Genomic DNA, 72089 nt, shown 5'->3' with positions numbered 1-72089 from the left:
AAGTTTACAGTTTCAATTTACAGTCATCATTATAACAGTTTAAAATAATACATTATCAATAACTCATGTTAGCCTATAGATATAATGTTTAAATTTTAATATAGTTTTATTTTGGAACAATATTGATATTGATTCTTATGGAATTATTAACTCGAATTTTAATTATTTGGTTGATTAATATTGAGCAAGTATGACATTTTTGGTACCATGCATTTGTTTTATTTTCTTTCTTATGTATGTTGCTCTGAATCGATATATATGATTTATTATGTATTTGCTAATAAATGAGATATGTTAATCAAATTAAATAAAATATTTATTTTGTAATGTTCTAATTTATGTGTTAATTACTTGTTTTACAAATATAAATTTATGTAATAAAAATAATAACATATATAATGCATTCTAAACCTTAATTTAAATTATTAATAAATATTTTCCTCTATATAATGAATTTTTATCTATTTCACGATTTTTTTCCATTTATCATGCATTATTTTTTCTCTACGAAAAAATCAATATTCTTATCATCTTTATTAACAACAATTTATATGATGGGTCTGACCAAACGCGAAAACCCACTTGGACTTGTTTGTGAACACGTTAGGGCGAGTCTAAACTCGTTTCTCCAGGACGGGTTTAATACAACACAAAGTTTAGACCCGTTCCATTATCATCACTATATTGAAGTGTTGTCGTTCTGGTAATATATATACTATTTGAAAGAAAAAACTATTACATGTTTAGTTATGAAATCAATATAATATTTAACATTGCAACTAATAAGTATTTCAAATACCTAAAAAAATATTTTGGTATTTCACAGGACTTTATAAATAATATTTTATAAAATATTAGAAATTTGACAGTTTTAATTGCAAGACCATCTCATAATTTTTTTTAAAATGATTTTAGCTTTTATGTGAAGAAAAATTAGTTAAAATTTTAATTTCAATTTTTATATATGTGATATGTGTGTGTTGATGTATTTTTTATTTATTATTTATATTAAAACTTGACTATATTTGAATTGATTTATTTCAACATCTGTATATTATTTAATTAACATATATATATATATATATATTAATAACTTTTTCAAATCTAATATTTGTATATATTTAAATATGAACTCATGATATAATTCTTTATCTCAATAGGTCCTTACACGAATTAAAATATATAAGATTTTTTGAAAAAAATATGTTTATTCAGTATACAAACAAATACAAATCAAGAATTGATGTTTCAATATTTTAAGAAACTGAATAGTATTTAATTAAGATTTTGTGATTTTTTTTAAACTATTTGTGGGAAAAATATATTCACTTTATCTACAAGAAAATAAAAAACAAAGTATTTTGATATTTTAATTTTTTTGAAAGCTGAATTTTTATATAATATGCACATACTTTTTCAATTTTGATCTTATCATAATAATTGATTTTACATATAATATAAATATTGATCACTTTATTTACAAGAAAATAAAAAAAAACAAAGTATTTAAGTATTTTAATCTTTTTAAAAACTGAATCCTTATCTAATTTGCACATACTTTATCAATTTTGACCTTATCATAATAATCAATATAATATTTAACATTGCAACTAATAATTATTTCAATTACGTAAAAAATATTTTGGTATTTCACGTGACTTTATAAATAATACTATGAACTCATGATATAATTTTTTACTTCAATAGGTCCTACACGAATTAAAATATATAAGATTTTTAAAAAATATATGTTTATTCAGTATACAAACAAATAAAAATCAAGAATTTGGTGTTTCAATATTTTAAGAAACTGGATAGTATTTAATTAAGATTTTTGTGAATTTTTTTAAAAATATTTGTGAAAAAAATATATTCACTTTATCTAAAAAAAAATAAAAAATAAAGTCTTTTGATATTTTAATTTTTTTGAAAACTTAATTTTTATATAATATGCACATATTTTTTCAATTTTGATCTTATCATGATAATCGATTTTACTTATAAATATTGATCACTTTATCTACAAGAAAATAATAAAAAAAAACAAAGTATTTAAGTATTTCAATCTTTTTGGAAACTGAATTCTTATCTAATTTGCACACACTTTGTCAATTTTGACATTATCATAATAATCTATTTTACATATAATATAATATTGATTTACGTTTATGTCCTATAACTAAAGTGTTGTTTTTACTTTTATAACCCTATATATTTTTATATGATTTTACTTATAGTGTAAATAAAGGACAACATTGTTATTTCACAATGGTAAAACTTTGACCTTTTATTCACTCTTTTATATAGGTATAGGTATAGATATAAATTTATTGCAAAATCATGATCATTAATTTTTTTATATTTTTTATTGTATTAAAAAAATAATATTATCAGTTATATTAGAAATTAGAATACATGTCAAAATATAAGGTTAATTTCATTTTCTTTCTAATTTTTTGATAATTTATTTTAAAATCATAGTCATTAATTTTTTTTATTTTGTGTTATAATAAAAAAATTATATTGTCTTTTACATTAATATTTATATATATATATGAAAATATAATGGTCATTATTTTCATCATATAATGGTTATTATTTTCAGCTTATTTTAATTGGTGAAATAATAATAATCTCTAATAAAAAGTTCATTCATCTATGTTTAATTATGTTTTTATGTAATAATATTAATATAATTTGGTTTGTTCCTAAAAAATATTTCTTTATTATCATCCAAAAAAATTAACGATTTTCTTGAAACTTATGATATGTTTGTTTGATAGATTCATAGAAATTATTTTTCGAATGATGTTTTTAAAATTTTATTTTATATCTTGTCTATTAAAAATTTAAAATAAAAATAATGGGATAGCTAAATATGATATTATTTTCGTCAATATGGTATAATGTTTGATTTTTTTATTTTTTAGATATCGGACCATCGTCATCTTCAACATCGTTCAAGTTATAAATCCATAGAATTCCATAAAAAAAATCTTCCAAAAAGTATGTATGACTCGTAGAATTATTTTTAAAATTTTGTGAGATTCTGTAAAAATGACATACTATACAAAAGTCTGTTATTTTAAAAAAAAGACATTAAAACTCTGTATTGAACACACCCCTATTTGATTTCGATTCTTTTCTCGATACCGATCGGGTTGGAAAAAATCCTAACTTCTCAGGTCGGGAAAAATTTAAGTCCGGATATTTTCAAGATGAGAACAGATTGAGAGTCGGGAAAGTTCGGGAGTTTTGTGAATTTTGTAAGCCCTAGTAAATGTAACCCAAATAGATAGATACACACAGGTACAATATTTCGGGCTCATAGATTGGACTGTCCCATTGTTTTTGTGCTTTGGATCATCAGCAGATAAATTGGGCCCATTTACCGATGTTCTTTTCTTAGGCTCCCTTTCGCCTAATAAAGTTCACAGAATGTGGGATCATACTTTGACACTGACAACTGACATCAGAACTAACAAATCAATCAAATTTATTGTAGCAATTGTATATTTGTATCTTAGTGTGAATTGATTAAAAAGATATTTTTTAAGTTCATTTTTAAAAGTAATTTTTTAAATAAAAGCGGTAGTAATTTTGTGTTTAGATAAATAGATTAAAAATATTTTTTTAATTGAGTTATAAAATAAACATTTGAAAATCTATAAATTATGGGTTTTAAAAAAAGCACTTATTTTGACTTAAAAAGTGCTTTTAAAAGTACCGCAAATCTATCCAAACGCATTTGGAACAATAAAAATATTTTTTTTAAAAAAAACACTTTTTCTCTTCTAATTTCTAACTTCTTAATCAAAACGCACTCTTATAAAAATTAGTTCCATAACTAGCTCCTAATAGTAAACTAAATTAAAGTGGAGTATAATTTATAGTATTACCTAAACCTCCATCCATCACAAATTAAGAAAATCATTGTTAAAAGCAAACTTCATGTTACTCTTAAATATTTTCCAAAATGTTTGGACGTTTTTCAAAAATGCTTTAGTGTGATATTTTAGTAAAAAAAAAAAATCTACTAAATGTAAAAACTAAACTCTATATATTAGAGACAAAAAATGGAAGTCATTATGATCAGGACATAAGTTACTTATAACGGCTCATATTGATAGATCGTAATAAATATAAAACTTGAGTTTTTTTTATGATTTAAAATATTTGAATTATATCATTACCATTAATTATAAAAATTAAAAGGGAAATTGCATATATCACCCCTATGATATCCCGGGTTCGCTGATAACCCCTTGTGTAATATTTTTGAGCTAAAAACCCCCCGTGTTTTCGGATCTATAGCACACGCATACCATTCATAATTTTACCATAAAAATGACGAAATTGCCCATATCTTATCTTTCCAAAGGAAGTACGAATCGGGAAAATTGATGTGTGTGTTTTGTTCGTATGGAAGAGAGGGTCACATATCGGGGTTTCTTTAATTGGAAGATTGGTGGGCGGAGTTGGTCGGAAATTAAGGAAAACTAGTCGGCTTCGTGGTGAGTACCAACGTAAGATTGGAGCTGTAGCTCGACATATTGAGGGGAAAAAATGAAGAGAAAAATGTCGAGGCTTGTAGGGGAGGTGAAGAGGAGTCTAAATCAAGCAAGGAAAGTAGGAAATACGGCTGGCCGGAGTCGTGATCGGAGAAGATGAAGGTGACGAGTTCAATGGCCGAATTGAATGGGTATGATTAAAGGGTATTTTGGACCAAATTTGTAAAAAAAACCCTTGCATTTTCGCATCTATCAGCGCGTGAGCCACAAAACACAGCAGGAGGGGTGCGCGTGCTACAGATCCGGAAACACAGGGGGTTTTTAGCTCAAAAAAATTTCACAAGGGGTTATCAGCAAACACTGGATTTCACAAAGGTGATATATACAATTTTCCCAAAATTAAAATGTCAAAAACTATATACTACCTTTTCTAATTCAATTAGGCTACGTTTCCAAAATCATATTTTCAATACACAGTTATCTTGTCCTTTGTGATTGTTGTTTTTGTTCAATTGTCTCATAAAATTACTTTTGTTATTGTTTTATATAAAATAGTATTCTTTCAAAATTTTAAATAAGACTTTTATGAAAAATTAATTGAGCAACCCAATGATTTATAAAATGACATGATAATTATGAAAAAATGTATTGTTCTAAAGAGAGAAAAAAAATCATTAATTTTTTTATTTCTTTTAGCTTGATGTTTAACAATTATCAGTAATGTGACATTATCTTTCTATTGTCCTTTATTTCTTAGTTGTAATGCCTTTTTTTAGTTGTTCATGGCGTGTTTGATCAACGAATTTGAATGTTTGGGCATTGACTTGTCTGTTTTTTTTAAGTATTTTTTTTTTTGCAAATATGTCTGTATTAATTATTATAGTTAGCAACATGTAATTTAAAACATGGTGTAAATGGTTATAATTATTATAATTAGCAACATGCAATTTAACACACGATGTAATTGGTAATTTTAGGATATGAGACCTATCATAAGAAATTACCTAGTGAAAGTTGTTTTGTTTGCTTGTGTTCGACGGACGCGGAGTTAGCTACCATCATCGGATTATACCCTGTTGATAAAATAAATTAAGGAAAATGAACTGCATGTTAGATTTTAGACATATATTATAACATATAAAAATAACAGTAAAAAATGAAGAGTTAATGGATATTTTCCGACCCATTACGTACATGCACATGCAAAATAGAATTGTGTAGAAATATTAAAACGAGTGTAACCAGTTTTTTCCTTCTAATGATTTTGAGAAGCTATAGTACAAATTGATAATAAAAAAATAAAGAAAAGTGATTATCATATTTCTTTACAATATAAAAATTTATGAGAATGGGCAGTCCAATGATCAACGATGAACCGAAATTTGGTAAAACTGCTTGAGTTGTAATTTTTTTTTTTTCATTTCTGGCTTGGCTCAAATATGTCATTAGATCGGTTTTTGACTTGTGAGTCACTCTTGCAAATGGCTCTAACATTAAACCATTTGACGACGACATCAAGTAGGAATTGCGGGACAACTAAATATTTTACAAGTTGCAAGCAACTGATATCTTTGAACCCATTAGGAACTTTGTTTCACGAACGGTTGAGGGTAGAAATGCAAAATGCTACAATGAGAAATGATTATATGAATCTAATTAAAATAATTCAAACACTGAATGTGGATTGATAAAACGTTGAATCTACCTTTTGGGTGAGAAAATTGTTGTTGTTCGGCCCATGCTGAGTTTTGCTTTTGATTTGATGAGAAAATTGGTTTTGTGAGGCTTGGAAACCTGAGATGTAAATGGTTGATATAATTAATCTTGGAAGAATTATTGAGAATTAAGGATCCAAATTTTCCATCATATTAGTTAAAAAAATATTTACAAGCATTCTCTCTTCAATGTATTTCCTTAAAACGTAAATTTATTGAAGGTTCAATTCTTTAACATTGAATCATTGTATGTAACAGAAGATTTCATAATAATTATACAAACTTAATTATCATGTCAACCTTATATGGCTCACGCTTTATTGGCTCAAAATAACCATTCTTTGAGTCCAAGAGCAATGTATCATGATTGTTCGACCTAAAGAGAATAAATTTTATGTGGTATCTAAATAAATTTTAATTTTAATAACTGTTAGAACCTAATGGGGGGATTTAGGTTCTATTGGCAACTTTAGCAATTTAAAGCGATTATGCAAGTACGCAAACAGAAGACTTAAGCAATCAAATAATAAGTGCGATAAATAAATGCGTAATGTAAATAAAGCAGTAAAAGGAATAAGAGATGCTTATGGAAGTTCGACGATAAATCGTCTACGTCTCCCCTTCTTGGTTAAGTCGATTAACCAAGGATCCACTAGCACTTCGAACGTCTTGGCCTTGATGGCTCCAAGGATAGCCTTACAACTTGACACGATCACCGCGCCGATACAACTCAACACTCTTGGCCTTAAGGGCTCCAAGGATAGCCTCAACAATCGTAAAATACATTTGGCTTCACACACAAGTGTTTACAAAACCGAGCAACCAACTCACAAACAAACAACCCTCGATTTTACAACCCCATATACAACTCGATATGTGAATATATTTTGAACACTCAAAAGGGGCTACAAATTGCTCAACAAATGGCTTGAATAATGCTTGAGAGGATTGAGAGACTTGAAGATGTTGGAATGTGTTGAATGGCCTCGGAATGCCTCCTTTTATAGCTGAAAATTTGGCATCGATCGGAACTTCCGATCCCTGCATCGGAGCTTCCGAAATTTGAATTCTGAGACACGCGGGTGTACTGGATCGGAACGTCCGATCCACTTCGGAGCTTCCGATCAGCGCAATAAATGTGTTGTCGAGCAAAAGTCTTCCGGACAAGATTATCAAGCGGCCGTTCAAGATCGGAACGTCCAATCACGTTCGGTGCTTCCGATCTGCTTCACTTCGTTGCCTCCGATCTGCTTCCGAACAATATAATATTCTTAGAAAATGATCGAACCTTTCGATCATAGATCGGAGCTTCCGAACTTGTTCTTCGTAGCTTCCGTTCTTCATTCCGAATAATATAAAACTCCCTGAAATAGATCGGAGCTTCCGATCTACCCTTAGCTTCCGAAGACGCTTCTGATCATGATCGGAGCTTCCGATCTCCAATCGGAGGTTCCGATCCCGTATTCTTAATTCATCTTGAAAATTTTAACTCTGTAATAAGCTCAATGTAAATATTAGTAACATTTTAACCTAGTTTTGTTAATCATCAAAACATAGAGAAATAAGACTTGTTAATGCATTAAAAACATTAATCTCATAATTTGAGATTTATATGCGTTTAAGGCGTAACAATCTCCCCCTTTTTGATGATCACAAAACTTGGTTAAAAACAGGAGATAAAATATACGATAATCATAAATAATTTTTATAAGTAACAGAGTTTAACGGATAAACAAATTTTATCAGATAAACAAATTTTATCCCAATTAATATTTTAACCATTAATTCTCCCCCTTTGTGATAAGCAAAAAGTAATAAAACATAGAATTAAAAAATACGCAACAATTTTATTACAATAATAATTTTTTAATACAAAGCAAGAGAAAAAAATACAAATAAAAATAAAATAAAAATCTAAGAGTCATCATCATGCTGCGGAGGAGGATAGCGAGCGGCGAAGTCATCAAATCGAGTCTCCAGAGAGGCAACTCTAGCAGTCAACTCGGTAAAATGAGTGTGCATACTCGTCTCAATGCGATGAAGAGTCTCGAAGAGTCGGTCGCTAGGAAATTGGTTTATTGGTGTAGGAGGAACCTCAGGAGCTTGGAAAGGAAGATCACCAATGGTAGATGCAAAGGCCTCAAAACTGGAAGAGGATGGAATATCAGTGTTGGGCGGACCAGTCGGAAAACCTTTGGTTTGGATAGAGTGAGGAAGAGAGGAAAAGTCTCGATGAAAATCAGAAATAGGAGAAAATCTAGAAAAAGCTCGACTAGGATCATCAACCCATTGAGAATACACAGGATTCCAAGATAAATCCATCCTGATAATATACTGATGGTTGATGATATGACTCGACTGGATTTCAAGAGAAGGGATCCCCTCAAAATCAATATCAAAACGACTCAAAATCTGGTTAATAAACCGGGCAAAAGGAAAGGAAACCTTTTTAGCCGTCATTGCCGTGTGATGCATAGTCTGCATAACAAGGCGCGGAAGGTTAAAAGGTCGATAGAAGATGATATGAAAAAGGATATACAAATCTAGATATTTGCAAGTGGAGAGGTCTCCACTGCGGGGAACTATGGATGTGGTAATGAGTTTTTGAATGATTTGGAAATCAGGACAGAGACTCTTGAGATGGATTCGATCGTCAGCACCAGTGGCTTGTCGACCGAGAATAGTACTAAGAAAGAGATTACGATCAAAATTTGGATCATTTTGTGGCCAAGTTTGAGAAAAGTATTCACCGGGTCCATTCCTGGGAAGATCAAACCAGGAGGACAGATCAGCAGAAGAAAAGATGATATGCCTTCCTTGAATGATCGTGGCAATGGTGATATCACCATGCCCTAATTCGAGTTCAAGGTTTGCATAGAACTCGTGAATCAGTGGAGGAAAGATTCGGTCGGGGACAGATGGCTGAAAAAAGGATTCCCAATGTTGAGCATTGATTAAGTTCAACAGAAGGAGATGGGATTGGGCCAAGTAGGTAGTATCTAATATACGACCCGGATGAATAGGACGATGCAAATAATCATCAGGAATGGGCCTAGAAACAGCTGGTTGGGTAGGATCACGGATAATAATAGGGCGACTAGAACTCGCTTGATCGCGACGGCGTTTGACAGGCATTTTTATAGGTTGGAATCGGATGAAATAGAGAAAAGAGAAGAAATTTAGGTGCAAGAAATCGGACTGAGCGATCTGATATTTATAGGGGTTGGAACGATCGGAAGCTCCGATCCGGATCGGTCGTTCCTATCGTGCAGTCCACTGAGGTAAGGCCACGTGTTGATCAGAAGCTCCGAACAGGCTTTGGCCGTTCCGATCCTGAGGCGGTAATTAAAGATAAGGTGGTGAAAAGTAATTTGAAAAGACGGATCAGATGGGGATCGGACTTTCCGATTGTGATCGGTGGTTCCGATCCTCATCTTGGAGGAAAAATTTACCGCGCAAGTTGAAAAGTGGCAGGATACAGATCGGAAGTTCCGATCTGGATCGGTGGTTCCGATCTGCCTTAGGAAGAAAGCATGATTTCGACTCTTTAAAATTTATTTTATTTAACATTTAAGCAAATAATTCACATAAAAATGTGAGCTTCTTAATTTTGAATAAATACAATTGATTTGTATTATCCAAAATTAATTTGCTCGAATTTAATATTAAGCTCCCCCTTAATATGACATTAAATTTAATTTATGCCTACAAGTGATTACAACTCAATCATGCCAAGTTCACCACGCAAACGAATAAAAGTATTTTCATCTAGTGGTTTTGTAAAAATATCGGCAATTTGATTTGACGTGTCAACATATTGAAGTTCAACTTCATTTCGTTCGATGTGGTCACGAATAAAATGATGACGAATGTCAATATGTTTAGTGCGCGAATGTTGAATCGGATTCTTTGTTAGACATATGGCGCTAGTGTTGTCACAGAAAATAGGGATTTTTGAAAAAGAGACGTCATAGTCGAGCAATTGATGTTTCATCCAAAGAATTTGCGCATAACAACTACCAGCAGCCATATATTCGGCTTCGGTCGTTGACAACGCAACATAATTTTGTTTCTTTGAAAACCAAGAAACTAAACAGTTTACTAAAAAGAAACAAGTTCCACTAGTGCTTTTTCGGTCCACCTTATATCCACCAAAGTCGGCATCGCAATAAGCTTTTAAATCAAAGAAAGAATTTTTCGAATACCACAAGCCAAGATTTGGAGTATTTGAAAGATATTTGAAAATGCGTTTTAAGGCGAACAAATGTGATTCCTTTGGACATGATTGAAATCGTGCACACAGGCAAACACTAAACATAATGTCCGGTCTACTAGCAGTAGCATATAATAAGGAGCCAATCATACTACGAAAGGAAGATTGATCTACAGTTTTACCATTTTCATCCTTGTCGAGTCTGATTGATGTGCTCATCGGTGTGGATGATGATTTTGTGTTCTCCATCCCAAACTTCTTTAAAATCTCCTTAATGTATTTGCTTTGGTTCATAAAGAACCCATATTTACACTGTTTGATTTGCAATCCGAGGAAATAGTTAAGTTCCCCCATCATGCTCATCTCAAAGTGTTCCTGCATAAGCTTGGAGAAATCTTGACAAAGAGTTTCGTCAGTAGAACCAAAAATTATATCATCAACATAAATTTGCATAATCAAAAGATCATTTTTGACATTCTTGGTAAATAAGTAATGTCGATCTTTCCTCTTGAAAAACCATTTGAAAGCAAACTATGCTTTGTTTAGTCTAAACACATGATCAGGCACAGAAAGATCAACAAAGCCATCAGGTTGCTCAATATAAACCTCTTCTTTCAATTCACCATTAAGAAAGGCACTTTTGACATCCATTTGAAATAACTTAAAATTTCTAGAGCAAGCAAAAGCAAGTAGCATGCGAATAGATTCTAGTCTAGCAACAGGCGCATAAGTTTCATCATAATCTATGCCTTCTTCTTGACTATATCCTTTAGCAACAAGCCTAGCTTTATTTCTAGTGATAGTGCCATGCTCGTCAAGTTTATTCCTAAACACTCATTTAGTACCAATGATAGATCTATCATGCGGCCTAGGAACAAGAAACCAAACATCATTGTATTTAAACTCATTCAACTCATCTTGCATCGCAATTATCCATGCATCATCTAATAAAGCATCATCTATGCATTTAGGTTCAACATGCGAAACAAAGGCAATATGATTACAAATATTATTAAGAGAAGAACGAGTGGCTACTCCCTTCGAAGGACTTCCAATGATAAGATCCATTGGGTGATCTTTGTGAAGCGTCCAATCCTTCGAAAGTGGTGTTTCCTCAACGGAAACATCTATATCATTTAGGATTGAGGAAGCCAACTCTTCTTCGAGTAATTCTACATCATCAATGTTAGTGCGAACAATAGTAGACATAGATTCATCAAAAATAACATGCATAGATTCTTCAACAAGTAAAGTGCGTTTATTAAAAACTCTAAAGGCCTTACTTGAGGTAGAATATCCGAGAAAGATACCTTTGTCGGATTTGACATCAAATTTGCCAAGGTTGTCTTTACCATTGTTATGTATGTAGCATTTGGAACCGAAAGCTCGAAAGTAAGAAATGTTAGGCTTTCTCCCTCTCCATAATTCATATGGAGTTTTCTTGAGAATTGGCCTTATTGATACACGATTAATGATGTAACAGGCAATGTTCATTGCTTCAGCCCAAAAATATTTTGGTAGAGAATGCTCACATATTATGGTCCTCGCAATCTCCACAAGTGTCCTATTTTCCCTCTCAACGACCCCGTTTTGTTGAGGAGTCCTAGGACAAGAAAAATTATGACCGATGCCTTTTTCTTCACAAAAGTTTGAAAAACTCTCATTTTGAAATTCAGTTCCGTGGTCACTACGGATCTGCTTTATTGAAAGATTTTTCTCATTCTCAACACGTTTGACAAAAGTTTTAAAATAATCAAAGACATCATTTTTGTGGGCTAAAAACAATGTCCACGTGTAACGTGAAAAATCATCCACAATGACAAATGCATAAAGCTTTCCTCCTAGGCTAGCGTTCCTCGAGGGACCACATAGATCTAGGTGGAGAAGTTCAAAGGGCATAGAAGTTGATACAAAATTTTTGCTTTTAAAAGATTCTCTTGTATGTTTGTCAAGTTGACATGCATCACAAACAGAATCTAATTTTAAATTGAGTTTTGGCATACCAACAACTAAATCAAGTTTAAAAAGTTTTTCTATGGTACTAGGACCAACATGACCTAGTCGTCTATGCCAAAGAATGTTGTCATCAACATTCAAGGATACAAGGCTTTTAATATTTGATAAAGATAAATTGTTTAAAGAAACCTTGTAAATATTTTCACTTCTATATACTTTGAAATTTATGGATTTGTCAGTCGTGAGTGATATAGTGCAGTGTTGGGGAGTGAATTTGACTTCATAACCTCTATCGCACAATTGACTTATGCTTAGTAGATTATGTTTAAGCCCTTTCACTAGGAGTACATCATAAATCAAGCAGGATTTAGAAATACCTATTGAGTCGATTCCTTCAATGATTCCTTTGTTGTTGTCTCCAAAGGTTACAGTTCCCTTCTCCTTTGGTTTGATTGATTGAAGTAGCTCCTTGTTCCCCGTCATATGTCTAGAACATCCACTGTCTAGATACCATATGCTAGGGAGAACAATTTTCCTATTTTCCTACAAGAAGAGATTTTGGTACCCTTTAGTTCTTTTGGGTCCACAGTGTTAGAAAATAAAAATACAAAACAGATTTCCAAGAGTTCAGTCTCTTATAGCGACATCATCGCCACTTTCCAAGAGTGCTTCCAGTTGTAGGTAGGGCTATGCCTCTTTAAAAACCTATTTCCTTGGACAGAGCAGCGTTCATCAGGAAGACCAGTCGCAAGTCAAGGCAGTTTAAACCGGTCTATGATGAACTCCCTTGGATCATGATCTCATAATGCCGACTAATGAGTTGTTAAGTACTCTTAGGCCTCCATTTCATATAGCTCTTTTTATCATATTGATATTTTAAAGATCTATACTTATGTCTAGCATGTCCTATTTTACAACAGTAAGAACATGCAGGGGGTGATCTCATTTTTGCTTTAGTAATTAGACTAGTGAAATCTATAGATTTCTTACCATACACTATTCCACCCTTATCAAAACTACATTTTTGCATGCTTAGTAAATTATTCAAGTTATTACTACTTACATTGAATTTATCAAAAGATTTCTTTAAGTGAGCTATGTCATCCTTTAATCTTAGGTTTTCATTCTCCTTAGTTTCTAATTCATGTTTGAGCTTTCTATTTTCTTTTCTAAGAGATTTAGCCATATCAAACATGTTTTTATATGCATGTAGTAGTTCGTCATAGGAAGGTACCTCATCATCGTCGTCGGAGACGATGTCATCACTTTTAGCCATGAGGCAGATGTTGGCTTCCTCCTCGTCATCGTCGCTATCGCTCCAAGTGGCTAGAAGTGCTTTCTTCTTTCCCTTGTCAACTTTCTTCTTAAGAGGACACTCATTTGCATAGTGGCTTTGTTGTTGACAGTTGTAGCAAGTAACTTCCTTATCCGGCTTCTTTTGGAATTTGTTTCCTCGCATGAATCGTTTGAACTTTATTGCGAAGAGCGCCATATCATCATCATCATCATCTTCTTTGGATTGGCTAGATAGAGCAATCTCCTTTGCCTTGGTATCTTCTTTCTTTAATTCCTTCCTTGTTGATAATTCCAGCTCATGGGTTTTTAGAGTCCCATGTAGTTGATAAAGATCGTAGGATGCGGTGTCGCCTTTGTTTGACTCGATGATGGCCATTCTCTTGGCATCCCACTCCTTGGGTAAGGCGCGTAGAGCTCTTCTCAACACTTGTTTGGTTGGATATTGTTCCTCGAGTTGGGCTAGCTCATTGATAATTTGAGTAAGCCTTCGGAACATAGTGTCTACATCTTCGTTTGATTCCATCTCGAATGTTTCATATTTGAGTTGGAGTAGATCGATCTTCGTCTCTTTGACTTGATTAGTCCCTTCATGGCATATCTCCAACTTGTCCCATATCTCTTTAGCGGATGAGCACATTGAGATCCGGTTGTACTCATTCATATCTAAGGAACAATAAAGAATATTCATGGCTTTAGAATTTTGAGAAATTAATCGCATGTCCTCCTTGGAAAAGTCGTCCATGCATTTTGAGAAATTAATCGCATGTCCTCATTGGAAAAGTCGTCCATTCCCTGGGGAATTTTGACACCCTCAACCTCTTTAGTAGGTATGTAGGGACCTTTCACAGTAACTTTCCAAAGATCATAATCTACGGATTGGATATATAGGGACATTCGGTTTTTCCAATATCCGTAGTTTATGCCATTGAAAAGAGGAGGACGATTTGTTGATTGCCCTTGAGCATAGTCGCTCGCTAGATTTGCCATAGAGCCTTTTTGAAAATATTTTGTAGAAATGTGTCTCTGATACCACTTGTTAGAACCTAATGGGGGGGGGGGGGGGATTTAGGTTCTATTGACAACTTTAGCAATTTAAAGCGATTATGCAAGTACGCAAGCGGAAGACTTAAGCAATCAAATAATAAATGCGGTAAATAAATGCGTAATGTAAATAAAGCAGTAAAAGGGATAAGAGATGTTTATGGAAGTTCGACGATAAATCGTCTACGTCTCCCCTTCTTGGTTAAGTCGATTAACCAAGGATCCACTAGCACTTCGAACGTCTTGGCCTTGATGGCTCCAAGGATAGCCTTACAACTTGACACGATCACCGCGCCGATACAACTCAACACTCTTGGCCTTAAGGGCTCCAAGGATAGCCTCAACAATCGTAAAATACACTTGGCTTCACACACAAGTGTTTACAAAACCAAGCAACCAACTCACAAACAAACAACCCTCGATTTTACAACCTCGTATACAACTCGATATGTGAATATATTTTGAACACTCAAAAGGGGCTACAAATTGCTCAACAAATGGCTTAAATAATGCTTGAGAGGATTGAGAAACTTGAAGATGTTGGGATGTGTTGAATGGCCTCGGAATGCCTCCTTTTATAGCTGAAAATTCGGCATCGATCGGAACTTCCGATCCCTGCATCGGAGCTTCCGAAATTTGAATTCTGAGACACGCGGGTGTACTGGATCGGAACGTCCGATCCACTTCGGAGCTTCCGATCGGCGCAATAAATGTGTTGTCGAGCAAAAGTCTTCCGGACAAGATTATCAGGCGGCCGTTCAAGATCGGAACGTCCGATCACGTTCGGTGCTTCCGATCTGCTTCACTTCGTTGCCTCCGATCTGCTTCCGAACAATATAATATTCTTAGAACGAAGTGAAGCAGATCGGAAGCACCGAACTTGTTCTTCGTAGCTTCCGTTCTTCATTCCGAACAATATAAAACTCCCTGAAATAGATCGAAGCTTCCGAACCCTGATCGGAGCTTCCGATCTACCCTTAGCTTCCGAAGATGCTTCTGATCATGATCGGAGGTTCCGATCTCCAATCGGAGCTTCCGATCCCGTATTCTTAATTCATCTTGAAAATTTTAACTCTGTAATAAGCTCAATGTAAATATTAGTAACATTTTAACCTAGTTTTGTTAATCATCAAAACATAGAGAAATAAGACTTGTTAATGCATTAAAAACATTAATCTCATAATTCGAGATTTATATGCGTTTAAGGCGTAACAATAACTACATATATATATATATATATATATATATATATATATATTAATAATTAAATTTAGTGGTGATTTTTATAATATCTTAATCATTTAATATTGATATTAAATTTTTAGTTTGATTAGAAAACAAACCCTACCCTGGAGGCGTGAATTGGCGAGGGTTTAATCAATTGAGTATATAGATTGTGAATTTCGAATTAGAAAAACATAGATAGTACACAGAAAACGTGAGATGGTGAGGATTTGAATTCACTGATTGAGCATATGGATTGTAACGTTCGACAAACACTAATAATTGAAATGAAATTGATGTCATGTGGTACCTGTATGTGGAGTAAGAAGGAGTGCGTGAGCGATTGTTTTATGCAGTGCGAGGTGGGCTGCGCTTGTAATGGTATTTGGAGGGTTGGAGGAGATGGTAGATGGAAAAGCGTATGGAAAAGCGGCAAGTGTGTGAGAAGTAATAGTGAAGAGGCGTGGATGTAGAGAAGGAGTGTCGAAGTATGCAATCTTGTTATTTTGGGTAGAGATTAAGGATAGATTTGTAAATTCACAATTCCAAAGTAATGATTTATTCACACTTTTATATAGAAGATAGATTTGTAGTCTTGTGTGATTGATATAGATGCTAGTGATTTGTGTTGTTATATGTAGCTAGTTTGTTGAGATATTTTGTATCGTGTTTTGGGTAGTAAGATGAAGGAACTCGTGTATTAACTTTGCGAATGGATTAGACTTGAAATTGTGCTCAGTTTGTTGTAAAGACTTGGTACTTTCATGTTCATGAATAAAATTAAAAGTTTTTGTTTAGTTATTCGTTTTCATTTTTTTGTTTACTTTATTGAAGTTTTTGTTATATTTGCATCATATGAGGATATCTATGATCAAATAGTGTATTGTCGACATCTTTTTTTGCGACATGCAAACGTGTGTTGTCAATAATTCATTTCGCAACATGCGAGCACATGCTGTCAATTGTTTTTTGCGGCGTGCATCACGAGCTATTGATAATACTTTCCACAGCATGCATCGCGCGCAGCGGATGTTGCTTTTCGCAACGTGCATTGAGCGATGCGGATGTTACTTTCCGCAGCACGCATTGTGAGCTGTCAATAACTTCGAATATCAACAGCTTTGAATTGTGCAGCAAGCACTGTGTGCTGCGGAAAGCCAATTTGCACGCTGCGGAAAACAATTTTTGTTGTAGGCTTATATCATCTTGTAATTTGTGGGAAATCTGAAATTCATCTTTATTTTGTATATATATATATACATATATTTTAGATGCATCGTGTAACCTTACGTGTATATATATATATACATATATAGCAGAGCTCTTTTATGGTGTCCAACATTATATGCCCACTTCATGCCCATCATGTACAATAAATGAGTTGACCGGTACAATAGATGAGTTGACTTATACATGATGGACATGAAGTGGACATATAGTGTTGGGCACCATAAAAAAACTCATATATAGCATATCTATCTCTCCCAAGCCAATTTGCTGAGACCCATCCAGAGTCAAGACCGAAGGAAATGCCGAAATGGTTCAAAATCCAAGTCCAATAGGTCAAAGACAACCTTTTTATTGGTGTACAGTTGGAATGCAGTCTCGAAAAAATTATTTAAAAATTAATTATACATCTCAGATTACAAAGTGACTTGTCTTATATTTTCTTTTAAGGAAATTGAATATATCACCCTTGTGAAATTTCGAGTTTGCTAATAACTTTTTATGAAATTTTTTTAAGTTAATAACCCCCTGTGATTCAAAATTTGTATCATACACACCTTTTCCAGTTAAAAATTGACAAAAATACCCTTACTTAAATTTTATAATTCTATTTTTAATTGAGTAAAATAATCAAATTTTATTTAAATAACTATGAAAATTATATATAATTATTTTATCATAATATTTGTCATACACGAAATATATTTTAATATTAAATTATATTTTAGAATTAAGGGCATTTTAGTTATTTTTTAGCCAGAAGGGGGTGTATGCTACATATTTAGAATCATAAGGGGCTTCTAGCTCAAAAAAATTTTATATGGGGTTATCAGCAAACACGCGATTTCACAGGAGTGATATAAGCCATTTTCCATTTTCTTTTCAACGCTGTTCCATTCATCTCGCACACAAAATTATGAACTACCTTGTGCCACGATCACTTTTCATTCAACTCTTATATGGATTTGATTTTATCTTGTTGGAGGGATAAAAAAAAATGAGGCCAATTTTGGGGAATAACTCTTGTCCATTTGATTTCTTTATTAGCTCATTAATGTAGTGGTCCTTTTTGATCTAGTTAACTAAGACAATGTCTATTGTGAGATAGTCTCACGAATTTTTATTTGCGTAAGAAGAGTCAAGCATTCTCATATTTACAATATAAAATAATATTTTGTGTATAAAAAAAACATATTTTTTATGGTTTACTCAAATAAAAGATATATCTCAAAAAATTGGCAAGTTCACCATCTCACGGGAGTTTCTATGGTTAATTAATAGTCATGTAGTACTTAATGTTGCACTTGGTTGAGGGGATAAATATCCTTTGATATAACAAATTAAATAAGCATAAGACCAATTAAGTGTATAAAATTAGTGGTCCTATAGAACCCGGAATTTTTATAATCGGAACTTAACACCCTAGCAAATGGGAACAATGTGTTTAATTAAAATAAATTATTTGTATATTATTTATTTTTTCTATAAAACCATTGTGCTGATAAGTACTTAAACAGAGTAATATAACAGTAGAAAGTTGTCATAATTTTAGAAAAGTTGTAAATTGTCCGATGTTCTAAAAAAATAAATATATATAATTAATAACTTTCTAAATATATTAGTGAATTAATATGCATATATCTGAAATTATTGGAAGAGGAGATCTGATAAGTTTTTTCTTTAATATTGTTTGCTGCCACGTCGAGCTTTTAGATGATACCATGAGATAATGAGAACGTGCTATAGAAAACCTTTTCCCAACTAATCACAACTGGAAAAGTAAGATTTTCTTCATTAAAAAATATATAAATAAAGTAAAGTAAGAATTTGTTTGTCTCGCTTGTTCTTAAATCAAACAAATCTCGAATCAGATATTCTCCTAGCTCAAAATCGTTACTGACTTGCCTTTTCGTTTTTATTTTTTATTTCAAGATAATTAATTAATACAACTTATATTTATACGAATAACAAAGAAAATTTTGAACATCCAACAATGAGATCAAGATCAGAAAAATCGACGAATAAATTCGAACTCAAATACTTTGATTAAAACTTAGCTTTTGCTCTCGCGTTAATTGATACAACATTGTTTTTCGTACATGACATGTTCACGTAAAAACACGCAGAAACGGTGCCAAAACACACATATATACACACACCCATAGCTATGAATCTATTAGTGACACTGCATCACAAAACTTTGAGATTGTATATATAAGTTATATGAACAGCTTGATTTTAATCGACGAGTCCGTGCAAAGAATCACATTAAATATTAATGAAGCCAATGGATAGATTAATATATATATGTAGAAAGTAATTTTATATATTTCTTTTAGAAAAAAAGTAGTGAATTGTCCGACATTATGAGATAAGAATTCAGATGTTGGGGAGATTTGGTTGAACGTGCAGATGTAAATAAGCCAATTAGTGACTTTTGAGTTTTGAAGGCCTTGAAATTACACGAGACCAAGAAAGCATGTGATGTGTAATATAGACATGATCATAAATAAATGATTTACACTTTAAAAAAATGTTAATATCACTTTATATTTTTTAATTAATTTATTGTTAGACAAAATTATACTTATAATATATTTCTTTAAATCAATATATATATATATATATATATATATATATATATCAGATTTGATATTATGAGCACCCATGATGTGCACTTTTGTGTGTACTGTTGACGTGACATCCTCTACATCCAATAGATGAACGCCACATCAGTAGGTGCACATATAAATGCACATGATAAGTGCTCATCATATCAAAACTATATATATAAGTATTACATAGTATTTATTATATGACTTTAATCATGTGTACAATCGAGTAAAATACTAGTTTATCCTTTGTATCAAATAGTGTCCATGGATGATGGATGAATTAAATTTATAATCTTCATCTCAGTTTTTAAATTAAAGATATGGTCCTAAGGGTAAAACTAGGGGTGTAGCCTAATCATATCAAGGCTCAAGCTCAGATATGAAGAAAATTTTAAAGCTCTAAAAACTCGAGAAATTCGCAAAAAGAAAATTTAGAAAGTTTTGCTCGAATTCAGCTCAAATACGGCTCAAAATATTTGAATATCTTTGTGAGCTATTCAATCATTGCTGAAAAAATGGCTGGTTTGGAAAGAAAATTGTGCCTCATTATTCATATCTAGTAATCTAAAATATAACTATCCAAATTATGGTATTTCAGTTTTATATTTTACGTATGGACTGTACCTAATATTTTTTTTAATTTCATATATGTAAATACATAAAGCAATGCTACATGTACAACCAAATTTGTACAACACAAAAAAATCAATACAAAAATTTTATTTATCAAAATCTAATGATAAATTGAATGTAAAATATCGCGATATAATAGCAAAATCTCACGATATATTTGTTGTAAATATCGTTGTACACGATATATGTTGTACCTCTAGCATTATTCAAATACTTATGCATTTATATATCTGAAATAAAATAATGATTTCGAAGTGGAGATGTGATTTGGCCTTTTTAATGATTTATTTATTGTTTGCAGCTTAAATAATGCAAAGAAAACGTGCTTAAGAAAACCTTTTTCCCAGCTAATCACATCTGGAAAAGTACGATTTTGTTGGTCTTCGTTGTTATATATTAAGTAAACTTATTAATTTGAAATTAAATATTATCCTCGTATCGTTACTTGAGACACCTTTTCGTTTTGGAAAAAAAAAAAAAAAAAATCAAATCAAAGAATATTTTCAATGAAATCCCTTATATATATATATATATATGTATATATATATATATTGTATGTATGTATGTATGTATGTGATGATGTCGATTTTTTCCTCCGGATTCAGTCTGGTAGAGCGAATCTCCAAATCCTCCACAAAACGGGTCGGGTCGGGTCTCACGTGCACTGCAAACAAAAGCCAAGTTAGGGGGCGCCGAAAGTATTTTCGACGTGACCCCTCCGATGCCTAAGTCAGTGCTCGAAAGTAAAAGAGCGTGACTATAAGGAAGAACAAGAGAATATGCGTGCGTGAGTGTGTGAGCAAGAAGTGAATATAAGAGATGATATCCATAAACCATGAACCATACCTGTATTTATAGGGGCTTGGAGGGGTAAGTTACCTTGTCAAGGTAGAATATGTGTTAGAGTAGGACTCTACTCGGGTAGGAGTCCTGACCAAGCAAAATTCTAATCATCAACTTTAAAGATAGTACCAAATCTTGAATTCATAAGATATTGTCCTTATCTGTTAAGGATCTTCATGTACCTGATAGTAGCGGAAAGTTCTAGATATTGGGCCTTTCCTGGGCTCGGGTCGGGCTCCTACCGAATCAGCTAGGACTCAAGCCCATGAATTTCTGTTTATGATCTCCTTCCCTAACAGGACCATTTCAGACTGGGTTTTTCGTAAAATAAACTAAATGGGCCTCAAAGTATACTTCCCAAAAATATGGATCATTGGGCTTGGGTCAGGTTAGACCCGTATATTTTTTAGGGGCATCAGTATGTATATTATACACATATTATGAGCCCGTTTGGATTTTTTAAAATAAGTGCTTTTAAAAGCTGCAATTTTTAGCTTTTGAAAAAACTCTAATTTTGACTTTAAAAAGTGCTTATTTAAGCACTTTTCTGGTCAACCAAACACCTTGTTAACTGAAAAGCACTTAAAAAAGTGTTTTTTTGGCCTGACTTTTGAAACCAAACAGGGCCTATATATGCGCATTATTTGAGCTCGTAACCAAATATTGAAAATATACGTGTAGGGAAAATAAGCAAATCAATTATTTTTTTGATCAGAAGCAAATCAATAATTTAAGCAAGCCTTATTTTTATTTGGAGAAATTGCATATATTACCCTTGTGAAATCCTAAGTTTGCTGATAACCCTCTATGAAAGTTTTTTAAGCTAATAATGTGATATTCGTGACCAAATTCACGATATAATAAATAAAAATATATTTATAAATTTCTTGTACCTACTAAAGAAATAAAATTTAAAAATTTTTAATTTCAATTTTTGACTAAATCTCGGTTCTCATATTATATATATATATATATATATATATATATATATATATATATTAAGGCTTTTCAAATAAATTTTACATTTAAAGAAACTTATTATTTTCAGATTAGTATTATTTTAAAAATAATAATTTATCTTAATTGTCATATTAATGTGGAGTTATTAGTGTTTAAAATTTGTAACCGGTTTTGTAAATTCATGTTCATTATGATATTAATTTTTTATTTTTAATTGAAAGCTTTTATTTATGTCCTGGGTATAAATTCTTGCACAAAATAAAGTAAAAACCTCATTCTTCTATTTTATATATTTAATTACAAGAAAACACATTAACTTGTGGGAATATATACATATATATTATTATTATTATCTTATTTATATTAACGTATTATCTTTATAATTTTTAAAAAATTATTTATATATATAGTTAAATTCACATTTATTAGAATTATTAGTTAGTCTTCAAATCATAATTTAATTGTATCGTAAATAGTCATTAATTTTCCTAACTTTTCCTCTACCCACTAACTTACGTTGTTTTGTTTATCATTATTTATTTTGTTTGCTCTATAAAATCTCAAAACCACTTTCATTTTGAAACACAATTTAGAGAATTTGGGTAAAGCCTTCTACATATTTTTGGCCATGGGAAATATCCGTATGTCTAAGAGATACATGTAATTTTGCATTTTGTGGAAGTTAAGGATGTTTTAGGTATATAATTCTTAAGTTATGTCATGAGGTTGATCATACATGATGATCCACAGTAGTTTTCCGCTATACGAATTTGAGATCGAGGTAAGTGAGCTTCTACCTTTCTTTTGTGTGATATAAGTTTCTACTTATTTTTGCGTGTGAGTTAAGTTTTATAACATAAATACTTATACTTTTGAAAATTCGATCGGTATGATAATATTTGTTTCACTTTGATATATATTATTTGTTGACTATTCGTGATATTATTTGAAGCATGTTAGAATTATTTAGAAATATTTTGAGATGCACTGTTAAGAGTCGATTTAGAAATGGTTAAGGAATTTCCGATGATTTGATTTGATTTGATATGGCCCTGATGCGGTGGGTTATAATAACCGTTCATTTGGCCTCGCCCCTTAGAGGAGTAACATATAGGGGACTGATCAGTAGAACCATGAAAAATGAGATAATTAACAGTGCAATATTTGCTTCGTATTTGTTCGGATTCAGCATGCTTATTTTATTTCGAGATTATGAAATATACATTTATACATGTAAATATATTTTGGTGTTTATCGTGCTCGATCGACCCCCACTTGTTGAGTGTTTTTCAAAATATGCACTCACCCCCTTACTTTGCTCCCCAGATAAGAATGAAGATGAGTTAGATGACGAAGAACAGAATAAGTTCTGAGGTTGGTGAGGATGGATCATTTCAAGTTGAAGAATATTTTTACTTTAAATTTCAGTTTCGTTTCCGCATTGTCGCACTTGTATTTTTTTTTCTGTAAAAACAGTTATGGTTTATGAAATAGACTGGTTTTTGGCAAAACTTGTACTATGAGGCTTGTTGTTTCAATGTTAAATTGTTAAACAACGCCGATGTCAACTAGGCCCGATTTCGGGGCGTGACAAATAACCCCCTGTGATTTTAGATATGTAGCAAGCAAACATTTACAACTAAAAAATGACGAAAATACCCATACTTAAAAAAATGATTAAGTTAATTTTTTTTATAATTTTACATTTAATTGAATAAAATAATCAAATTTTAGTTAAATAACTATGAAACCTATATATAATAATTTTATATTAATAATTTCATTTTTTAAGCAGGGGTATTTTCGTCATTTTTTCGTTATTTTTAGCTGAAAAGGGTGTGTATGATACATATCTAGAATCACAGGGGGTTATTAGCTTAAAAAACTTTCATAAGGGGTTATCAGTAAACCCGAAATTTCACAAAGGTAATATATGCAATTTTTCCTTTTTATTTTTATCTTGATCCTCGAATTAGTCAAAATATAATCTTAGCCCAAAAATGGGTGTTTTTGCACTTTAGTGGTTTTTTCATCAAAACCAACATATCCGATATCATGTCATCGATCACTCCAATAAAAAAAAAAAAAAAAACACAACTAAAAGAAAAACTTTCGATATATTAAATTAAGATTAAATTTTGACAGCTTAGAAGAACAAATCCTAAAATGGATCAACACGGTAATAATTCTAATTTTTCACACACACATAATATATATATATATATATATATATATATATATATATATAATATATATGATTTTATTGTTTAAAAGGTATATGAATTTTGATATATTTTAGCAACGAGGGGAGTTGTTGCTGTCTACGCCCATTTCGAGTCGAATCGTCCGTGCATTGTTAGCTAGGTTTCACTTTCGACATTAATTAATAGGTGCATTGCACATAGGCAACAACTTTATAGATAAATAAACAAATATATCATAATAACTATTGTGTTGGAAATGTGACATACATGAATTCATAAATCTCACTCATGAAATAATAATCAAATTTATAATTATTTTTCCCAAAAATTTTCTTCTCAATAATCACTCTTTCAATTCACATGAATTGAACACGTAATATTAACTTTGGTATCAATTATAAGATCAAAAACTTGTAATTTTATCGACATGGATCTTTTTAGATTGTACAATAAATATCTTTTTAAGAATTATAACTATGTAGTTAAATTTGATTCAGCGTGATCTTTGAACTATTTAAACTCGATTTAATTTTGAGCCAACATTTATTGTCTTTTATCTTCCAAACTTTTGAATTTGTGACCATAAACGAACACGTCTCACCTCATATAAGTTGCATGTGTGAAGTCAATGATTATCAATTTTATTAATTATAAATTAATATTTGCTAATAATAATAATAAAATATTTGTACGAAAAAGGAAGAATCGACCTCCTTAGAGAATGACATTAAATTAATTAATATTTGCTAATAATAATAATAATAAAATATTTGTACGAAAAAGGAAGAATCGACCTTTGGAGAATGACATTAAATTAATTAATTCCCAGCCAACCAAGAAACATCGAGATTGAATGAACCCAAGTGGCATAAAATGTTTGAGCACCTTTTGGTCTGTTAGATTGGAAGAATGGATAGGTTTGAGAAATAGGTTACAAAAAAATCCAATATATTATTTCATGGTTCAATTTTGTGAGATATTGATATTCTATTCGACGTAACTCATGAAACGTTATTATTTTTTAAATAAAAAATATTATTTCTCACTATAGATATGATTTGAGTTGATACTAATATAACTCTGTAAGAAGAAACCTACATATTATGTGTGTTTTTCTTCAAGTATAGTCTATTTATAAATCTACATTCGACTGAATATCTTCAAAATAAGTGGAGGTACATATAGCTTGCTAGCTAGTATATATATATATATATATATATATATATATATATATATATATATATTTAATCATATGGTAGTCGATATCCACAAAATATTTTTAGTATAATAATAATAATAATAATAATAATAATAATAATGATGATGATAATGATGCATGTGTAACAAAATTAAAAATAATTAAGGAAACTCTAAAATTTTATTAGTAAAATAAAAAAAAAACAACAAAAATAAAAAAAAATTGAAAAAATTGAGGTCCCCGTCAAAAGGAGGCTCTAGGTGGACGCCTAGGTGACCTCTCCTTGGAGCTGTCTATGCAGACTCGGTTTTTAACACTGTTGACTTGTCTCATGCCACATCAACATTACGATAGAAAAAATTAAATCTTTATAACTCATACATTTAACCCTCCGATAAAAAAAAATTAAAAATCTAAAAGTGAAAATGAATAACAACTTATACATGCAAAATTACAGCTTGAAAACTTACAAAACTGTAAACATAAAATAATTTAATTACACGATGAAAATTGTAATTTTCCTGTTGCCTATATATATATATATACATACATTACTACATTAGCTTGTCATTATCGATGGGTAGATAAAAGAAGGTATGAAATTCAATATGACATTATTTAAATATGAGATCAATCACTTCAACGGTTGTGATTACATATAAGTACAAAACGGGATTTAATATTCATATAAATTAATTCAGAAAGATGGGACATTTGAAACTATTTCATTGTGGAAAAGACTGATCAGACAAAAAATTCTTAATAAATATCTTAACAAATGCCACCTAAGTTCAGTTAATATTTAAATGGAGTGATATCCATCCAATCATTATCGTTTTATTAAAAATTATAATCGATAATAAAAGCGTAAATTTAATCTTTCAACATTACAACATACCAAGTGTAACGCTTATATATTTCTCTCTCAAGGACAAACAATTGTTATATTTTAATAATCTCCTCTCAATAATTACACTACTTATAACTATCCATAAAAATGAAACACATGATTTAGACTATAATATTAACATTAAAACTCTGCTTGTCGATTTATTAAAATCTACGACTATTGTTAATGGTGAAGTCCAATTTTATCGTAACAAAACTCAAATTTCACGCTCAAATACTCTCCCAACAAATATAATTATATCCTCTAAAAAAAACAAATATAATTATGTTGCATAAAAGTATGTTTCTCGATATATATTTTAATAGATACCCGTAGTTCTACGTAGGAAATTAGGGATCCCCCAAAAGTAGGTCAAAGCGGAGAGTGAACCACCTTTTTTTTTTTTTCCATTATAATAATAAATAACAATCTTCCACTTCATATTCAATGAATCATGATCAGAATAATAAAATCATATAACTTTTTATACAAATTAATTAAATGATAAATTATATATATATATATATCAAGATAAAAAGATAAGTTTTGTGTGTTTATAAAAGAAGGAAATCCCATGCAATTATTGATAAATGATGATGACATGCATGACATTTTATTTGTGTGTGGGGCAACCTTTTCCTGTTGCTTTTTAGAATAATTACGTTTATTTATTTATTTATTTATTACTATTACTATTTATTATATTATTTAGTTATTTATTGGCTTAACAATTGGCATTGGACCATCAGATTGAAGCATGTTCCACTTAATAAAAACATTTACTCAGTTGTCTGTCACGACCCCTACACAGATGCATGCAAATTTTATCCCAACATCGCACACATCAATTTTTGATATCTAAAAAGCGCGTTACATTTATTACACAATAATAATATATAACTGCATAATTAACTAAATTCAAATTATTATATGTTTATTGTGCAAATTATTTGTTAAAGTTCATAAAATAATTTGTATACGGTCGACATATATTTGTTAAAATATATATGCATGAGAGAATATTGAACTATGTCCCAAAACGGTATCATTAAACAGTATGGATGGTTAAAGAAATATATATTTATAAATATATTAAGTTCTTTACGTTTATTATTTGTACATACGTAGATCAATCATTTGCAAATGTAATTTGAATATAACGTATTAATGTTTTTTTACTTTACCAGAGTAATGTTATTCTTTTAATATGAAAAAAGATATCTTCCAAAGAATTCTTTTTCTTTAGCTAAGTTTAAGTACATGCATGATCAACATTTATTGTAAAGTATATTGATGATGTCGATTTTTTCCTCTGGGTTCGGTCTGGTAGAGCGAATCTCCAAATCCTCCACAAAACGGGTCGGGTCGGGTCTCACGTGCACTGCACAGACAAAAGCCAAGTTAGGGGGCGCCGAAAGTGTTTTCGGCGTGACCCCTCCGATGCCTAAGTCAGTGCTCGAAAGTAAAAGAGCGTGACTATAAGGAAGAACAAGAGAATATGCATGCGTGAGTGTGTGAGCAAGAAGTGAATATAAGAGATGATATCCATAAACCATGAACCATACCTGTATTTATAGGGGCTTGGAGGGGTAAGTTACCTTGTCAAGGTAGAATATGTGTTAGAGTAGGACTCTACTCGGGTAGGAGTCCTGACCAAGCAAAATTCTAATCATCAACTTTAAAGATAGTACCAAATCTTGAATTCATAAGATATTGTCCTTATCTGTTAAGGATCTTCATGTACCCGATAGTAGCGGAAAGTTCTAGATATTGGGCCCTTCCTGGGCTCGGGTCGGGCTCCGATCGAATCAGCTAGGACTCAAGCCCATGAATTTCTGTTTATGATCTCCTTCCCTAACAGGATCATTTCAGACTGGGTTTTTCGTAAAATAAACTAAATGAGCCTCAAAGTATACTTTCCAAAAATATGGATCATTGGGCTTGGGTCAGGTTAGACCCGTATATTTTTTAGGGGCATCAATAGTACCTTCCCCTACTGGTTTAAAAGAAGTATGAAGTTTAGACCATGTGGTATGGTCGGATCCCGAGCCCCATATATTATGATTGTAATGCAATATACCCCAAAGTGTTTTTCTCTGGACGGTTCGGATCTCGATCCCCATCATGTGCTTTCTCTGAACGGTGAAGATCTCGCGACTGTACGATTCCCGAGAGATTCCTTAGGTGACGTGGCCCATCCCGAACCGCTGATCGGGATTATCATCCAACGGCCAAGATCAATCCCATCTTCCTATAAATAGGTAAGTAAAAAACTTCATTTTTACTTTTACAAACTGGACGTTACTCTGTTAAAATTTCGAGAGCTCTCCCGACCCGAGCTGATATTCCCGTATTTTCTCTGATCGGTCAGTTATCAAGCTTCTCTTTTGTAATTCCCGACCAACCATCTTTTTACGTAAGCTTTTATATTAAATATTAACTTAAGATGTCCTCCCCTGATGAGTCTAATATTAGGGAATTAGCCCTTTTTATAGATGCTCCTTCCTCTCCTCATCCCGATTCCTCTGAACCCTCTGATCAGGCAGAATCGGATGCCGACCCGAGCCCATCTGAGACTCGGGAAGCTAAGATGAGGAGACTTCATCGGCTTAGGAATGACGAAGCCCAATTAAGAGAAGATGGGAAGCATTGGTTCGAGGTACTTGCTTCCCATCTTAGCCCAGACATGGGTCCAATAATTAGAGATAGGTCGGGCATGCCCGAAGCCTATACATTGATAATCCCGGGACATCATGATCGGGCTCATAAACCCCCCAAGGGTTTTCTAAGTTTTAGCTTAGACCAAGTGAAAATGGGTCTTAGGTTCCCCATCCCGAACATCATCCTTGCTCTGTGTCAGTATTTTTGCATATGCCCGAGCCAACTTACTCCCAATTCCTTTAGTTCGATATTATCTTTAGGAGTTTTATTCTGTTTTTTCCAAGTCCCCTTGGACATAGGGAATTTTACCAAATTTCTCCAAATCAAGAAAACCGCCCCGGGCAGATTTTATATTTCCCTTCGATCTGAATACCAATTTTTGAAGGGAAAACCAAGTTCCCATAAAGGTTGGAACAATAGATACTTCTTTGTTAGGCCCGAGCCCGAACAACCTTGGTTGTGTCGATCCAATTGGGCTATGAAATTTACTTCCCCTGATCTCCCTGCTCAGCCTAGCCACAATTTTACCAACTTCTTGGCCACCCTTTCTGTTAAAATATTCAATATTGAGGGCTTGATCAAGGATGATCTCTTATGCACATATGACTTCTGTAGAAAAGGAGTAGAAGTCCAGGGTGATTTAGGTAGGAATACTTAACATTTAATCACTTGTTACTTTACTCCCCCGTGCACCCCTTATTTATTTATTCCCCACTCTTTTTTTTTTTTTTACGTATGCCTATATATGTTTAACTTATTATATATATATATATATATATATATATATATATATTTTCTAGGTGACCGGATAGCTCAAGCAGAGATGCCAGCCGATTTCCGAGCTGCGGCCAAGAGGTTGAAAAGAAAGAAACCCGAGGCCTCTGCGGAATCTGCCACTGAGTCCGACCCGAATATTCCCGAGCTGACCTCCAAGAAGACCTCTAAAAAGGTCCAAGGAGATGAAACCCTGAGCAAGACTGAACCTCTTTCTCAGGCCAACATGGCTGTACCCAGGAAGGGTAAGGAAAATGTTTTCATTGATCTCGGGTCTCTTCCCGAGCATATGGAACGAGGTGACCCTGATCACCCATACAGTCCAGAAAATCTCCTTCTTCGCCCGTCCAGACCAAGTCGGGAGTTTGAATATTCTACAGCACCTGGTCTCTACTGAGGACCTAGACATAATCCGGGCAGTCCCGGACAAAGAGGCTGAGGAATCCTTGGCTCTGTCTTTTATGCAGGTAATCCCTTATAATTCTTACTTAGAACTTTTTCTATCCTTGAATAATACTTTGGCCTTTCATTTGCAGACCATGGTCTGGGCAGGAGAGATCACCGCTCGCTCCTACAAAGCCCGGGCAGACCACTCTCTGAACCAGGATGCTCTGATAAAATGGATAACCGCCCTCACCAAGCAGATCCATGACCTTAAAGATGCTGATGGCCAAGAAATACATGACATGAGGTCGGACATCGAGACTACTTGGGATGGATGAGATGGAGCTAAAGAGCGCATTAAAGAGTTGGAGAATGCTCTCCTAGCCAAGGATCAGGAATTCGAGGCTGGATGGGCTAAGAGGAAGAACGACTTTCTCACTTCCTCTGATTTTGCCGACCTGTGTGCTGAGAAGAACTTGGCCTTTTTTGAGGACGGCTTCAAGGGATGTTTAGCCCAGATCAGAGCTGAAGGATATTCTGCGGCCGAACATCCTTTCTCCTTCCTGGATTCTGCCAAGGCCTTGGATGACTTTCCTGACGAGGAAGATAAATCAGAGCAAGAACAACTTGAGCAAGAAAGGAAGAAACCCGAGCCGGAGGCGGAGAAACCCGAGCAAGAAGAAGATGTTTCTTCTTAATATTTTTTCTCTTTTAATATTGAAGGCAATGTCCCGAACAAGTTCTGTTTTAAGACCCTGCTTGGTCATCTTTCCGATTTTTAACTTGTATAATAATTTTTATGAATGAATGATCCGGGTGGGGTGTATGAATTATTAAAATTTTGTCAGAGTATAATATTAAATCCCGAGCTGGAATATAAACAAGATTTTGCTAAGTATTGAATGAGTTCCCGAGCAGGAATGTTAACAAAATTTTGCCAAATATAAGATTGATTCCCGCGCTGGAATATAAACAAACTATGACATAGGATTGATTCCCGAGCTGGGATCTTAACCAAATTATGACAAGTATAGGATTGATTCCCGAGCTGGGATCTTAACCAAATTATGACAAGTATACGATTGATTCCCGAGCTGGGATCTTAACCAAATTATGACAAGCATACGATTGATTCCCGAGCTGGGATCTTTTATGATATCCCCTTTAATGTGAACTTTAGTCTGATCCCAAAATACGTGGTGAGTGTCGAACTGATCGGGCTATAATTTTAATTTGACCACGAATGGCGTGTTGTGTGCCGAGTTGATCGGACTTTAATTTTGATTTGACCACGAATGGCGTGGTGTGTGCCGAGTTGATCGGGCTTGGTTTCTGACCATGAATGGCGTGGTATGTGCCGAGTTGATCGGGCTTGGTTTCTGACCACGAATGGCGTGGTATGTGCCGAGTTGATCAGGCTTGGTTTCTGACCACGAATGGCGTGGTGTGTGCCGAGTTGATCAGGCTTGGTTTCTGACCACGAATGGCGTGGTATGTGCCGAGTTGATCGGGCTTGGTTTCTGACCACGAATGGCGTGGTATGTGCCGAGTTGATCGGGCTTTAATTTTGTTTAACAAAACATGTCATTTTTTCATTGATAATTCACAAAACATATCTCAAAGATTTGAGAAATAACAGAAGAACTCAACTACTACTACTATCAAATTTAAAACAAAAAATAACAAAATAACTCACAACCCTGTGCTCTTTATGAGGTCGGTTAATGCCCTAACTCTGGTTGGGATCTTAGGAGTAATATTTCTTCAAATGTTGAGCATTCCACGGCCTTTTTCCTTTCTTTCCTTGCGAATCTTCCAAGTAATAAGCAGCCACTCCTGCTTTCCCTACCACCTTGAAAGGTCCTTCATATTTCGCATCTAGTTTTCCTCTCTCTCCATGGTGTTGAATTTTCCTCATAACCAAGTCCCCCTCTTGAAAGGCCCGAGGGTAGACCCGTTTGTTATAGGCTCGGGTCATTCTTTTACGATAAGCTGTTAACCGAACTGCTGCTCTAGCTCGGTTTTCTTCCACCAAATCTAAATCCATGGCCCTCAGTTTATTGTTATCCGGGCCGTAGGCTATGATTCGGGCACTTTCTTGTCCAATCTCAGCAGGAAGGACTGCCTCCGTCCCGTACACCATATTATATGGTGTTTCATCCGTCCCGGACCTTGTTGTAGTTCGATAAGACCATAATACGGATGAAAGCTCATCCACCCATTTTTTCTTAGCTGAATCTAACCTGGTCTTGAGTGTTTGCACAATAGTTCTGTTAGTAACCTCCACTTGTCCATTCCCTTGGGGGTAAGCAACAGATGTAAAAATTTGTTCAATTTTTATCTGTTTACACCAAGCTTGGACCTTAGAGCCACAAAATTGTCTTCTATTGTCTGATATGAGCCTGCGTGGTATTCCGAACCGACAAACAATATTCTTCCAAAAGAAATTCAAGACTTCTTTTTCTGTGATTTTGGCTAATGGCTCGGCCTCGACCCACTTTGAGAAATAATCCACGGCCACCAATAAGAATTTTCTCTGACCCGTGCTAACCGGGAATGGCCCGACAATATCCATTCCCCATTGATCGAAAGGACATGCGGCTACTACTGCCTTCATAAACTCCGCAGGCCTCCACTGTAAATTGGCATGCCTCTGGCAATTGTAGCATGAATTGACCAGGACGGAAGCATCCTTCTTCATAGTGGGCCAGAAAAAACCGGCCAGGAGGGCTTTCCGAGCTAGGCTATGCTACCCAAGTGATTCCCACAACAGCCTTCATGAATCTCTCGCAAAACATAATTAGCTTCATCCGGGCCAAGACACTTGAGCAGAGGTTGAGAGAATGACCTTTTGAAAAGTATCTTGTCAACCATCACAAAACGCAAAACGCAAACTCTTTTAGATACTTTTTCAACTCTTGGAAAGATTTCTCACTCTGTTCATCCCATTCAAAATTTTTAGTTTTTCTGAGTGCTTTGAAGAACAGGAAACTCTTATCTGCTGATCTTGATATGAAGCGAGCCAATGCGGCAATCCTTTCAGACAGCCTTTGTACCTCCTGTATATTTTTGGGCGACTCCATAGAGATAATGGCTTGAAATTTTTCCAGGTTAGCTTCAATTCCTCTCCTAGTGACCATATATCCCAGAAATTTCCAAGTCTGAAACCCAAATGTGCACTTGCTCGGGTTTAACTTTAATCGATAATCACGTAGTGTCTGGAATGTCTGGGTCAGGTCGGCAATGAATTGATGAGCTGTTCGGGTTTTGACCAAAATATCGTCCACATATACTTCGATGTTTTGCCTATTTGTTTCTTGAAAACTTTGTCCATTAGTCTTTGATAAGTGGCCCCAGCATTCTTGAGCCCAAAAGGCATAACCACGTAGCAATAAATTCCTGTAGAGGTGACAAAACTCACCTTATCTTGATCTTGCTTAGCCATGGGAATTTGATGATACCCCTGATAAGCGTCCAGAAAACACAATAACTCATGCCCAGATGTGGAATCCACCAGCTGGTCTATTCGGGGCAAGGGATAGCAATCTTTCGGACAGGCCTTGTTCAGATCACGGAAGTATACACACATGCGCCATTTACCCGAGGACTTGGGTACCAAGACCACATTTGACAACCAAGTCGGGAAATATACCTCCTGAATGTGTCCGGCCTTCAAGAGTTCCTCAACTTGCCCCTGAATCACAGCGTCTTTTTCGGGCCCAAAATTTCGTTTTTTCTGAATAATAGGGCGGTAGTCTCGTATAACATTCAACTTGTGCTCCATTACTTCTCTCCGTACTCCCAAGAGGTCGGATACGGACCAAGCGAAGGCGTCTTTGTTCTCCATCAAACACTGTATTAGCTGTTTTTTAAGAATAGGTTCTAGCGTCCGAGCAACCTTGACCGAACCAGTTGGGGGGCAGATTATTATCTCTTCACACTCTTCCTCAGCCATAACAGGGGCGTTTTCTTCCAATAAGTTTACTTGTTCCCGATCTCTCGGCCCGGGTCGATCATCATGTTTGATTTTGACTGCCTTTTGTTCTATCCGTACCTCTTCCACATAGCACTTTCGAGAAATCTTTTGATCTCCCTGGACCTCTCCCACTTCATTACCCACAGGAAATTTTATTTTTTGATATAGTGCGGAAGCCACGGCCATGAACGTAGTCATGACTGGTCTTCTCAAGATAACGTTGTATGCTGATGGTGCATCCACGATAATAAAGCTGACAATCCGAGTTTTACTTGTACGATCCTTGCCCAAAGTGAGCGGCAAATTGATCAATCCAGTAGGTCGGATGGCATGACCCGTGAACCCGAACAACGACGTCACCACCGGCTCTACCTTATATTCCCCCAAATCCATCTGGTTTATGGTTTATTGGAACAGTACATTGACCGAGCTTCCCGAATCCAAAAAAATTCGGGCCACGTCATAATTAGCGACCAGAGCTCGAATAACCAATGCATCATTATGAGTAGTATCCGAAAAACCTTTCAAATCACCCGGGCCAAAGAAAAGGGTCGGGCCTGTTCTAACCACCTGGTCAGCTATCTCCATGTTGCTCAGTTTCCGACTACTTGTCTTCCTTGCCCTATTGGAATCTCCATCAGTCGGTCCCCCAGATATCATGTTGATAACACCTTTTGTGGGAGGGGGTGGTCCCTGGTTATTCCCGGGCTGATTCTGGTTCGGGCGTTGGAAATTTCCCTGGGGTGGACCAGGTCGGGGTTTTGGTGCGTAATGATCAGGACCTTCGTGACTCCTTTTATTCGAGGGATATCCTCCTTTTTGTCGTGCCAACCTATCCCTCATCCCTGGCTCCTGTTGTATTATTCTTTCAATTTCCTGCTCCAGTTGACGACAATCATTAGTATTGTGCCCATACTCATTGTGAAAGTCACAATACTTGTCAGACTTTGGTCTACGGGGCCCCTGCTCGCTCCATGGAGGTCTCTGTAGAAGTCTTTTTTCTTCACATATTCGCATAACCTGAGTTTTACCCATCCTTAGAGGAGTGAAAGAAGTGAATTGCCCAAGCAGCTCGGGTCGGGGAGATGGTCCCATCCTCCGAGGTGTGTTAGGGGCCCGGGCGTTCTTCGGACTTGGTGGCCTGTCCATCCCATTATTCATACGGGAAACTTGTACCTCCTCTAGATTCACATATTTTTCGGCCCGAGCAAGCACTTCATCGTAGGTAGACGACGGTTTTTTGATCAGGGATTTAAGAAAATCCCCTGTAGCAAGTCCTTGGGTAAAGGCACTCAGGTCAGTGGTGGCAGTAGGTACTTCCAGGGCCAAGACACTAAATCAACGAACATATACTCGCAAATCTTTTTGACCTTGCTGTTTGATAGTAAAAAGACTAAGAGTAGTCGTAGGGTGTTTTTTGCTACTAGCAAAGTGGTGTAGGAAGGCCTTGCTGAAATCCTTGAACTCCTTGATATCTCCTTGGCATAATAATTTGAACCATTGTTGAGCCGGTCCTATCAAAGTATTGAGAAAGACCTGACACTTGATCGGGTCAAAATATTTGTGCAACAACGCCGCATTCTCAAAACGGGACAGATGCTCATCCGGGTCCCCTTTCCCATCATATTCCCCAATATGCGGAAATTTAAAGTTTTTGGGGAGTTCGGACTCCAATATTTCAGGAGAGAAGGGAATATTCCGCACTGGCGTGGCTAGGTATCCGGATTGTTTTTTCTTCAAGAGCTCCATCTCCTCCTTCAGTTTCCTGATTTCCTCTAACTGCGCGTTCTGACCTGGTGGTGGGGGAGGGGGATTGGTTTTCGCCCTTGCAGCCTTAGCTCTTTCGACAGCAGCAGTGATAAGTTGATTTATTTCTTCGTTGACTCCATTTGCATCAGCCATCTCAACTCTTTTTCTTCAAATTCCCACAGACGGCGCCAATTGATGATGTCGATTTTTTCCTCCGGGTTCGATCTGGTAGAGCGAATCTCCAAATCCTCCACAAAACGGGTCGGGTCGGGTCTCACGTGCACTGCACAGACAAAAGCCAAGTTAGGGGGCGCCGAAAGTGTTTTCGGCGTAACCCCTCCGATGCCTAAGTCAGTGCTCGAAAGTAAAAGAGCGTGACTATAAGGAAGAACAAGAGAATATGCATGCGTGAGTGTGTGAGCAAGAAGTGAATATAAGAGATGATATCCATAAACCATGAACCATACCTGTATTTATAGGGGCTTGGAGGGGTAAGTTACCTTGTCAAGGTAAAACATGTGTTAGAGTAGGACTCTACTCGGGTAGGAGTCCTGACCAAGCAAAATTCTAATCATCAACTTTAAAGATAGTACCAAATCTTGAATTCATAAGATATTGTTCTTATCTGTTAAGGATCTTCATGTACCCGATAGTAGCGGAAAGTTCTAGATATTGGGCCCTTCCTGGGCTCGGGTCGGGCTCCGACCGAATCAGCTAGGACTCAAGCCCATGAATTTCTGTTTATGATCTCCTTCCCTAACAGGAACATTTCAGACTGGGTTTTTCGTAAAATAAACTAAATGGGCCTCAAAGTATACTTTCCAAAAATATGGATCATTAGGCTTGGGTCAGGTTAGACCCGTATATTTTTTAGGGGCATCATATATATATATATATATATATATATATAATCACCGGCCAATATTGATATTTCAATATAATTTTTTTAAGGAGATTTTAATTCTATTTTTAAGTGGACAAATTTTTTTTACAGAAAATATAACATTTATTGTATAAGCAATATGTGTAGTTAAAGAGCAATTTTTTTTTTTAATTTATGTGAAAAATGATTATAAAGTGTTATTCGTTTGCTTCGAGTAATGCGAAATTAAGCATGTCGGCAAAGAGTTGCATGCAAGGGTATATTCGTGAATTATATATATATAATGTGTTGAATATAAATTTATATTTTTCAATAAATTATTATTATGAAATAAACAAGAAGAAGAATTTTTAGGATCTAATTTACCATTAATGCCACATATAAGGAAGAATTTGACTAATAACAAGCTTCCACAATTCTAATCCAAAATAAATCATTAAAAAGAGTATTGTTTTTACACATCAGATTTGACGACTAATTTTTATTGTATATATAGTGTAAATAAACTAATTGTTTATCCATAAAAAAACATAATAAAATACTTGAGAAAATTCCAAGCACCCAAATGAATGGAAAGGTTTACACTTATTATACATATAACATATTAAAGCGACCTGTAGAATTTTAAAGTTCACATTTACCCAGACAAAACAGTAGCAAAATTTTCATTATAGAAAATAAGGGAATAAGAGAAACATTAATTTTTTTAAAAAAAATTAAAATAAAAGTTTGGAAGCTTCGATAATTGGAAAAGTGATTAATAAGCCCGACATATCGCTTTCCAGTCAGCCACATCATCTAACTTCACTAGAAAGTATGATTGTCCCGTACATGTAATTCGTACATATTTCGTAAATTATAAAATATAGTATTTATAATTAATAGGATGTTAGGAATTAATAAGAACACATCAGATTTCTTTTCAAAAAAAAAAAAAAAAGAACACATCAGATTTGACGACTGAGTTAGATCAAATTTTATTTGGCCATCGATATCATCAAAAGGGTACCATCATTATATTGGGGTAGCATTGTACAAACATTCAATCAAGATTGTTGTATCGATTTAATTGATCGAGAAGAAATATAATTATTGTTATAAATTTCATCTTAATAACTATAGTAAATATTTAACTTGGAGTTAATTTATCAAGGATTTGAAGTATGAGTTCAAAATCACACCACTGGTTGTTTTGATAGGGAATTTAATTAATCCACCGCAAAAACTTAGTATTTGTACGAACGGTCTTATTACTTAATAAACATTTACAATATGATCTTAGCTTGTATTATTTAAGTCTCCTAAATGGCACTTTCTTTATCCTATTCTTTCTTTTTCAATCATTTTCTTCCGAACGTATGTTGTTGAACACTACATGATAAAAACAAGAAGTATACATGATCATTTTAATGCATTTTACAAAGCGAATACTCATGTGAACATCTTGTAGTGCTCATGACATATCAACACACATATTTCCGAAGTATTAAAATGATATATATATATATTTTTTTAATGTCCAATTCTAATTGTGTTGGCATGTTTCTTCTTTCTAAGTTGATAAATAAAATGAATGTTGTTAATTACGATTGTGCAACAATTGTAGTGATTATATGAAATATCGGAGGGAATCTACGATTTACCTGGTTTTATAATGTGCCAACACTTATATTATTCTTAACTAACCAGTATTTCAATACATATAAGTCACTTATTCAAATATATTATTATTGATTATATTTTTTGATAAAATCAACAAAATTCGGGTAAATGAGATCCTACTTATACAGACGCTGCTTCAATACAGATTCAATGGTTGATATTTATCAATATACATGAGATTCAATATATTTTCAGTGAACCTCACAAATATTGATAAATCTTCGCTTTTAAATACATAATTGAGTTAGTGTCTTATTGAAATTATCCCAAAATTCGATTGTTTAGCCATTGTTTCCCAAAAGAAAAAGAAAAAAAATTGAATTTTTTTCTTGAGTACTGGTTCACATATCCAGAAACTGTAGATATTTGGTCAACTGTATTTATTTGGTCAAAAATCCATTGTCTATATATATTTAAATTTTTACATGGAAAGATATAATGCAATGATTGTCCCAATGTCCACAGGCTTGTTTGCATAAAAACAAACACCTAACGAATGCACAGCCTGTAAATCCTGCATCTGTCCATCCTTCAATTTTGCTTTTTCGATATTTGACATCAATTTCCCATAATTCTTCTAACCACCAATTATTGCACTAAAATATATAAATCCCCATTGATGATTTTCAAAAGGTCATATTTTTCCCACAATAATGATCTTTGATTCTTGCATGCAACAGTATTGATTATATATTTCCACCCACCGCGCAATGCCAATAAAGAAACCACCTTTTAAATTCCGCATCTTTCTAAACTTTCATTTCTTGATTTTGCAACACAGTTCCTGTGTGCTGCGATATTGAATATATTTTTCTTGGTTATTCCCAACTGGGTTTTGTTTATGAACCCCATTTTCTATGTGGTTTTTACAGCTAATTTGCTAAACTTGGGTGGCGCATCGGGCTTCGTGTGTGGGGGGAATTGACTTAGGATCGTGTTGTTGCTCCTCCATATAACGTGTGCGTGTCTGTGTATATATATATATCGGCAGCATTGTAGCGTGGCGACTTGCGCCGCTCGTGTACTCCTAAAATTCCCAAAATACCACTTCACGATTCACAGATCTCAATGCCCATTTATTGAATTTTCAATCTTTTGTGGATTGTTTATTGTGAAGGGTGAAAATTTGTGCGCACTTATTTAAACCAAAGATTGCGTTCCTTAAGCTTCAAACATTTGGCAAGTCAAGATACAAAGAACTTGGAGGAGTATTCGGCTCTTGTGGTGGGGGCTGCTTTGTTTTGTTTATGCGTTAATATTAGTGTGATTTAGAGTTTTGGAGCCATAATCAAGGGAGGGACGGTGATACTGTGGGGATTTGCTATTTATTTTGCTAGGTCTTCAAGGTGCACTAGCAAATTTTCAACCCCCCTCGGGTCTCTCTGTTTTCCATTGGTGTCCCATTATTTTATTGCTTAATGATTTGTTGGCACACCAAATTAGCTTCATTTGGAATCTTTTGATGTTGGGTTTAGTGTGGTACCAAGTATAAAGACTTGCTTATTTGAGTATAATATGTACTTTACTGTGGGTTATCCCCCTGTTTTGCATGGTTTAGGGAGCGAAACTAGGCCCGTGAAATTGGGTATCCGGGTTCATTTATAAAAGGGTGGAGCCATAGAGTTTTGGAGTATAGTTTACTTGTTTGATAGGATTCTTGATTTCAAGAAAGGTTAGCTTTTTCTGAAAAAGAAGAGATGGCCTGTGAAATGTCGGGGTATGATATTTGGTTGGGAAAGCCGCAGAGTGTTAAGGAAAGAAGGGAAAATTTCTTTTGCAAAATGGGATTTGGTGAGAGTTCTGGTGCTTTAGATGAATCTGAGGCAATGGGGTCGGGAAGGATTACTGAATCAAGTGGAGCAGTTTCAAGTTCTTGTGGATTGTTCGATTCCTGGGAGGGTGACTATTCCCCGTTCGAAGCACGGGGATCGAATAGTGAAGCAGGTTTTTCAGTGGATTATTCTGACCAGGATTGGTTGGATGATCTTGAAGAAACCAATGCAAACATTGAGTCTGTTAAACAATGTGAAATGGATCAAAATCAGGCTAGTGTTGAAGAGGGTGGAGTCATGGATAATAGAACGAAGAAAGCGATAAGATGGTGGAGACACTTGACACAGAGGATGAAGAGAAGCCAAGCTGTTAAAGAATCAAATGAGTCCAAAACATTTGCTGATTCACGAAGCTCGAGTAGAGTTAGAATCGAACAGAACGGGAAGCGGTGTGTGGAGTGCAGTGCTGTCTACGCCGGACAAGAGATTAATGCTCATAATGGCCTGATTTGGACCATGAAATTTAGTCCTGATGGCCAGTACCTGGCTAGTGGAGGTGAAGATGGATTAGTTCGTATCTGGCGTGTTGGCTCTGTGGATGTTGATTCCAATACCGAGAAATGCAGATTTGGTAGCCAAGATGTCGACAAAAAGAACGATTCCATTAAGAAAAAATCGAGCCATTTGTCGATCATCATCCCTGGAAAGACTTTCTTCATTGAAGAGAAGCCGGTGCGGACTTTCCGGGGACATAGCAGTGATGTTTTGGACCTTGCGTGGTCTAAATCTAATGTAAGCCAAATAGCTGATATTCCAGTGCTTTACTTGATATTAATCTTATTTGTATCTGATCAAAATTTATTTTCCTTGTTGCAGTATCTTCTATCGTCATCGATGGACAGAACAGTTCGATTGTGGCGTGTAGACTCGGATGAATGCCTCGGTGTTTTCCATCACAGCAATTATGGTAATTATCTTCTTTGCTTGAGTGAATCCTTTTCTATATTTATTGTTTGTTAAACTTGTTATGTTCAGTGCTTGAGAAATTCTTGAATTTTGGTTTCAGTGACCTGTGTTCAATTCAATCCTGCTGATGAGAGCTACTTCGTCAGTGGTTCGATAGACGGCAAAATTCGAATTTGGGGAGTCACGAGTGGGAGAGTTGAGGATTGGATCAATGCTCATGATATCGTGACAGCAGTATCCTACCAGCCTTGCGGAAAGGTGTGGTGCTATATACTCTTGAATTCCAATGAAATCTTTCTACCTTTGAATTGTGTTAAAGTTTTCCCATTTGTTCTTACAGGGTATTGTCGTCGGCTCGATTTCCGGTACGTGTAGTTTCTTCGAAAGATCAACAGACAATGAGTTGCTGCTGAATGCAGAGATCAACTTTCTTGGAAGAAAGAAATCATCTGGCAACAAAATTGCTGGCATCCAGGTGTGTATCCCTGATCCCAATTTCCTGGCATTATACATTTTCTATGGTCCTTGTTTTCGCCTAAGTTTATATATTTATCTTTCATGTTCAGTTTCTTAAAGACGACCCTCGAAGAGTGATGATAACATCAGAGGATTCCAAGATTCGAATTCTTGATGGGCTTGAGGTTGTCAGGAAATACAGAGGTATAGAACTCATTTGAGCATATATGATCTTTGAGCCGGTGCACGATTTAAAATACTGAGTTGCACTATTACTGCTGAATATAGCAACAAGCGCTTGGTCTTACGTTTACGTGTGATATAATCGTTGAATCTTGATCATTACAGGCTTGGCAAAATCGGGTACTCAAATGTCAGCATCATTTACATCAGACGGAAGGCACATAATATCCGTTGGGGAGGACTCCCGCGTCTATATGTGGAACAGTGATGATTTATCCATCCAAACGTTGAAACAAGCTAAATCAATTCGTTCTTTTGAGCACTTCTTCTGCGCAGGCGTGTCCGTGGCCATACCACGGTCAGAGTTCCACACAGAACAAAACGATGACGGCTCTAATTCTGGTATGGCAACAAAGAACAACCAAGATTCCATATCGAGGTTGTGGGAATCAGAACGGTTCTCCCTAGCAAATTGGTTTTCCATGGATGGTTCCTCCAAGGGCTCGATAACATGGCCTGAAGAGAAGCTCCCATCGTGGGATTTTCCCTCGAGCGAGCAGGATTGTAAGCCATGCAACGACTACGGTGATCACCATCTTCATCAGCATAAGGTTGACAACCATAGCTCAAGAACCATATCCTCTACATGGGATCTCGTTTTCGTGACAGCTAATTGGGATGGCACGATCAGGACGTTCCACAACTATGGACTTCCGGTTAGAACTTAGGAGTCAGCATAAAATGAGGGGACGATTCGTCCATCTAAATTTTGACCGAGGGAGGATCAGTTGCAGCAAAAATATGGTATTGGTTTGTATGATCCCATATATGTTGGGAAGTTTGTTCAAAATGATTCATCTGCATTTCAGTTATTTTATTTATGTATCAGCAGAAGGCCATGAAGATTCTTGGTCATTGTTGTTTTAGGTCAGGGAAGCAACAAGCTGTACAGTTTTTTTTTTTTTGGGCTTATTTGATTCTCCAAAATTCAAATGTAAATGACATATTTAGCAGAAATGACATAGTTAATTGTTTATATATATATTTCCAATATTTTTATATAATTCCATTAATAAATTTTTTTTTAAAAAAAACCTTTTCAGTGGTGACAAGTATTTCGTGTACTCTCAAATCTATATCGATTTGACTCAAAATTAGAATATAGGATTTGAAATATATAGTGTTATTATAGACAAATGACATGTTACTACCCGTTACTTGAGATTTTTTTGGCCTGAATCGAATTTTTTGAACATAAGCCCCCTTAAAATGAACTATGAATTTTATCAATTAAAACTACAAAATATAAAATAAAACATATAAATTTTAGGAGCCATTATTTGAATATAATACTCAAAAAATTAAAACATTTAAAATATTAATGTGATTTTAAACCTACAGTACCTTTATTATATGTCTATTTATAATAATAGAACTGATTTTTTTTAGGTTCCCTCCAATCTTGGGCCCTGAAGCGAATGACTTCATCATATTGTGCTCAAGTTCGGCCCTGGATACGACTGCATAATAGGTTTTTATATAAATATTGTGTATTTTTTTAAAATTACGTGAGAATCTACAGCTGCTATATTTCGACGCGCACTATTTAAATCCTAAACTGACGGTGTATTTATTTTTTACTCCATGAAAATAATTAATTTAAGTTATATAGAAAATCATATTAATCTCTCATAAACTATTCCAAATATCCATTTTAGAATGATGTGAAATATAAATGTTATATTTCTGGTAAAAGTATATTGTGTGCGATATAATTGTTCTCTAACATTGAAGATATGTTTGGATAAGTATTTTAAAAGTGTTTTTATTGTTTTATAAATTAAAAAAATTTAAAGTATATGTTTGAACAAAATTTTCGTAAAATGTTTTCCAAACATAGTTTTATAAAAAAAGATCTTCAAATACAGTTTTTAAAGAACAATTCAGATATATTTTACGATGTTTTTAGAATTGAAAGCAACGACAATTATCTAGTTTATGGAATCTTGGGCCCTGAAGCGAATGACTTCATCATATTGTGCTCAAGTTCGGCCCTGGATACGACTGCATAATAGGTTTTTATATAAATATTGTGTATTTTTTTAAAATTATGTGAGAATCTACAGCTGCTATATTTCGACGCGCACTATTTAAATCCTAAACTGACGGTGTATTTATTTTTTACTCCATGAAAATAATTAACTTAAGTTATATAGAAAATCATATTAATCTCTCATAAACTATTCCAAATATCCATTTTAGAATGATGTGAAATATAAATGTTATATTTCTGGTAAAAGTATATTGTGTGCGATATAATTGTTCTCTAACATTGAAGATATGTTTGGATAAGTATTTTAAAAGTGTTTTTATTGTTTTATAAATTAAAAAAATTTAAAGTATATGTTTGAACAAAATTTTCGTAAAATGTTTTCCAAACATAGTTTTATAAAAAAAGATCTTCAAATACAGTTTTTAAAGAACAATTCAGATATATTTTACGATGTTTTTAGAATTGAAAGCAACGACAGCCCACGACGTATAAATTATACTTGGTATCAACTAAATGACCTTGATTTATTGTAAAACATTCAAGGTTCTAAAAATCGGTAAGCGGTAGACGGACGGTCACCCACTGCTTAGGCGGGTCCTATGCGGTTTTTTTAGCTTTAATATCTAATTATTTTAGTCCGACCCATCTTAATATTTTTCCAATAATTCATCTTTATCAAATTCACTTGCCTAAGTGGTGTTTTTTTTAGTCTAAATAGATAATTACTCTTCTTCATCTTAATATTTTCCCAATAATTTCTCTTTATCGAAATCAAACTCCAATTACATGACATAATTCTCGTCTTCATCCGATAAAAATTGATGGACCAATATGTAAAGTAATATTTTTTAAAAAAATTAAAATTAAAAAAATAAAAATATATTATATGTTAATCTAGACGGCCACCTAGGCGGATTTTGAGACGTCTAGGCGGGGGGTTAGGCGGCCTAGACGACCAATTAATATAATAATTCCCAGAAGCTTCAACTGTCTAAAAATCGAACGGTGGCCAACCGCCTAACACCTAGACGGTCCTAGGCGCCGATTTGTAGAACACTAAAAAAAGTATACAATTAAATTTAATTTATGTATTTCAGGCACAAAATTAAAAACATGTATTTACCCCCAATCCAGACCCTATCGAGAAGGGAACTTTCTTCCCTAATACAGAGCACTTAATTCGCAGTTCAATTTTGACAATGTCCTGTACAATGATCATTCCTTGCACCACCACCTCTTGTGGCGTGACTAATTTAGGATAGGTTAACATCCGCAAGTCGTTTTCTATCATATTTTAGCATCAAAAAAATCGACTGTTGCCGTGTGCCACCATCTTCTAGTAATAATAATAAAATGCATCCATGTATATATATTAAGGCCTTCAAATCCTGTTGAAGATGAGAGATGAAATCCAACAGGTGGAGGGAAAAAAAATCGAAGGGGCCAAATGATTCAATCGGGCTTCATAAAACCGAGTCTAACGTGGGAAGAAGACGGATGCGATCATACCCTTACTATGAACCAACATCGCCCAAAGATTACTCTAAATGATCATAGTACACATTGAGGCAAAATGTAGGAGCAGATGCTTCCATGAAATGATAGATTTTGGGAAAGCTTCCCCATAACGAGACTAGCTCCGCTTGCTTTGGTTTGGTAATGACTGCAAGAACCCGAGGTTCTAAATAAAACAAGAAAAAGGGCGTATAACCGATGATTTTGCGCTTCTCAATCCTACAAATTAATCAAATAACACATAATTTGACTTGTTCTTGATCTGGAGATAAAACTACTCCATGTACACTACATCAAGATCCCTGTAGCCTGCTTAGAACCCAACCATCAAACTTGCTTACGCCGAAGCACAACACTTTACACAGAAGGTTACTATTCACAGGACAAAACCATAATGGTGATTTCAGTTGAGAAGAAACACATACATGCTACATTTCAATGGTTATTTTGCTTCTGCGTCACAAGTGGTGCAGGCACTTGCATCAGAAGACAGCTAATACAATATGATCACAGAATGTAAGATTTTAACAAGGCTCCTTCATGTTCCTTGAATGATCAGCTCAAACTCTTAAACACGATTTTGGATGAGTATTATTGGAAACTATCGATAGAGCACATGAATCGTGTCGTTTAATATAATGCTAACAAGGAAACAAAAACAAATTGAAATATATGCCGCAAATGGGATGTTCCATAAATGGAGACTGAAGACTATACTCCAGGTCATAAACACTACACTCAATTGTGGCTGGCCAATGGCCATGACAAACCAAGAAGTAGTTTCAATTTGATCATATGATTTAACAATAATCAATGCATCAATGGATATATTCCTAGCTCCTCCAGAATATTGACAGTCCATATTCCTTATCTTGCATGCCTAATGTTCTACTCGCTATTGAATTCTCTCATATGTAGCAACTTTAACAGGCCATCACCTAAAACATTTCCAACATTTCACATGCAGGATTAAGTTTTCTGGTATCTAGGATTGTACCCATTGCCCATTGGCACAACGTCATGGTTTTCTGAGGTACGCGCATTTGAGTTGTACGGTTACCACAACATATAACTTCTGCCAAATGACAAGTGCCCGATTCTACAATCGCAGATAATTCAGAATCATTGAATCGATCATCCCGATGAAAATTTAAAATCTTCTCACCAAATGAACTAGATCAGAACTTGTTCTGAATCTAACATAAAGAACACAACAGAATCTTTCTGAATCTAATGTCAAATAGACTGCAAATTTAACACCAATTGGTTAAATACAATTTTCAAGATTCATTTTTTCTCCCTAATCAAGCGTCAGTTCTAAGCAGTATACATGATGATTTGCTCCAAATTTTCTACTATCCCACTTTCTTGTTCAAGAGAACACTATGCTAAACTACACCAAAATAATAATTAAAATAAATGAACAAATAAGAAGAGTGGGAAAGAGACAATTCACTTATCTAAAAGTCAAAGAATGGATTGAAGAGATCGCAAGAAGATGGTGAAGGAGACACCATTGGAGCAGAAAACAGCGTCGATGGAGACACCATTGGAGAGGAAAACAGGGTCGACGGACTAGGTATGAACATGTTATTGTACGCCATCATTGCAAATGGGTCCCCGGCCGGAGAGAAGAACCCCGGCGAGATTGGTTGCAGAGCCCCTGGCGCCGGAGAAAGTATTCCGGGAACTGGACCCACTTCAATATCTGTGCTTTCAAGGATATTGCACAGAATATCATCAACACCAGTAGGATTACTGCTGTTAGCCGTGATTTCTCTATCTTTAGGAGACGCGCTCGTTTGCTCTATGGAAGCGATTCGGGCAGCCGGAGAGAGGTCCCCAGCTGCTCCGCTTGACGCGGCGGCGGAGGAAGCGTTCCCGGTGAGGCGCTGGACCAATTTCATGAAGTCGGTGACGGTGGTGTGTATGACTTTGGGAGAAACGGCGTAGATTATGACCGGCTGTCGGTCTTCCGGAGGTGGAGGTTCTTGCGGTGGTTGGCCGTTGGCCGGCGGCGGGACCGGTGGCTTTCTGATCTTGAAGGAGTCTTTGTTGACTTTGAGCACGGCGGGGCGAGGGCCCTGCAGCTCCTTTCTGGGCGGCGGCCTGGTGGAGAAAACCTCCGGAGGATCCATAGACTACGATTTGAGCTGGATTCAAGAAAATCAGCGTCGTTTAGTGCAAGATTAGAGAATCATCGTGTAATATATTTTTGATGTCATCTGAAAACAGTGTGAAACTGAGCAAAGTCACCAGTTGCCACCGGCCACAATAAATCAAAATAAAGCCACAGTTTTTTTATTATAAAAAAAATAATAAAACCACTATTTTTTTTTTATAAAAAAAATTAAAGCTACCTTTTAAAAAAGTTTTATTATAACTTAAAAAGAAGTTTTATTTAAAATTTAGTTATCTATACCTATCACGATATTGAGAACAGACAGGAAGCATTAGGCATGAATCGGAAAAATGAATAAGGAAAAATGAATAAGGAAAAATGATTAATGATAATGAAGAATTACATTTTTTGCACAGGTTCCAAACACTTTCAAAAACTTGATTTGTCTTTACTATTTAATAAAACAAGAAACTCACAAAATCATTATTTTGGTTAATGTGAGACGATTTCATGGTCAACTAGATTCATATTTGGATTGTAAAACGATAATTTTGTCATAGAAAATAATAATTTTTCATGAATCAAATCTAATAAGATATCTATGTCATTAAACACAAAATTTCATGTGAGACGGTCTCACCGATAAATTTTATGAGATGAATCTTCTTATTGAGTTACCCATGATAAATTACTACTTTTGATGTTAAAAATATTGCTATATATTGTAAATATGTGCATGATTGACTAAGCTCATGAATTTTTATCCGTGACATCGTCTTACAAGAAACCTATTCATCATCAAATTGATTACTCAAATATTTTTGTGATTGATGTGATATTTCAAAACTAAAAATCTAAACATAAGACAAATAAAAAAAATATCATAGTAGATTATATATATTTAAATTTCCCATAATTCCTTCCTATTTATCCCATTTTTGGTTAATGAGATTAATTGCCATGATTTTTTTTGCAACTTATTAAACTTTAATACTAAAAATTTATTTTAACTAGCATAATTGTAAGTTAGTATAAAAGTTACTTATCATTTTATCCTATTCATAACGTTAGTTGAAAAAAATATGAAAAAATATATAAATAAAATCAAATTTTCTTATTTATATTGTGTAAGGACAGTTTTGAAAAAAAAACAATTAGTGTCCCCACTCTAAACTATTCAACTATAGTTTAGATAATTAATGTGCTCTATTTCGAAGTATTTAACGAATTAACTTAAACTAACAAATTTGGAGGAGCTGACACGCAAAATCTATGTCGGGGACAGAGATTGGAACGGTGCCAGACCAGTCCAGTACAGTCCAGCGTTGATGTCGGGGCGAGCCCAAATCAATTGAACCCACTATGATTGGTCCCTTTAGGCAGAATGCGCCACCAATCACGTCGAGGATTGTGCATGGTACAATGTGTATAGTGTATACAATGTGCATGATGAAATGCCCACGTGAAATATGGTGCTATATTTCGTTATTGATCAACAGAAGCTTCATTGTATTAAAGAGCATTGCATGCGTAAACAGAGAGAAAGCTTGATCATATATGGTCTCTGAATTAATGAATTCCTGTTTCGTCAATGCATGAGGTCTATTATATTGCCCCAACCTTTAATCCAAGGCTACAAGGCGACCACCACATGTGTTTTTTCACATAGACCATCACATTGCATTAGATGGAAAAAATGTGGTGTCATTTGTAACTCTTAGAATGATATTTAGACACCGCTTGTGCGAGGAGGATACATTGATTGATTGTGCGTCCTTATTTTTAAAAATGTTTGACTCGAGTCCTACAAATGATTAGTCTCACGCATCGTTATCTTATTCAAGTATATTCATTTATCGTCTTACATCATGAATAATTTATCTTCCCATATGGTAGCAACTAGCATGTAACACTATATCATGATAACCTAAGTCACTGCTTGGCTAGTGGATTATTTTAATTTTTTTTAATCCATTAAAAATGCAAGCTAGGAAATATGTGACTGTTCTATGACATAACAGTAGAATTGGAACATAGACAGCTTAGACGGCCGTTGATACTGTCCCAGCAAACCATGATATAAACAGCAGAAGAACAAACATGAATGAAAAAAACGAGAACGCACGGGATTGCTTGCTATTCAACTATCATGTGGGAAAAGAAGTTGTAGTGGAGCAAAGCTCATCTTTCTATTAACATTGCATGGAATCATTTGGCTGGAAGAGCTTGCAGGGGTGAAGCTATCACCATACATTGATCAAGAAGGAAAATATCTATTTTAAAACCATTGTATATCTCAGCTATTCACGTTCATAAAATGTATCGACGAGCATCTAGTTCAAATGAGCTCCAATTGCTGCTACTTCGCATGGACGAAAGCTGACAGTTCATTATCTCTATAAAGCCAAAAAAAATGCTCGGGTTGAGTCCAGGACATGTTGGCATGGAGTACGCTGCTCGCTTTTCTTATTGCACTTGAAATCTATGGTAAACTACTTGTGAATACTCATTCATGATAAACTATTTCACTGTGTTTCCAATTCTGATTGATTGCTTGATATGGGTTGCTTTAATGCTGTCAATTGGCATAATCCTTAGATTACACAATAACTGGACAGATTGTTGTTTTTCTTCACTGGAACCTGTTTTTAACACTTTATTTAGTAACATCAAGCCCATGAAATTTTATATTACAATGTGAATATGATGGAATGTTCATATGACATGTCTGCAAACTTTTGCTGATGAATGAATCTTATGTCATCCAAACTTCCATTTGCTTATCAAAATAATTGAGCCATACCTGATCTCAGACATGTTCATTGAACAGAAAGTCTTGGCACCTTCAAGTCAAAGTTGCCTAAATACATGCGTTTTTTATGGCATCAAATTGACACGGGTCTTCTCCATTACTGTTCTTCACTCAGAATGCTGGCCGGTGTTGTCATAAAAAAATGAGGTTTGGATTCTGTTTTCTTGATTTGAAGGAGTCAATATAAGGGATAAGGGGACTTCTTTGCCCAACCAAAACGTGTTTCACAACTGAATTTTATAAGTGTTTTTCAGGTTTCATCACAGAAATGATGAGTAGATGTAGTGGGATTTCTAGTGGCAGATGTGGAAAATCTATTGCATGCATCTACACCTTGTGTGGTATAACGTGGTCTTGGGGAAATTAAAGTCATTCTCCCCACTTTCTTGAATATGTTTACGCAAGGGATGCTTAGGGAGTGTTTGTAACCTCTAAAAATTAGTGATTGTGGATTTTTTCTTAACAAATTTGCGAAAAAAAAATTCCATAATAACTTATTTTTAGCAGTTGCAAAGACTACGCAACTATTTTTCCACCATTACTGAAAATTCATATAATCCTATTGGAATTAATATCCAATAATGCGCATAAACCCTTTAACCAAACTTTATAATTTGCTCTAATTTTCTTTTTTTTTCAATTGTCGGATAATGTAATTCGGCAATACCTCTTCAAAGTGGGGAGTTTGAAAATTGAAATGGATTTGATGGTGGGGTGGTTAAGCACAAGATGGAGAAGCCCGACAAGGGCAACACTGCCATTATCTAGCAATAATATATGCATCTCATGATATAATTTATGCTTAGTAAAAGCTAAATACATGCACGAGGACTTGAAAAGTAAAAAATGTGAAATACGTGGGTGTTGAAAAGGATCTCAGCAAGAGAAAAATGAGCACACATATATATATATGTCGCTGTGTAAATGAGAGCTGGCAATAGTGGATAAGTTCTTATATGTCTCTTTCAGAGTACAACTACAAACAAAAAATTTCCAAAAATGACAAGGAATTCGAGTAAGAAGTCTTAATATAGATTAAAAAATTTTGGCATCTTATGTATTGCCCCTTTTTATAGCACATTACCGATCATTTTGTTGCAGGTAATGGTAAGTCGAGTAGAGCAGGTTTTGGGATTGTGCCAGAGGAACTGACCGAGGACAACTATGAGCACTGGAAACTTTGCCTTAAAAATTATCTAGTCGGCCATGATCTCTGGGGAGTTGTTTCAGGAAAGGAGGATGAACCAGATAAGACGCAAAAACACGAACATGAGGAATGGAAGAAGAAAAATGCACTTGCCCTGCATGCCATCAAAATGTCGTCTGGACCAGGAGTGTACTCGAAGTTTAAAGCAGCACGCATCTCTGCACGTTATGCATGGAGTCACTTGGCTGAAAAGGCAAAGAAGCCACATGCAGTACATTTTTCTGATCATGAAGATGAAAGTTCTATGGAAGATCAAGGTAGTCTTCAATCATTTACCACCAAAAACTGTCAACAGTTTGAGCCTAATTGTTTCGTGGTTGTCGTTTTCATTCATTTGATTCTGATATTTTGTTGAATCTCCTGTTACATCAATTTGAAATGAACTTTAACAGAGGATCTGAGAGGGCCTAGCATCCTTCTATTCATTTTTCCTCTTCAACTTCACATTTGATGCAACTCATTTTAGCAATGTTTTGTTTTTTTGGCTTCAGCAAGAAGTGAATACCTTGAATACGAACCCTTGTACAAGGTAATTGAAGCAGGTGATTTGAATTCAACATTAGATTTCCTCAAACAAAGGCCACATGGTGTGAGGGCAAGAGTTTCATCGCATAACGATACAGCTCTTCACATTGCTATTTTATCTGGGCACATGAGAATCGCAGAAGAATTGGTGAAGTTGATGGAACCGAAGGACTTGGAACTGATCAATGAATTCGGTGCCACAGCCCTGTCTCTAACTGCTGTATCTGGTGCTGAGAAACTAGCAAAGTCAATGGTAAGCAAAAACAAGCACTTGCTTAGAATGGCAAACGAACATGAAGATGGGCACCTTCCGATAATTGTTGCTGCACAGTATGGACAGAAACATATCGTCCATTATTTCTACAAAGTTACGCCAAAGGATGAACTAAGTCCCGAAAAGGGAGAAAATGGAGCCATGCTTCTTAATTGTCTTATCACTGCCGAGATTTATGGTAAGAAATTTTTTCTTGCATCTCTTGTTCAATGAATAAACGCCAACTTAGAAAACTTCAGGCATTTGATACATTCAGGCTCGTAATAGGAAATGTAAAATAATATTTGAATTTCAGAGGAAGGCTTTGCATTGCATCTTTGATTTGCCTTTTTAATTTTGAGCCTCTACTTAATTTAGATGTTGCTTCGATGCTATTAAAACGGTATCCACGATTGGGCATAACCCCTGACCACAACGGAAGCCACACACTCAAAATATTGGCGCACAAGCCTTCTGCATTCCCTAGTGGAACTAAGCTTGCAATATGGGAGAAATGGATCTACTCCTGTAAGTGTCACATATACGTATGTTATTCAATTTTACTACTGGCTTCTTGTATCTCTAAAAGCTTGAGATTTCTGATGAATGATTTATGGTAAAACAAGGTGTAAGGATACATTCACCATGGGAAGATGAACGCGTGTCGCAAATTCGAAGATGGAGCACTTCCAATGATTACCGTATTGAAATTCGTGTGTCAAGTGATGAAGAAATCACTGAAATAGCGCACAGAGGCCTAAAAATGAAAAGTCAAGGTGATCTCACTTTTTAATAATGGTAAATGATTAAAATGTAAACATTCGATGTTTCTCTAACACCTACAAATCCCATTTCACCAGTAAAAACAGCAGTAGTGAGACTCTTGCACGGGTTGGGGTGGAGTATTTTACGATGTATTGGTATGCATCATCAAGAATGCTTTTTTTTTTTTTTCTTCCCGCGTTTCATATAAAAGAAAGTTAGTTTGATTCTATTGATATTTTCTTGATTCAGTTCCAGATATCAGGCATATACATCACAGGAAATTAGTGCATGATGAAGCTGTCAAGCTCCTAAGTTGTGTTTTCAGGGAAATGAGAAAATTGGACGTGTCACAGCTCGAAAGGATGGACATTGACAAAATAATCTACGATGCTATCAAGTATGGAATCGTAGAGTTCATCGTTGAAATGATCAGATACCAACCTGAAATCATATGGAGAAAAGATAAAAAAGGAAGAACAATCTTTTCACATGCAATCATTCTGCGACAGGAGAAGATTTTTAGTCTCATTTATGATCTAGGAACAAAGAAGAGCATAATGGCTCGTAGACACGATCTTTTTGGCAATAACTATCTACATTTAGCAGCAAAACTATCACCTTCTTCTCAACTCGAGCGTGTATCGGGGGCAGCCCTTCAGATGCAAAGGGAACTTCAATGGTTTAAGGTCATTTTCTTGTTCATTCACATATACATGAGAAATTCTCTCTTCACACAGTTTCTGCTTTGTTCGTACAGGAAGTGGAATCCATTGTACAGCCAAAGCTTAAAGAAGAAATGAACGAGAACAATCGAACACCAGAAATGCTATTCAGTGAAGAACACAAGAATCTGTTCAAAGACGCGGAAAGATGGATGAAGAACACAGCCGGATCAAGTATGATTGTGGGAACCCTCATTGCTGCGGTTATGTTCACCACAGCTTTCACAGTACCGGGTGGCAATCTAAATGATACGGGACTACCAACTTTATTAAAATTCGAAAGGCGTGCCTTTCTGTTCTTCATGGTTTCGAATGCAATATCAATGTTCAGTTCCTCAACTTCAGTGCTTATGTTCTTGGGAATTCTTACAGCAAGATATGCAGAAAAAGATTTTCTCAAGTCATTGCCAACAAAGCTGATTGCTGGGCTTATATGCTTGTTCTTCTCCATAGTTACCATGATGGCATCCTTTGGATCTGCATTATACTTGATTTTGCACAAAGAATTGGTTTGGGTTACAGTTCCGATCATCGTGGTCTCCACGGTTCCCATCGCGCTTTTCTCTTGTCTGCAGTTTCCTATCTTGCTTGAGATGATATGCAGAACTTATGGATCAGGGATTTTCGATAAACCGAAGAAACACTTGCTTCGTTACTCAAGCTAGGCGACGGCCTACGAGCAAGAGCCGAGCAGAACACAATCGTCTCCATCAAATGAAAATCTTTAAGCTTCGCCTAGAGGTATATGATCTCCCATTTGTCATTTCCATAACCTGAATGTAGTAGCAACATTTCCAGTCATATAAATGTACCGCTACAAAGATGTAATAAAGTCGTAGTTCATCAAAGAATAATAAGCGTTAAAAAAATTACAATTTTAGCTACTGTCAAATATTAACAGAAGCGATTAATTGAAAAGAAACAAACGACACTAGTTTAATTCACAAAAAAATTGTCTGATTTTATTTATGTCTCAAAATATGGTCAATATTAATCAATGTGGAAAAAAGCTGAGTCAACAAAACTTAAAATTACTCCAATTGGCCATACATTATCTATTTAATAGTCAACGGTCAAGCATTATAACACACACTTGTTCCCTAGGTGGGCTCTAGACTTGAGTCAGAAGTCTTTTGTGGCACAAGCAAAATCATATTATTAAGCTATAAATTTAGAAGAAAAAAAAAAGTGTTCGGTTAAAAAGTCCGTAACTTCCTACATGAAATTAATATATTTTCAAACCTCGTGTTTATAAAAAAAAATCAGGCGTATGGGACAATTTGTGCACAATTTTTTCATAAAAGATTTTATACATTTTTTATATTTCACATAAATGCAATTTGTTGTTATAAATTATATTAAAAATGGTTCGCTGACTTATTTGATCTTATTTTAATATTCAAAAAGACTTTAATATTTCAAAATTTTCCTTATATTCCAAAGAAGATCTGAACAACACATTCAAAATGTGTCTAAAAATATTTTATGATAATAAAAAATTATATAAAACTAACACATAGATCTTCACTATTTTGTTCTATCCAAATATTTTCTTAGCTTATTTATGAAATAGAATCTTACAACTTAAAAGTTTTATAACAGTTTCAGTTTCAGTTTTTATGAAATATTTTATGAATGTAAGCAATTTTTAAATTATTAAATAAAAAAAGATAATGCTAGCTACTACACGTACATTGTTATTTTTACGTCATTTTTATATCACAAAAAAATCAATACAAAAATTTTATTTGTCAAAATACATAAAATAGAGAGAAAAACAAAATCACACTAGATAAATATCGACTTACAACATATTACATTTATTATTTTAACAGAAATAGGTAAACCGGTGAAATTACCTAAATGCCACCAAAACAAGAACAATGTTGTTTCCTTTCCTTTCCAGGCCCTCACCCAATCCAACTAAAATTCTGCTAAGAACAAACGGCTAAATTTGCCCAAAATTCGAACAAAGTTAGCGCAGGCAGCCCAGTCTACGCACAGCCCGTGCACGTTAGCCCCTCCACTTACGTATGGCCACGTCATCATTCGCCACCCGCGACCCCTCTCCCTCTTCTTCCTCTTACAGCCTCCCCACTCTGAAATTCACCCAAAACAATTGACAAAGCAGCAATCTTGGATTCCCGATTCCCGAATTCGACAATCCAGTTTATTCCACCCCTGTCCCTGGGAAATGGCGCCGTCCTCAATCCCATCGGCTCCCGGGAGCCAGCCGCAGCTCGGAGCCTCCGGGATAGCTAAGGGGAGGAAGTACAGGTCATTGAAGGAGATCATGAAGGTGGCCAAGCGTGTGGTGGCGGCGGAGAATGTCGAGGAATGTGGCGGCGGCGGTGGTAATTGTTACAGCCGGGTGGCTTGCGAGCAATGCGGCTCCGGCGAACGAGATGATGAGCTGATGTTGTGCGATAGATGTGACAGAGGATATCACATGCTCTGCCTCCGCCCGATCGTGGCCCGAATTCCTATCGGGCCGTGGTTCTGCCCCGCCTGCTCCGACGATAACAATCGGCCGCTTAAAAGTAATGAGAATAAGATAAAATAATCAATCTTTAAATGCATGCACATGCACATGTATATACATGGTTGTGTGTTTTGTGAGCCCATTTACATGTCGAAACAAGAAATATATGTATACACACTTGGGTATCTGTGCGTGTGTGAGAGAGAAGATGTGGGAAATTTGAGCTGGTTTAGTGGGGAAATTTGGTTTTGATGAAGAGCTCAAATGCAGGTTTCACGCAGAAGAAGATTGTCGAGTTTTTTAGGATTCAGAAATGTGGAGAATCCACAGGGAAATGTGCTTCTCCTCAAGGTAGGAATTTGTTTCTATTAATTTAATAGAATCGTTATGAAACAAAGTTTCTGCCTGGGTTATTTAAAGTACAGTGAAAATGTTTTTTGGTTTAATATCGAAGGGAGGTACAAGATATGCGACTAAAACGAAGATCAGGACACTCATTTGCTGTAGCAGCAGACAACTTCGACCAGTTGTAGTGAAATTTATGGTTCAGTGAGGAAAAGATTAAATTTTCACTAAAGTTATGTGTGCTGGTTCAGGATTTAATCTGGATTGACACTGCCTGGACAAGGAAACTATAACTTATGAATTTCTCAATTGATATTTTTCAATGAAAATATTCCTTTCACTTTCAAAGATTCGGGGCATTGCATTACAAATTTGTTAGGATTTTTGAACTCAATTGTGATGTATGAAAATCCTGTCGTTTTCCGAGTTTGTGAAATGTTTCTTGTGTCCTCTACAGAAGTTTTTTTTAGTTTGCCTGCCTATAAGATCATAGTTGCTCATTTCATGCTCTTCGAGTTGGTTTTTGTCAAATAAACTTAATTTGAATTGAATTCCGAGTATGACCTGGAGTGAGTTTATACTCTAGATGTTGTCTCTTTGTTTTCTCTACACTTGCTATATTTTTAATCTGTTGTCTTAACATTGAAGTCATTAATCGATGAGGAAAGTGATGGATTGTGCATTAATCTTAAACCTAGAGAAAGTGTTGATATAAAATTAATGGCTTGACAAATGAAATACTGCTTGAAAAAGTGAAGTAGAAGAAAAACTATCTGTATCCGTTTGCATTAAGATCTTGTCAGCTGATAAGGTGTTCGCTTGTCAGAGACTCTTATTAGGAAGTGAACATGCTCCTTTTAGTTCTTTATTAATTGGATGATAACCTATATTAGCCTAAATCAACCTTTGTGGAATCTGTTCATGCTGAGATTATGCATACAAATTAGGTTTCGAATGTGTGTGTTCATAAGATAGGTTGGAAGAATGTCGTATGATTCAATTGTACATTTTAATGTTATAAATGAATTTTGTTTCTTATTAATATAATAGCTAATTTCAGATGCTAAAAAGCGCCGAAGACGTTCTATAGTGTTTCACAAGAAGCGTAGGAGATTGTTGCCATATATTTCATCAGAAGATCCTGTAAGAAAGCTAGTTCAGATGAGATCTCTTGCCTCGGCTTTGACAGCACTGAGCATGGAATTCAGCAATGAACTTACTTACGCCCCTGGCATGGCGACTAAATTATCCAATCAAGCTATGTATGAAGATGGTGGCATGCAGGTTTTGTTGAAACTTCAAGAAGAATTACCCTTTCTTTGTAGCAATACCTCATTTCCATGTCTTTTTGGTTAGGTGCTTCCCAAAGAAGACATTGAAACATTAGAGTTGTGTAGGGCTATGTATGGTAGAGGCGAATGCCCCCCTCTTATCGTCACCTTTGATTCGTGTGAAGGGTATTGATTTACTCTTTCTTGGTCGTGCAGATTCTTACCCTTAAATTGTGTGTTGATTGAATACTACCTTGTTTAATGTTTGCAGTTATACAGTAGAAGCCGATAGTCCCATAAAAGATATGACATTTATTGCAGAGTATACAGGCGATGTGGATTTTATCCTGAATCGGGAGCAAGATGATTGTGACAGCATGATGACTCTTCTTTTAGCAACTGATCCATCTAAAAGTCTTGTTGTTTGCCCAGATAAGCGTGGGAATATTGCTCGCTTTATCAATGGCATAAACAACTACACACCGTAAGCTTTTACGCCGCAGTGTTCCTTTACTCTACCCTTTATCTTCTCTTGATCTTCTTATATTTCTTCAAAATCCTTCAGACCTTTTTTCCCGCCATTTGACATCACCTGTGGAAAGATAAAGCGCATGAGAATGACCCAATGATAACTTCATACTCATACACACTCTCTTAAGTGTCGCGAGAAGTCAGAAAATATGTACCTGCAATTAATGTTCACGATATACACGTCAATGTTGGTTTGATATGGCGCAGCAAATACCCAAAATTAAGCACTCAAAACCAATTCACCTAATATAAAGCGGATTGTGCTCCATGGGTTGCTTTTGCACCATGTTAAAAATGATTCTAAAACTCAAGCTCTTCGAAGATGGCTTAACAAGAATTTCATAATTTAATGAATTCGATATTCTATCTCATTCATGCTATCACCAAATTATATCACTTACTAGTCTTGAAATGAATCATTATTTTGCAGGGAGGGCAGAAAGAAGCAGAATGTTAAATGTGTGAGATACTGTGTCAATGGTGAATGCCGAGTGCTTCTGGTTGCAACTCGTGATATTTCAAAAGGGGAGAGGCTATATTACGACTACAATGGATATGAACAGGAGTACCCAACCCATAATTTTGTCTAGTTCTAGTTAGGAAAATTTTCTCCAACTATCTACAGAATAGTAATTTTCGTTTTCCTTTACACCTCCATAGTCGATAGCATATCATTAATCATTTTACTTCTATTTTTTTTAATCTTGTAGTATTTTCGCCATTAAATGGCATTGAGGAATTATAGTTGGCAGATGAAATTTTCTCTAGATTATGCATGTTGAAAGATAGAAACATTTAGTTTGCATGCAACATCTTTTCATGTACATAGTTAGATTAAACCATATGATTTAATGTATTTGCACCAGGGTCCAATTGACTCAATTCATATCCTTTCTCCGTGTGTTTTTATTTATCTGTATCGTTGCCCTTTCTGTTGTCTTCTTTTTTTTCTGAAAAGATCAAATTTATGCGACTATTGTCCCTTGAAAACAGTGACTGTGCCGTGCCTCCTTCGGTTAATTTTGATCTGTTTGTAATCATTTTGTGATGTTCTTATTGTGAACTCACATAATCTGGTTATGCTTTTACTAGTAAACAATGACTGATTTTCAGGCTAACAATGAGATTTGTGAATACGATTTTACGGTGCTGCTGCTGAACTTTAATGGATAACTTGTGCTGATTATGTCATATGCTGGTGCGATCTTGAATCCTGATGTCGTTGAGTTTTGCATAACGAGGCTCATTTATTCAGTCCATACATTCATGAATCAATGAGTTCTCAACTTACAATGTGGATGAAATCTTGTGCTGTAGATTTGATCGGTATTCTTGTGCTTGATTATATCAGCTATTCGGTAAAAGTTTATCAGGGCTTTGTACATATATATCATCAGTTTTGTGCTTTCTTCATTCTGTTTATTTTGGAGTATTTTGAATGGAGATTAGTTCATATTGGTCTATAGATGTCATTGATTGCCCCAGCAGTGGTAATGAGATGCTACCTAGCTAACATCTTGGTTGGACAAATTAGCGGAGGGACACCATCTTCCTCCACCTGAGGTAAATTCATGCTATTCCTAGGACACTACCTCAATGGTGCGTTATCAAACGGCGGATATTCATCAATATATATGGGGTCGATGTGAAAATTTCAATGTCCAAAATTATATACACCATTGAATTGAATAGTAATGGTACTCACACATATGATACGTACGTCAATCTTCAATAACAAGTAATTTCCAAAATGAAGAGCAAGATGTCTCAATAATCAATATGGACAAAATGTTTAAAAATACGTTCTATTGACCCACGTCGTGTGTCTTCAGTCGATGAGCGAAAAATTTTGCTCAAAATGATAGGACATCGACTAAAAAATTTGCATAAAAAGGATAGGACATATATATGCCCTGCGCCTCTAAAAAATATAGAGAATAATCTTGGTCAAACTTTCATTTTTAATACGTAACGTTAGTGTGTTCAAATGTACATAGGAGAGTTAATTTTTTTTTAAAATGTTTGACCAAAGATTATTTTACTAGTTGTTTATGCGTGCCTCTATGTTGGGTTACAACGGGTTGTGGGATGGCCCATCCCGCTGACCTGTTTTGATACTTCTAATAAAAGTACACAGAGAGTAACATTTCTAATATACGGTATATATCATAGAACAAGTGAAAAAATAATATATAATTATATTAAACTGTTAGAAATTTAACAATTATAATATAATTCAGAATTTTTTTTAAATGGCTGGCCAACCAGCCCCGGCCCACTGAGGATATGTAAATGTTATATATATATATATATATATATATATATTTTAAAATCACGAAATTATCCTTATTTTATAACGGATGAATGTCACTTCACAGGTGCTCACAGATATATTCGCATTATCGCATACTTCAAAAATTAACTCTCATTATGATAATTTAATAAACACATGTATTGCGTGTAAAAAAAGTATATATATGAGAACTGATGCCAAACATGAAGTATGAAATTGTGAGAAAGTTGCATGAAAATAAACTGGTCAAATTGTTAAATGATATATTTTTATTGGATAGGATTATTTTTGAAAGTTGACATAAAAATACCAAAAAATAGTACTTATACTACCCTCTTACTTTTATATATATATATATATATATATATATATATATATATATATACATACCCACAATTGTCACCTCAGTAATGCTCACAGACACGGGCAAAGCTACATTCATTTAGCTCGGGTGGCATAATTTTTTTTAAAAAAAATTTATATATTAATTTTGGAATAATTTGATATTAATTCGGGTAGTTCAATTCAAAATATTGAATGATTCACGAAATGAAAATGGAGAAGGTTGAGAAATTTCATATTTAATACACCGAGAGTGCATCTAAACGAGTACATGTGCTAATTGATTTACGTATTCCTTAAACTGGCATATATCATCAGCAGCCCTTCTGGACACATCTCGGCTGATCTGTGTTCAATGGTTATATATATTCATGTTGTCAAGAAATTCATCGATTTGGCTGAATATTTTAACGTCTTAGGTAGTGTTTGGAAGAGCTTTTAGGAAGCATTTATCATCTTTTTGTTAACAAAATTTCGCAAAATTTCAAATTTTTGTTAACGAAAAAACTGAAAATAGTTATTAAGAAGCTCTTCCAAACACTACGTACCTTAGTTTGCTTGGAATCGATGATTTATCTAGGACGTCATATAATTGATTTATTAATTTGTTTGCGTCAATACATAGGGATGGTTTTTCGGTATACCTCCATTTTAAAGTTCTTTAATTATTTTAAAAAATCATGATTTTGGTCATTGATGGGTTATTACCCAAAATGAATGTATTATAATTTATACAGGTCCTCCATTTTAAATTCTTTAATTATTTTAAAAATTCATGATTTTGGTCATTGATGAGTTATTACCTAATTTGACTTTTTCTCGGGCCCAAGTCCAGTAACTCAACCCATTTGGATCCCATATTATTTAATTATTTATTTGGACACTTTATTAAGACCCATAAATTCCTAAAAGTCCATAAGATGCTCAAGCTCATGAAACTCTCCGACTATCTATAAATAGCTCAAGTTCTCTCATTATTAAGATATACACTCTATTGTCAGTGCTCTAGTTCTCTAGAACTTTTATTGGACAACTATTTACTTGAGCGTCAGAGTGTTTTCACCGGGCAACCCCCAACGCCACTCACTTAATTTTGTGATGCAGGTGACAACGCACGAAGTTCGGTCTTTGGAACAGTTCGAGTATTAATCCGGCTATCCAAATCTCCACAAATTACCCAAATTTTTTCTAATCGGGTAATATCAATTTTTTGCTACATCAATCATGTATATTTATTTCTTTGCATAGTTGGTCCTATATATTTATTGGCACTACACGTACGTACGCATTATAATATATTGACGTTGTGCTATCAGAGTCATATTAGCATTAAGTCGAAAAAATGAATAAAATTGAAAAAAAAATAAAATAAAATAAATAAATAAATAATAATAATAATAATAATAATAATAATAATAATAATAATAATAATAATAATAATAATAATAATAATAATAATGCACATTCTATTTATGCAAGATGATGCTTCCCAGAATGAAATGACATGACAATAAGATAAAAACTTATTTTAGTTGTAGTCAATGAGTTGTGATACTTATGTTAATTAACATATTAATGAACAAATATTATAAATTGTAGTTGACCAAGGCTTAAAGCTTGTTTTAATATAATAACATCATTCCATATCTGTCCAAATCTTTAAATGTGTAAAAAATATTGTTGACTAAGCGACCGTTTAACCTAAATAATCATCAGTTTGAATATTTTATTGGATATAAAAACTTATTTTATATATGTCATATTTTATAATGAAATATTGTTTTATTCATCTCTGAAAAATGAAATTCCAGAATAACAGATCCCAGTTATGTATATTATGATTAAAATTTTATTTTCTCTTTATAAAAATATATATATTTTCCTATCTTTGATCTAAAGTATATTATGTTTTACTCATATACGTCGTGAAATACTCAAAGAGCATCAATATTTTACTTGGTTTGCATGTGTTCTGCAATTTGATATCAAAAAATATATTTTTAAAAAAATGGATACACGCATGACGCACCTATATTATACTCGATATCCGATCGAAAGTGAAACATGATTTTATGAATAATTTTGAATATTAAAATAATAAATAAAATTTGATCATATCATTTGTGCAGTCAAACGAGCGATGTTAATTAATCTAATAATTTATAAGCCACAACATGATTCGCATGTAAATAAAAAATAATTAATGGGCATTATGCATTCTCACAACATAAATTACCAGCAAATTAATACTTCCATTAGTTATCAATTATTTATTTAGTTATTTTTTATTTGAGCTCAATCATACCCTAAAAACTTGGCATCTCCTCCTATAAAAAGGTGTCATCTGACCTTCATGAAATTCAATTCAAACTCACCAATGGAGAAAGCAATATTGATTAAGCTAGCATTTTTCTGTTTCCTTGTGCTTTGCGTACCAAGTAACTGTCTAATTTCGATCTTTTTTTAACAATATATATTTCCTCAAAACTTTTTTTTTTTTTTTAAAAAAATATATCACGCATGAATATATATATATGTTAAAGTAGCTAGTGTTGATGATCATGCATACCGTATATATAGCTTCGATTTCATAAAATCATCACATACATATATACGTGTGATTGGAGTCATTTTATATATAATTTGTGAGACAACTAAATTAAACATGATTTAATATGCGCGCATGCATGGTACAATACTATATATATATAAAGAGAGTTTTTTTATGGTGCCCAACACTATATGCCCACTTCATGCCCACCATGTACAAGTCAACTCATCTATTGTACATGGTGGGCATGAAGTGGGCATATAGTGTTGGGCACCATAAAAGAACTCATATATATATCGATATATCATTTTATAAATTGAACTCTGTGTGTATTTGCAGATACGGAGTCGGCGGCGGCACCTGTGGCAACGAGTGTCTCCCCGAGGAAATTGCTTCAACTTAGTTGCTTACCGCTACTTAGTACTAATTGCGGCACAAGTAGTCTAACTTGTTGTAAGGGTAGAAAATGTAAGCGTGTCTTTTTTTTGGGGTTAATATGTTGGCCGCCATAATTCTAAAATTGGCAGCATCAAACGCAAATGGACTACTCTGTGTCAAGTTCAGTTTTTATTTTGTTTGAAATTTGTCTCGTCTTATGTTTCAAGTTTCTTGTCTTTAATTTGTATCCTGTATAAATAAATTATGAACGAATAAAAGTCCTATGCATGTACGTTGTTGTGGTTAGTCTCTCTCTCTCTCTCTTATATATTTTAATTTGAATTTTATTTTTTGAATTCAGATCTTGCACGTTGTGGTTATAATCTCTCTCTCTCTCTTATATTTAATTTGAATTTTATTTTTTGAATTGATCAGATCTTGCATGTACAGAAGTCAAAAGTGCTTGGCGAGTAACACTAGCATTATCATGAGTTCGTAAATTGTGAATATATAATTAGAGTTATTTGAATCAAATATACTCGTGAAATATTGAAAATGCATATTTCTCTCATGTGAAATTTTAATAGGCATTTTTAACTTTGAAGTTTTATAAAATTAACACATGTGGCCCTTCATATGAGTGATTGTTGAGCACACGCCACTCATGCGACTGTGCAAACATTTTGATTTTTTTAGCAACAAATACCACTATAAAATATTAAAATACATATTTGACCCCTTGAAAGTATAATTTTTAAATCTATTGAACTCATAATATAAAATTTTTAGTAAGATCCTGTTATAAAATATTTATCAAACATTTTTCATTTTATTAATTTTTATTTTTATTTTAAACTTATTATTCTTAATTAATTTGTTTCTAAAACATATTATTACTTTATATTGTTATCATTATTTTATTAAACTCACTTCATGTTTCCAACTTATCCATTAAACATGCATTCATAAACAATGATTTAAATATCTAAAAATATCAAAATATTGAACTAAAATGATGAGTTCAAACATATTAATTTTTCAATTTAGAACTATATAGTATTAAACAAAAATCTAAATTTTTCAAAAAAGATGCATTGCACAATTTTCAATAAATAAAAATAAATAAAATAGTTATATAATGATAAAATTTACTATTAATTCTATATTTAATTGAATAAAATAATATAATTTTAATTAAATAACTATGAAAAATATTAGTTATTTTATCTTAGTATTAGTTATACGAAAAATATATTTCAATACTAAATTTTATCATTATATAAATGAAAAATTTGAAAACACAAAGTGAGTATAATATTTTTTTTAGAAACAAATTAATTAATAATAATAAATTTAAAATAAAATGAATAAATATCTTACTAAAAATTGTGTATTAACTACTAAGGATTGAATAGATTTAAATATTATACTCTCAAGGGGTCAAATATATATCTTTAATATTTCAAAGGGGTATTTGGTGTAAAATAAAAAAATGTTTGTCCAGTCGCATTAGTGGCGTGTGCTAATTTTATAAAAGTTAATGTTTGAAGATGCCTATTAAAATTTCACCGGAGAGAAGTGTACATTTTCAATATTTCACAGTGGTACTTGGTGAAAATAACTCTATATAGTTATAGTGATCAACAGATCTTATATTCTACGGATAATTAGAGCTATCAAATGGATCAGTCCAACAGCTGGTCGATTGGGAGAACTATATTTTTTAAATGTCAAAAATGTTACCTATATATATATTTTTTAAAATCACGAAATTATCCTTATTCTATAAAAAAAATGCATGATTAACTTTATAATCTCAAATCGAATAATTAAGTAACACGTAACATTTTCTTTTTTTAAAAAAACTTAACGGTATACATTCTGAATTTTATAATTACAATATAGACTATCAAATACTTTCTTTATTTATGTAGTTATTGGTTGAATAATACCTACAAAATTGAATTTTCCTCCTGAAATTTCTAGCTAGCTTCTATTTGATAAAAGTATAACATGTTATTGCAGTCATTTCATGTATTGCAAATTAATTAAATAAAAAATAATATATATATATAATATATATATATATATATATATATATATATATATATATATATATATATATATATATATGCTGTATGCATAAGATCATAATTGATATCTCAATTTTTTTTTATAGAATTATTAATTTGTCATTCAACTAATATATGTACATGCATACACATGTTCATACACATGCGTGCACGTATAAATTGATCGAATTGTAATGTGTGGATATAAAATTGAGGGCATCGTCGATTAGACATGTGCTTATTAAGTGTGATTGGATGTACAATTTCATCACATTTAACGGGTGAATGTCACTTCACAGGTGCTCACAGATATATTCGCATACTTCAAAAATTAACTCTCATTATGATAATTTAATAAACACATGCATTAGGTGTACAAGAAGTATATATATATGAGAACCGATGCCAATCATGAAGTGTGAAATTGGGAGAAAGTTGCATGAAAATAAACTGATTAAATTGTTAAATGATATATTTTTATTAGATAGGATTATTTTTGAAAGTTGACATAAAAATACCAAAAAAATTGTACTGATACCACCCTCTTACTTTAATATATATATATATATATATATATACACGTACATACCCACAATGAATATTAATTATGTGAATTGTGAGCACCACTGATGTGGTATCGATTGATTGGATGCATAATTTTATCACATCGAAATAGATGAATGCATGTCACCTCAGTAATGCTCACAGACACGGGCAAAGCTACATTCATTTAGCTCGGGTGGCACAATGTTTTTTTAAAAAAATTTATATATTAATTTTGGAATAATTTGATATTAATTCGGGTAGTTCAATTCAAAATATTGAATGATTCACAAAATGAAAATGGAGAAGGTTGAGAAATTTCATATTTAATACACCGAGAGTGCATCTAAACGAGTACGTGTGCTAATTGATTTACGTATTCCTTAAACTGGCATATATCATCAGCAGCCCTTCTGGACACATCTCGGCTGATCTGTGTTCAATGGTTATATATATTCATGACGTCAAGAAATTCATCGATTTGGCTGAATATTTTAACGTCTTAGGTAGTGTTTGGGAGAGCTTTTAGGAAGCATTTATCATCTTTTTGTTAACAAAATTTCGCAAAATTTCAAATTTTTGTTAACGAAAAAACTGAAAATAGTTATTAAGAAGCTCTCCCAAACACTACGTACCTTAGTTTGCTTGGAATCGATGATTTATCTAGGACGTCATATAATTGATTTATTAATTTGTTTGCGTCAATACATAGGGATGGTTTTTCGGTATACCTCCATTTTAAAGTTCTTTAATTATTTTAAAAAATCATGATTTTGGTCATTGATGGGTTATTACCCAAAATGAATGTATTATAATTTATACATGTCCTCCATTTTAAATTCTTTAATTATTTTAAAAATTCATGATTTTGGTCATTGATGAGTTATTACCTAATTTGACTTTTTCTCGGGCCCAAGTCCAGTAACTCAACCCATTTGGATCCCATATTATTTAATTATTTATTTGGACACTTTATTAAGACCCATAAATTCCTAAAAGTCCATAAGATGCTCAAGCCCATGAAACTCTCCGACTATCTATAAATAGCTCAAGTTCTCTCATTATTAAGATATACACTCTATTGCCAGTGCTCTAGTTCTCTAGAACTTTTATTGGACAACTATTTACTTGAGCGTCAGAGTGTTTTCACCGGGCAACCCCCGACGCCACTCACTTAATTTTATGATGTAGGTGACAACGCACGAAGTTCGGTCTTTGGAACAGTTCGAGTATTAATCCGGCTATCCAAATCTCCACAAATTACCCAAATTTTTTCTAATCGGGTAATATCAATTTTTTGCTACATCAATCATGTATATTTATTTCTTTGCATAGTTGGTCCTATATATTTATTGGCACTACACGTACGTACGCATTATAATATATTGACGTTGTGCTATCAGAGTCATATTAGCATTAAGTCGAAAAAATGAATAAAATTGAAAAAAAAATAAAATAAAATAATAATAATAATAATAATAATAATAATAATAATAATAATAATAATAATAATAATAATAATAATGCACATTCTATTTATGCAAGATGATGCTTCCCAGAATGAAATGAAATGACAATAAGATAAAAACTTATTTTAGTTGTAGTCAATGAGTTGTGATACTTATGTTAATTAACATATTAATGAACAAATATTATAAATTGTAGTTGACCAAGGCTTAAAGCTTGTTTTAATATAATAACATCATTCCATATCTGTCCAAATCTTTAAATGTGTAAAAAATATTGTTGACTAAGCGACCGTTTAACCTAAATAATCATCAGTTTGAACATTTTATTGGATATAAAAACTTATTTTATATATGTCATATTTTATAATGAAATATTTTTTTATTCATCTCTGAAAAATGAAATTCCAGAATAACAGATCCCAGTTATGTATATTATGATTAAAATTTTATTTTTTCTTTATAAAAATATATATATTTTCCTATTTTTGATCTAAAGTATATTATGTTTTACTCATATACGTCATGAAATACTCAAAAAGCATCAATATTTTACTTGGTTTGCATGTGTTCTGCAATTTGATATCAAAAAATATATTTTTAAAAAAATGGATACACGCATGACACACCTATATTATACTCGATATCCGATCGAAAGTGAAACATGATTTTATGAATAATTTTGAATATTAAAATAATAAATAAAATTTGATCATATCATTTGTGCAGTCAAACGAGCGATGTTAATTAATCTAATAATTTATAAGCCACAACATGATTCGCATGTAAATAAAAAATAATTAATGGGCATTATGCATTCTCACAACATAAATTACCAGCAAATTAATACTTCCATTAGTTATCAATTATTTATTTAGTTATTTTTTATTTGAGCTCAATCATACCCTAAAAACTTGGCATCTCCTCCTATAAAAAGGTGTCATCTGACCTTCATGAAATTCAATTCAAACTCACCAATGGAGAAAGCAATATTGATTAAGCTAGCATTTTTCTGTTTCCTTGTGCTTTGCGTACCAAGTAACTGTATAATTTCGATCTTTTTTTAACAATATATATTTCCGCAAAACTTTTTTTTTTTAAAAAAAAACATATATCACGCATGAATATATATATATGTTAAAGTAGCTAGTGTTGATGATCATGCATACCGTATTTATAGCTTCGATTTCATAAAATCATCACATGCATATATACGTGTGATTGGAGTCATTTTATATATAATTTGTGAGACAACTAAATTAAACATGATTTAATATGCGCGCATGCATGGTACAATACTATATATATATATATATATATATATATAGAGTTTTTTTATGGTGCCCAACACTATATGCACACTTCATGCCCACCATGTACAAGTCAACTCATCTATTGTACATGGTGGGCATGAAGTGGACATATAGTGTTGGGCACCATAAAAGAACTCATATATATATCGATATATCATTTTATAAATTGAATTCTGTGTGTATTTGCAGATACGGAATCGGCGGCGGCACCTGTGGCAACGAGTGTCTCCCCGAGGAAATTGCTTCAACTTAGTTGCTTACCGCTACTTAGTACTAATTGCGGCAAAAGTAGTCTAACTTGTTGTAAGGGTAGGAAATGTAAGCGTGTCTTTTATTTGGGGTTAATATGTTGGCCGCCATAATTCTAAAATTGGCAGCATCAAACGCAAATGGACTACTCTGTGTTAAGTTCAGTTTTCATTTTGTTTGAAATTTGTCTCATCTTATGTTTCAAGTTTCCTGTCTTTAATTTGTATCCTGTATAAATAAATTATGAACGAATAAAAGTTCTATGCATGTACGTTGTTGGGTTAGCTCTCTCTCTCTCTCTTATATATTTTAATTTGAATTTTATTTTTTGAATTCAGATCTTGCACGTTGTGGTTATAGTCTCTCTCTCTCTCTCTCTCTCTCTCTTTTTCTTATATTTAATTTGAATTTTATTTTTTGAATTGATCAGATCTTGCATGTACAGAAGTCAAAAGTGCTTGGCGAGTAACACTAGCATTATCATGAGTTCGTAAATTGTGAATATATAATTAGAGTTATTTGAATCAAATATACTCGTGAAATATTGAAAATGCATATTTCTCTCATGTAAAATTTTAATAGGCATTCTCAATTGAGCACATAACGTTCTACTTCTCAGGATAAAATTTTGGGCCACTATGATCGACCTTCCCAAGACATATTAAATTAGTTTCAATTGCCTTGATTTGGGATAATTTCAAATATATTTGGAACAATCTCGGATATTTGCGGGATAAGAAGACAGACAGTCTGGAATGTGAGATATTCATTCTTTGCAAATGCACAAACTTTGTCAAATACGAAAATACATGAGAACCCAATACATAAAAGTACACTACACAAGAGAGCCCAATACATAAGAGTACACTACAACCAAAACTCAACTTAATATAAAACAATAGTGTGTTCCACAGAATCATCAAATAAAGCGTAAACCAACAATGCTTCCACCGGAACAGGCATATCTCCTCGAAGGTCCTTGCTCGAGCCAACATTCATAACCGCTTTCTCCTTTGCAAGTGTAAAGATGGAGCATACGTTGCTTTCTTGATTATGGAAGACCAATATTTTTTGCTATGTCGACGGTAACTTCTTAACATCTAAATAAAAACAAAATAATTTACATTGAGCTTAAAAAGATAAAATCATGTATGAAAATTTTAATAAAATTAGATAATAATAAATAATTTAGTATTATTAGCTTCACAAAATTATCTACTAAATGTTACAAACAATAAGCATGATGACTCCCCATAAATGGTCGTTCAGCTGCCTTGATAGTCTCAGTATGTCTATCCGAGAAAAAGTGAACTCGTCGAATAGAATGCATTGATATAAAAGTAGAATACTTCTCAAACTGTAGTGGAGATACATATCGAAGAATCATGGTTTCTAATGAAATTTCAGCACATTGTTCTCATGCTCACAAAAATATCCATCAAGCTACATCCAATGAAGATTGAAATCACAAAAATCTGTATTTTTACTTGTAGCAACCAAAAAAAGTAGATATTACAAGAATCACTTCTAGATTTCATTATCAAACTATTAAAAAAACTACATTTAATATAATGAGATCTAAATTGAAAATCATATATTCAATCGTATAACACATGACTTACAAAAAAACAGTACATAATAACAAATTCAAGCAGCCCATTTTTATTTTAATGCTAAAAATTATCAATATTTAAGTCATAATGCAGCACTAAACCATTACAGTTCGGAATTAAATCGTTATAATCGAGAACAACAAGGAATTCAGCTACTCTATCTCAAAATTGCAATAAATGAGATTCATTCTCACCCAAATACGGGAAAACCAGAGATTTATAAAAAAAATATGTATAATTCACACGATAACACAAAAATTTAATAAAATCACTAAAACCATAAAAAATCTCAAAGAATCGTTCAATTAAAAAGGATATATAAAAACAATTACACTACATCAAACACTGTAATGCAATTTTTTGGCTGCAAATTTATAAAAACCTAAAATAGTACCTTAAAATCTTTGAAATAATGGTTCTTCAAAAATATTTTCATGGTCCAGAAACAATTCACAACGATTAGCAACTTTCTTCAATCCGATTCGAATCAGATCTGCAATATTGCGATTGGTGGATTAGTCGTTTACGATTGATGGATAAATTTGTGTAGGATTTCAACAAGAATGAGAGAAAGAAACTCATATTGTACGTTTCCTTACAAGTAATTTTTATTTTATTTTTAAAGAGTAAGGGGTATTGTTGTGTTTCAAAATAAAGTGGGGGCATTTTTCGTAT

General features: G+C 33.8%; 6 protein-coding genes across 8 annotated transcripts; 3 read left to right on the top strand and 3 right to left on the bottom strand.

Annotated features, from left to right (window-relative positions):
* Positions 1–33217: 33217 nt before the first annotated feature.
* LOC140860843 (uncharacterized) lies at positions 33218–34713 on the bottom strand. Its single transcript, XM_073263847.1, has 2 exons — positions 33766–34713; positions 33218–33505 (listed from the first exon to the last, which is right to left on the bottom strand). Exons 1-2 carry the CDS (start codon positions 34711–34713, stop codon positions 33218–33220), a joined length of 1236 nt encoding a protein of 411 aa, XP_073119948.1.
* A 12-nt stretch (positions 34714–34725) lies between these two features.
* LOC140860842 (uncharacterized) lies at positions 34726–36222 on the bottom strand. The gene is made up of 2 exons (XM_073263846.1): positions 35691–36222; positions 34726–35636 (listed from the first exon to the last, which is right to left on the bottom strand). Exons 1-2 carry the CDS (start codon positions 36220–36222, stop codon positions 34726–34728), a joined length of 1443 nt encoding a protein of 480 aa, XP_073119947.1.
* Positions 36223–39152: 2930 nt separating this feature from the next.
* LOC140865685 (uncharacterized) lies at positions 39153–42997 on the top strand. Its single transcript, XM_073270401.1, has 6 exons — positions 39153–41178; positions 41263–41353; positions 41453–41610; positions 41693–41827; positions 41919–42012; positions 42157–42997. Exons 1-6 carry the CDS (start codon positions 40312–40314, stop codon positions 42717–42719), a joined length of 1908 nt encoding a protein of 635 aa, XP_073126502.1. The 5' UTR covers positions 39153–40311; the 3' UTR covers positions 42720–42997.
* Positions 42998–46826: 3829 nt separating this feature from the next.
* Positions 46827–47834, bottom strand: LOC140864919 (protein MKS1-like). Its single transcript, XM_073269330.1, has one exon. The coding sequence runs from the start codon at positions 47695–47697 to the stop codon at positions 47020–47022; it is 678 nt and encodes a 225-aa protein (XP_073125431.1). The 5' UTR covers positions 47698–47834; the 3' UTR covers positions 46827–47019.
* A 1088-nt stretch (positions 47835–48922) lies between these two features.
* Positions 48923–54819, top strand: LOC140864749 (uncharacterized). 3 transcript variants are annotated; one of them, XM_073269092.1, is made up of 9 exons: positions 48923–49098; positions 49719–50168; positions 51595–51957; positions 52192–52677; positions 52857–53006; positions 53105–53254; positions 53339–53398; positions 53493–53929; positions 54001–54819. In XM_073269092.1, exons 2-9 carry the CDS (start codon positions 50117–50119, stop codon positions 54628–54630), a joined length of 2328 nt encoding a protein of 775 aa, XP_073125193.1. In that variant the 5' UTR covers positions 48923–49098; positions 49719–50116; the 3' UTR covers positions 54631–54819. The 3 variants fall into 3 exon arrangements, with proteins under 3 accessions (XP_073125193.1, XP_073125194.1, XP_073125195.1); XM_073269093.1 differs by having other exon boundaries at positions 48923–49153; positions 49723–50168; XM_073269094.1 differs by adding an exon at positions 50512–50640 and having other exon boundaries at positions 48923–50168.
* A 1095-nt stretch (positions 54820–55914) lies between these two features.
* On the top strand, positions 55915–59473 carry LOC140865533 (probable Histone-lysine N-methyltransferase ATXR5). Its single transcript, XM_073270202.1, has 6 exons — positions 55915–56505; positions 56718–56798; positions 57853–58076; positions 58149–58249; positions 58335–58547; positions 59025–59473. The coding sequence occupies exons 1-6, from the start codon at positions 56160–56162 to the stop codon at positions 59182–59184; spliced, it is 1125 nt and encodes a 374-aa protein (XP_073126303.1). The 5' UTR covers positions 55915–56159; the 3' UTR covers positions 59185–59473.
* Positions 59474–72089: the final 12616 nt, after the last annotated feature.

The sequence above is a fragment of the Henckelia pumila genome, chromosome 4, assembly GCF_033568475.1.
Source record: "Henckelia pumila isolate YLH828 chromosome 4, ASM3356847v2, whole genome shotgun sequence".
NCBI classification, from domain to species: domain Eukaryota; kingdom Viridiplantae; phylum Streptophyta; class Magnoliopsida; order Lamiales; family Gesneriaceae; genus Henckelia; species Henckelia pumila.
The sequence above is the reverse complement of the archived record's forward strand: the minus strand, read 5'-3'. Positions and strand labels throughout refer to the sequence as shown.

Coding starts and splice junctions, on each gene's coding strand:
- LOC140860843 (XM_073263847.1), bottom strand. CDS start 34,713: ATGGATTTGGGGGAATATAAGGTAGAGCCGGTGGTGACGTCGTTGTTC. Junction 33,506..33,765: donor CTAAGCAAGATCAAGATAAG/GTGAGTTTTGTC, acceptor TTTGGGTTTCAG/ACTTGGAAATTTCTGGGATA.
- LOC140860842 (XM_073263846.1), bottom strand. CDS start 36,222: ATGGCTGATGCAAATGGAGTCAACGAAGAAATAAATCAACTTATCACT. Junction 35,637..35,690: donor TTTTACTATCAAACAGCAAG/GTCAAAAAGATT, acceptor TGGCCCTGGAAG/TACCTACTGCCACCACTGAC.
- LOC140865685 (XM_073270401.1), top strand. CDS start 40,312: ATGGCCTGTGAAATGTCGGGGTATGATATTTGGTTGGGAAAGCCGCAG. Junction 41,179..41,262: donor TTGCGTGGTCTAAATCTAAT/GTAAGCCAAATA, acceptor TCCTTGTTGCAG/TATCTTCTATCGTCATCGAT. Junction 41,611..41,692: donor CCTACCAGCCTTGCGGAAAG/GTGTGGTGCTAT, acceptor TTGTTCTTACAG/GGTATTGTCGTCGGCTCGAT.
- LOC140864919 (XM_073269330.1), bottom strand. CDS start 47,697: ATGGATCCTCCGGAGGTTTTCTCCACCAGGCCGCCGCCCAGAAAGGAG.
- LOC140864749 (XM_073269092.1), top strand. CDS start 50,117: ATGTTGGCATGGAGTACGCTGCTCGCTTTTCTTATTGCACTTGAAATC. Junction 53,255..53,338: donor CCTAAAAATGAAAAGTCAAG/GTGATCTCACTT, acceptor CCATTTCACCAG/TAAAAACAGCAGTAGTGAGA. Junction 53,930..54,000: donor GGGAACTTCAATGGTTTAAG/GTCATTTTCTTG, acceptor TTGTTCGTACAG/GAAGTGGAATCCATTGTACA.
- LOC140865533 (XM_073270202.1), top strand. CDS start 56,160: ATGGCGCCGTCCTCAATCCCATCGGCTCCCGGGAGCCAGCCGCAGCTC. Junction 56,506..56,717: donor TAACAATCGGCCGCTTAAAA/GTAATGAGAATA, acceptor GCTCAAATGCAG/GTTTCACGCAGAAGAAGATT. Junction 58,250..58,334: donor ACCTTTGATTCGTGTGAAGG/GTATTGATTTAC, acceptor TAATGTTTGCAG/TTATACAGTAGAAGCCGATA.